The following is a 60,948-nucleotide window of genomic DNA, read 5'->3' on the forward strand; positions in this document are numbered from 1 at the left end:
GTTCAACGTCCCTCGGCTTGCCTTATCGTATGTGTGCGTGTGTGTGGTTTTATTTCTAAGTCCAAGTGGCGACAACAGAGCCGCGGCTTACCGGAGAGCGACCCGCTACCTTCTCTCTCGCTTCCCTTTGTATTTATTTTTTTTCTTTCCGAAACTTCCCCCGACTGTCCCAAGACGTTGACAAGAGAGCCGCGGCTACCGCGGGTCATTGTACGAGCAGGGCAGAAAAAATATACCCTTGGTAAGAAATTTTAACGGGGGAGATATTTTCATCGAGGATCGCGGACAAGGTTCATGCGGGCTACGGCGGGTCTTTCGAAGACCAAGGCTGAGATGATATTCCCTCTGTAAAAAGAATTTAACGAGGTAGAATTTTTCATCGAGAAGCCGCATACAAGGTCAATGTGGGCTACCGCGGGTCTTTTGACGTCCATGGCAGAAAAATGTTTTACAAGGGGGAATTTTTCATCGAGGAGCCGCAAACTAAGTTTATGCGGGCTATTGCGGGTCTCTTAATGACTAAGGCAGAGAAAAAATATACCTTGGTAAAAAAAAATGAACGGGGAGAATTTTCATCGAAGATCCGTGGACAAGGTTGATGTGGGTTGCCGCGGGTCTCTCAACGGCCAGGGCAGAGGAAACATAACCTCGGTAAGATATTTAACGGGGGGAAATTTTTCATCGAGGAGCAGCAGACAAGGTTTAGGCGGGCTACCGTAGGTCTCTCGACGTCCCCGGCAGAAAAAATATACCATCGGAAAAAAAATGACAAGGGTTTTTTTTTTATCGAGGAGCCGCATATAAGGTTTATGCGGCTACTGCAGGTCTCTCGACGACCCAGACAGAGAAAAAATACCCTCAGTAAGAATTTTAACGAGGAAAATTTTTGCGTCGAGGAGCCATGGACAAGGTTGATGCGGGTTACCGCGGTTCTCTTGACGATCAAGGCAGAGAATATACCCTCGATAAGAAATTTGAACGTGGGAAAATTAATCATCTGCATCTCCTCTTTAAAAAAATCTTCCTCTTCAAAATCTTTTCCCGATGATGTATTTCCGGTGCCTCGTACCTCGAGAGAGCCGCGGCTTCTCGATGATCATTTCAGCCTCGTATGAAAATTTTACCGAAGGTATAAATTGTCCCGCTGCCCGCCGTAACACACACAGACGCCCGCTGATTGATATTCTGCGGGTCCTCGTAGGGTAACAAAGTTCTCTGCTTAAGTAAGTTTGATATAAACTACTTGTGATACATCGTTGATTATTTTCTATTACGGTAAGGTGCATACTTTCTTTACATATCAGTTTAATGACAATTTGTTATGCCCTGCCTCTGTCTAGTAATGGACTTTTGATATTATATATGTAAAAGTATATATAGAATTTAACATGGCAAGTCCCTAAGTTGTTGCTTCAGCTCAACTGGTGGTCATCAACTCTTACATTTGAAGATATTTTCTATGACACACAAAGGTTAGTCTTTTGATAGTTGTTCCATCATGCTGCATTTTTTGTGGAACAACTGAAGATTTAAGAATAAGAATAAGAATACGAATTTTATCAGTTTTAAATCCAAACAATAGGATTGTTACTAAAACAAGATTTAAGTACATGTATATAAAAAATGCCGGTTTACACAAGAATTAGTTGTTTGACCAATGTGTGAAATCTGTGGAGCTGCAGGAAAAGAGGCCAAAGAATCATAGACTATTCTATTAAATACCAGATGGGATATTTAAGATAACAGTTTTATAATTTGGTATACCAGATGCGATATTCGTCAACATATAAACTCATCAAAGTAAACAGAGTTTTCCTGGGTTTTGAGAAATAAAATATTTAGGAAATAATTCATGGGGGCTAACCTCATTGGCCAATTAACTTAGGCGGAAGTCCATGTGATTCTGTCTCATTTGTTTAATATCCACTGAAGAGAGCGGACCGTGTCCTGACTGCTCAGGCCAAGTTGGCAACATACTTCATAGGAAAGGTATATATTTTTTATTTTAAATGGCAAGAGGCCATATGATATAAGAATGACAAGAGGTCATGTAATTTGAGAATAGCAATAGACATAATACATTTTTAAATGGGCAAGAGGCCATGAGATATGATACTGGAAAAATGGCGAGGGCCAAGGAGATGGTTTGATTTATTTGGAGATGGTAATATTTATTTTTTGATAAAGCAAGAGGTTTTGAGATATAATTGAAGAATAATGACAAGGGTTATAAGGTATAATTTGAAAAAATAACCAGGGCCAAGGAGATATAATAAATTTTAGATTGGCCGGAAAGTCCGACACCACGAGGTCGAGTGCGAAATAAATTATATCTATAGGACCAATGTTTTTTTTTTTTTTTTTTTAACATTTGTATTGTATTTATATTCTAAACTGGTTGATAAGATATGTTCATTTCATAGTTTCTCACGAAATTTAATGAGGTATAAAGATTTTCAACAATCCCGTCGTGGCGAAAGGTGCGCTCGACACGTGTTATCATAGATTTTATAAGATTTGATTTATATAATCAAATGATAGACACTTTTAAAAATGTTGTTTGTTTCTTTAAGATTATAATGATAAATAACATTTGCCTATGTTCGTTTATTATGTGTGGTACTTCAGATAGTTTTTAAAAAATGCCAAAAGGGGATTTCCCTCAACAGGTGCGCAAGGTCATTTGATGTCTAGACTAGTGTGTAGAGTTGTGTATTTATTTTCAGATGGTTTTACCCACGTGTTTGAAACGGAGGCACTCATTAAAAGGGGTACGGTTAGTGGCAGCTATTAAGAGAATAAGAGGAGGACAACCACAGGGCTTAAAGGAGTTTGCCCGTTTTCAAAAGGACAACAAATTGGATAATTTATCCATGGATGATCTGAGGCAACAGGTTTGTAGTACTATTAATCATTTCATTGTTTGACTTGATTTATCTTGCTACTATTTTAAAACCATTTATAGACAATCATATGCAAGTCAAGTGTTTTGTAATACATTATAAATAAACCAGTTTTATTTAAATTTAGCAAGGTTACTAGTACAAGAAGTAAAACAAAAGCTCTGTTGAGTTTTATTTGTCATTTTTTTTTTTGTTTTAAATTATTGATCAGGTTCTGGATTTAACTGGTGCAGAACTACAAGATTTACTTCAATTTGCCAATAGAGATAATACAGTTGAAGAAGCCAGGTGGGCCACACATTGTTTGATACTGTATGCAAATGAATATGGGCAACCTAGTGGACAAGATTTAACCCAGTCACAAGATCAAGTAAGTAATTTCTAGTCCTGCACTTTGAATGTAATGTCTTGGCTGGCAGATAAAATTAAATCTATTGAATTTTACATATACAATTCTGCACATTGACTAGGATGATAAGCTTAGAAGACAAATCAATGATCGCACTAGAGAATTTCTAAAATTGTATGCCAATGAGATAATAACCTAAGAAGTAATTGGACAATGCCATCATTTATGGTCTTTGTGTGGCCTTCACTTATGAGCAACAAATTGTACCACATAACGAGCATATAAAAATATAAAATTGTCTTGTTGGTTAATACATAATTACTTGTCTTACTGTGACGTAATCCATACTGGTTGAATCCAAGAATATGTTTATTCATATTTATAAATGAAAATATTGACAACACTGTGGTAATTTACATAGAATTTTGATATTAATAGTGATTCACTGGCATTGACTGGTGTTATGTAATGTGTGTTAATAATGATACCGGTTTTGTTTCTGTTTTTAAGACCGATTTTGTTTTCTGTTTTTAAGACTCCCACTACTAGTGCTAATCCTGTCAATGTGCAGATGAGTGGTGACATTGTGCAGAGTAGTGGTGACAACAACAACAATGGGACAAATAAAAGGAAGAGGGACGATTTGGAAGACAGGATTGCTAACTTAGAGAATACTACAAAAGAAGAAGTTGTTAAGAACTTAAAGGAGAAGGTGAGGACACTTTGTCTGCAAGATAATCCTAGTGATTCACTCATATTACTTACTCTGGAGGAACTTGCTAAAGCTGCAAGACGGGTTAATCATGATGATGCCGATACCTTTGAAGAGTTAACACGTCAGGCAAACCGACATCAATTAAAATTAGATATCTCTTCTTTGTGTTTGTCCGTACTGGGTGGTAAGGTTGCGGATGCAATCACAAAAGCTGTGTCGAAGTGTTTAAAGGAAAAGCAACCTGAAAAGGATACTACTCCAAAACCTGAAGATTCGCCATTGCATAATTTATACCCGCCATACCAGGCTCCTTGTATGTATCCATACAATGCTATGCCTTTACTTGCAACCGCCATATCCAGGTGGCTTTAATAATAATTATAGGGGTAGACCCCGAAATTCTGGAAATTTTGGAAATTCTGGAATACGTCAGAGAGGTGCTTGTCTGTTTTGCGAGAGTACAAGTCATCAGATAAGAGACTGTGACAAAATGAAGGCTGCAAAGGGAAAATAATGTTTTTCGTATATTTGTATGTTCAATTAATTGGGGAATTTTAATTTATTGTGAAATATTTTGTTTTTATTTTATTTTATTTTTTCTCTATTTGAAATGTCTTCATTTACAATTCAAGGGTCACTGATACCCTAGTGGTTCTACATGTTCCACGTGGATTGTAGGTGAAGGGGTTTCTCCTTAAAGTGCTCTTATGTTGGTTCTTGGATATAGAGAGAGTTTTATTTTCTCTTCAGAATAGTAATACATTGGGAAGTTTAAATTCATTCAACATTCATGTTCCAGAATGGGAAATGGAAAGTGGTTTTAATCCCGAAAAGGTACAAGTACGCCAAGAACCAGCATGGGTAACACTTGGAGGTGAAACTCCTTCACTTACAACACACGTTCCTTCGGCTGAAGAAGTTCTGAATGGTGCATGTGGTGTTCATTTTGATAGTGGGACTTTTCCTTTGCGTGATCCTGATCTTTTTCTAAGCGGTCAGATTCATCACCATTTGTCTAACTGGAAAGATATTCTAGTAGGGACAGATGATAAAGATATACTAAAATGGCTTATAAATGGGGTTGATGCTACAGATTTTTTCAGATACTTTAAAGGAAATTTTAAGGGTCGTTTCTATGATTCGGATATCCCTCCAAATCAATATTTTCAAAATTCAAAAATTTGTAAGCAACATGTTGATTTTATTTCAAAAGAATTATGCGAGAAAATTGCTATGGGTTCAGTTAAGCTGTTGGGAGCAGTTGGTGAATGTGAACCCCCTAGAATAGTAATGCCACTTACAGTCGAACCCAGCAAGCCACGTTTATGCCATGATGAACGTTTTTTAAATTTGTGGGTGAAAGATTTACCATTTCATCTTGAAACTTTGAAAGATATTCCTAGATTAGTACAGAAAGATGCATTAATGGTAACATATGATGAAAAGTCAGGTTATGACCATGTTAAACTTAGTCAACATTCATTTACATATTTTGGTATTCAGTTTGGGGGATTTTACATGACTTACACAACATTGCCCTTTGGTTGGAAAGCAAGCCCATTCATATACCAGTCAATAGGGATGTGTGTAACATCATATTTAAGAAAATTAAATGTACTGAATACATTATATATTGATGATAGCTTTTCAGTAACTCGAGGGGGCCCATTGCAGTCTAGTGAGGAGAAAGAGTTCGAAGGTAGGAGGTTGGTTTATGTTATGCTGGAGGTTTTGACAAGGTTAGGGTATACTCTTTCGCTTAAGAAGTGTTCATTGGTTCCAGAATTTTGTAAGAAATTTCTTGGTTTTTTCGTTGATTCGGAAAAGCAAGCATTTATTTTACCAGAAGATAAGCGGAAAAAATTTATTGAGTTGCGTGAATTTATTTTGTCTTCTAAGGAGGTAGACTTGAGAACTTTACAAAGGTTTTCTGGAAAGTGTATTAGTATGCAATTAGCTGTACCTGGCTGTAAGCTTTTTTGCAGGGAGGTGAATGCTGCTATTTCTGTTTGTACTAAATGTAGTAGGCCTGTTAGGGTATTTGGACCTCTTAAAGAGGAGATTGAATATTGGAAATTTTTGGAAAATGGGAAGGCTTCTCAAAATGGAGACCAGAATTTCATAATAAGATTGACATGGTTACAGACTCTTCAGGTTATAGATATGGGGCACTTGTGAATTTAGGTGACAACCATTTGACTATGGGTGATTATTGGTTGGCTGATGATACTAGACCTATTCATGAAAAGGAGGCTGAAGCCATTTTGAAGGCATTGCAATCTTTGGGAAAATCTTTATTAGACTCTCGGGTTGATGTATTAACTGATAGCATGGCGGTAATAGGAGCCTGGAATAGTCAAGGGAGCGAATGTCCGGCCTTGAATTGTATTATGAAGGATATATTTCAGTTGGTCGCTGGGCAAAATGTTGATTTGCATCTAAGTTTTGTTCCATCTGAACTGAATAAGGCTGATGGTCCTTCTAGAATTTTGAACACGGCTGATACTATGTTGAGTAATGCTTCATGGGTTTTAGTTGATTCTCGATTTGGTCCACATACTGTTGATCTTATGTCTTTAGACTCGAATGTAATGCAATCAGTAGACAGTAGGCCACTAGACATTTTACCCCATGGTTAACACCAGAAACCTCTGGTGTTAATGTGTTTTCCCAAGATTTAAAGGCAGAATCTAATATGTATGTATATCCACCCTATGTATTGATTTTTCCTTTGCTATGTTTTTTGAAGGAACAGTCAGTTTCTTGCACAGTTGTGGTACCTGAACTTTATCCAGTTCCTATGTGGTGGCCAATGTTGACTAGTTGTTCATCAACCTCCATTCTTCTAGGAGCTAGGGGTCAAAAAGGGGTTGTCAAAGCACCTTCAAGGAAAGGCTTTGTTGTTGATGAATTTGGTTTAAGATGGCCATTGTGGGCATTCAGAGTTTCTTTTTCTTGATCTTATTTTTGTTTATATTTCATGTGAAGTAATACATCTGTAATACGGATATTTCAAGTGAACTTAAAATGAATTGAATGTTTTTGTATAATTTTAATGTACCAGTGTTGCTAATCTTTTCATTTATGAAAAATATGTATATTGTTATTGGGTAATGCATGTGCATTGTATTTCTTTTGAGGTTATAAGTCCTATTAAGATATTTTCAATTTTTAATTGTTAAATTTTTTGTCATTGACCTAAAAATGGACCTTATATTTGTCATTGCAGATAAATAGTGACATTGATTTGGAAAAAATTGAGGGAAGAATGGACGAGTTAGATAAACGAATAACTTGTTCATCAGGTCACAAGAGGAAGAAAAGTTTTCAAGGTTCTTTTCTCCAATTTCTCCAAGATTTAGATTGCAAACATTTGTCAGTTTGTACACCTGATGATATTCGAAGATTTTTAATTTGGAAGGATTTTTCTGGAAAAACTACTATTCACGGTGTTCATTGCAAACATTTAGGCCAAAAGGGGGAGTTTGACTGTTTTTGTCCAAAACGACTGGCTTCCGGTACAGTTGAAGGGGTGATTAATCAATTGGTTAATATATTTGATGATAATGGCTTTGGGAGATATTGGGACATTTTTTCTAAGTCTGGTAACCCTGCTTGTGCCCCCATAGTAAAAGAATATCTTAAACTAATCAGGGAAGAACAAGCCAGTGCACATGTATTGCCAAAACAAGCTAAGCCTATATTTTATCAAAAATTAAGGCAATGTTTTCATACATTGATAGGGAAATTAAAAGTCCTGGTCTGTCATTACGGGAGAGGTATATTCTGTATAGAGATAGAGCTTGGATGAAACTACAATTTTTTGCAGGTGATAGGGCTAGTGACCTTTCTTTAGTTGTTGCTCAGGAGGTAAAAGTATTAAATGATAATAGTGGCTTGGTTTTTCAACATACGTTTGGAAAGACACTCCGAGGTGATAAGGGAAAGAGTAATACATTTGTTATTAAAAAGTGTGATGACTTGTCTATTTGTCCTGTACAAGGTCTGCTTGATTATGTTAATTTTTTGCCAAGTCAGTACAGTTGATATGTCAGTAGGTTATTTGTTCAGAATAGTTTCTGAAAAAGGCAGAGTGTTGGATAAGGCTGTCAATTACTCTGTCATGTATGAGAGATTGCGTTATTACTTATCACTGTTGGGAATTTATGAAGGAGAAACCCCCCATAGCTTTCGATCAGGTTGTGCAGTTACCATGGCTTTATCAGGGGCAGCTGAAAATGTAGACCAGGCAATGAAACATATTGGTTGGTTTGGCAGAACAAGTGCCGAGTACTATAGTAGAATTCATACATTAGTTGATGCAGGCAGTATTGCATTGAGATTATCTCAAGTTGCAAATGGGTCTGAAAATATTGAAACTGTATTTAAAGAACAAGCTGACTATTCTAGTTTAGTTCATGTTTTTAACAAAGAGTAAAAGTAATCTTAATTGTGATCTAGCCCTAAGATTGAGGAAGTTTAATGAAGTATTTGCACCATATTCATTGTACTTGCATTGGTAATTAAAAATGTTTTCATCGTAACTATCATTTTGATAAGTTTTATTTGAATAATTGAAATTGCACAAGTTATTATTGTTAAATTTATAAAATACCCATGCATACATTTTGTGAATCTAAGAGCAATGTATAATTATGTTATCTGTACAACACTTGTTATGTAATAAATAATATTAAGAAAGAAGATATGTTTTATTTTGAGTTTTGGGAAGAGGCATTATACTGTATTTGAGATTTTGGGTTTCATCTTCAGGAAGTCTGTAGAGTTTCTGCTACCCATAACTTAATGGAACTGTAGCAAGAAGATATTGGACACTGAGGATATGGTCATAACCTCATTGGCCAATTAACTTAGGCGGAAGTCCATGTGATTCTGTCTCATTTGTTTAATATCCACTCAATGAGGAGGCAAACGTTTGACAGAATAGGCAACGTTTGTACTGTAATGTATGTTTATAGCCTGCAAGTGAAGTTATTTTAATCCCACCTCATCCCACCCATTGTCTGTTTATAGTCGTGTGGTACCAAAATGTGATATACAGGATTGTATGTGAAATGTTGAGTTATTTTTGTTTTTAATTTATTCAATGCAGAGGCACCACAAGTCCTTCTAGTCTTTGATGTTTATTGTCCATCATAATAGGAGTTGAACAATAGACATGATAGAAATCATGACACCTAATTGCTAATTTCATGACATAGACTTGATTGGTTTTGTTATACTGAGTCATTTGGATTGTTGTTTGCTTAAAAGTTAAGCATTGTCTTGTTTAGAATCTATAGGAAAGGTATATCCCCATTTTGGTACTCCAGGAGTGTTCGATATCATCTCACACCAGTTCCCTGCAGAGTTTCTGCTACCCATAACTTAATGGAACTGTAGCAAGAAGATATTGGACACTGAGGATATGGTCATGGAATCGCTCAGGGTAAAATATTTGTCATAAAGGGCCAACCCGTGGTAAAATCACGATATATTCCAGCCCCCATGAATTATTTCGATTCTAATAGGACAAATACGGCAACTGTTTTGGATCGATGCGCTCTAGGTGAAGGCATTATTTGCCGTTCCCATTAATAAACGCACTATTAAATTGACGTAAAAGAACGGAGAAAATCGAATAAGTAACATACTATAACTATTTACAATAACATATTTAGATAGATTTATATGAATCTAAATGATAATTGTACTTATATGTCTTATTTGTATACAAAAATTGCTTATATAACACATTTTTAGCATGGTTTATTTACGATTCCTTGTTGTGATGATTTTCGGGTTCTAAAGCGAGTATTTTCCCGTAAAATGCTTACATTCTGACGTCATCATTCTATGACGTCGGGAAGCTCATTCATAAAAAAGCATATGACGTGGGAGTACTATCGGAACAGCCCAAACACGGGCGTGTACTCAAAGCGTTTGAAGGACGTCATGTTAGAATTATGATTATCATATACTTAGACTAAATAACATGTGATTTTTACTGTATGATAATAGCATAAAATTAACGTAAATTCCATATTTTTTCGAATTGGTGCTTAGCGGGCTGATATGAAAAGTTTATCACATGCTTCGATTGTTATCACATGCCTTTCCGTAACGTTATCGCATGGCATTCCGGTGATACTCGGCATATTCCGGGAAATACACCTAAATGCTACGTTTTCAGTGAAAAACATTACAAAGTAGTGTACAAAACAATTATTTGAATACTGAAAAGTATATTGTGTAAAATAATAATAATAAAAAAAATAAAAACCAAACAAATTATTAAATAAATGCGTTTTTTTTTTTAAGTTTCAAACATAATTTAGAAAGTTAATTTGAAAAAGTTGACTTTTCCAAACAGTGTTCATTATGTATATTGTTGATTTTTTTTTGTGTTGTCGATTCGTCCATATTGAAATGTTTTTCTTCTCTGTTGAGGCATATGGTAAAAAGATGTCATATCTAATGTACTAAATTTGGGGTCCGACGTCCGTGAACTTTTCACTCTTTGAACTTCTATTTGGAAACACGTAACAGGATCAATAAGCCATGCGGCTCTTGGGCTGATATTGACCGAGGGCTGATAATACATGCGATATGAAAAATGACATGTTATGATCTTTTTATCATATGCTTCAACAGTAGAGAAAAATAACAGATTCACATATTGATCCTCTACGTGGTTTCCGAAAAGAAGTTGAAAGAGTAAAAAGTTCACGGACGTCGGACCCAAAATTTGATACATTCAATATGAAATCTTTCCATCATATGCCTCAACAGAAGAAAAAAAAACACATTTTAATATAGACGAATCGACAAAAAAATAATTCAACAATATGATACATAATGAACATTGTTTGGAAAAGTCAACTTTTTTAAAGTAACTTTCTAAATTATGTTTCAGAAAAACTTAAAAAATTCATTTATTTAATATTCTTTTTTTTAATTAAATTTAATTATTTTACACAATATACTTTCCAGTATTCAAATAATTGTTTTGTACACTACTTTGTAATGGTAGCATTGAGATGTATTTTCCGGAATTTGCCGAGTATCACCGGAATGCCATGTGATAACGTTACGGAAAGGCATGTGATAACAATCGAAGCATGTGATAAACTTTTCATATCAGCCCGCTAAGCACCAATTCGAAAAATATGGAAAATACTTTAATTTAATGCTATTATCATACGGTAAAAATCATATGTTATTTAGTCTAAGTATATGATAATCTGATATTATTATACCTCAGTTATCATTTTCTATATTAATTTTTTTTAAATCAAATTGCAAGCGTTGAACTATTGGATCGGTCAATATATAGGACCTGGATGAAACTATTTGACTGCAAGCGTCATTATATTTCGCGGAATTTTTAAAGGCAGCTACGGGATTGGGGGATTTTGGAAATACCACGGGAGTAACGACGTTGCTCTTTATCTATTATTTCTATTGTTGACGTCAGTGTTATGCGGGGTTCACACATTGTCGATTATTGCTCCCGTTTGTGATCAGACAGCGATACGACACGAAAAGTGAAAAAGTCGGATTAGTATCCTCAATTATCTGGAATGTCCTATTATTGTCTGAACGCAGTCGTTTTAGTTCGTAACAGATTCCTACTGGTCGGGAAGGGTCCGAATAGTTCGGCAAAGCACCCCGACAGTTAGGTGCGTCCCGTAACATTCGGGGAAACTCAGCCGATTTTGTCTAGTCGGATTACAATCGTGCCTATGTCGTGACAGATTCTGCTGTATCGGATCGAATTCCTAACAATGTTCTGTGTATTCGGGACGGTGTCCTGTGGAACGGGAATGATCTGGAGAAGTCCCGACAATAACAGAATACAATACGACTGAGACCAGACAAAGCCGTTTGCAATGCGATAGAGCGGACCGTGATAGGATTACGTTCCGACAGTATCTGATCATCCCGATTATGCCGACAGTTTTCGAACGGATAACTTCCGTCAGCGTCGGTTCACTGTCTTGTCACTATCTGATCTCTATCGGAGTACATTCGGTAGAATCGGGACGCAGTCGTGACAGACTCGGTCGAATTTTACCTGGCGAAAGATACAAATCGAATTTCCATCCACGATTCACAGGATCTTGATCAGACTTTTGACAAATTTTAATCGGGAATGGTCCTGTCAAGGACGGCAGTAAAAATCGTGAATGTGTGACCCCAGAGCTTAAGACGTATAGCCTTAGTATTTTAGAATATTTTCGAAGTAAACTTTATGGTTGGGTTTCTGCTTTATATATTACGATCGAACTTGATTTATCACCGCCATTTATTGTCTGTTGTCTTTTTCGTATTATAAAACAGTGACTGACAGGATATTCGTGAAATAGTAAGTTTATTGTACCCTCGGATACAACTATATTGCCCTCGGCTACGCCTCAGGACAATATAGTTGAACCTCTAAGGACAATAAACTTACTATTCCACTCATACCCAGTCAATAAGTGTACATTTGAACTTAAGAACCGGAAATCGTTTAGTGAAAACTGAATAAAATAGTTTGATATGGTCTACCTTGTGAGCGAAAAGAACAATGAGGCTAATAGTAGATTGAATAACATTTAATTGTTTAAAATAAAATAGCGTTAAATAATTAAACAAGTTACCTCTCTGTCTTAGACTTCATTGATATATTGAGTGTCATTAGAAACACAACACTTATTGAACTAGTATCAAAATGTGGCGTAACTTCTAATTAGACAACTCCAAAAAAGATCAAACAATATGTTGCTCATATTAACTGAATCGGTTGCATATAATATTATGCATTATTTGTCTTTGACTAAATGGAAACTTTTGGATCTCCTTGAAAACAATTAAATACGGCACAACCAGGGCGATTACGGTCGCCCGTCGACCCGATGGTCCCCGCTATCCATCCCACACAAAAGTGTTATGTGGGCTACCGCGTCACTCGACGTACGGGGTGGCAGAAATTTTTTAAAAATTAACATGAGGGATAATTTTTCATCGGGGAGCCGCGGACAAGGTTTTATGCGTACTAACAATGGTCTCTCGATGTACGGGGCGGCAGAAATATATAGTATCGTGAAATTTGTTATACGAGGGAGAATTATTCACCGGGAAGCAACGGACAATGTTTCTGCGTGCAACTGTGGGTCTCTCGAAGTACGGGGCAGAAGAAATCTAGCATCGCATTTTTTTTTTACACGAGCGTGAATTCTTCATCGACGAGCCGCGGACAAGGTTTCATGCGGGCTACCTGTGTCATATGGTATTTTGAACCCATTATACCGCATGGTATTTTGACCCCGGGATAATTTTTCACATATGGTATTTTGAACCCCCTGCGGTATATTGACCCCCCCCCCCCACCTGCGGTATATTGAACCCCCCTGTTTTTGATAAATAGTAGTGCAGTCAATCTAATTTACAATTTATTGGATATCATTTCTTTTAATTTGAAGTTTTAAGTAGGGGGTTCAATATACCGCAGGGGGGTCAAAATACCATGGAAAAATAAAATTTACAAAATATCTGTTCCAGCATACAAACTACTTATTGGTGTATTATTACTATGTTAAGGAGTTAGATAGTTAAGATTTTTTTTACATGAGAGATCTATAGTAGGGGGGTTCAATATACCGCAAAAAGGGGGGGGGTCAAAACACCATGGCTAAGTAAAAATTTCAAAATATCTTTTCAAGCAGGTTAAATACATACAAACTACTACTTATTGGAGTATTATTATATGTTAAGGAGTTAGAATAGCTCACTTTGTAAAAGAGTTGTAACAGCTAGATTTGTTTGCTATAGTAATCATTATACTCCAATAAGTAGTTTGTATGTATTTTCCTTGCTTGAAAAGATATTTTGAAAATTCTACATAGCCCTGGTATTTAGACCCCTTTGCGGTATAATGAACCCCCTACTGTAGACCTTGAATTTCAAAATTTCTAGCTATTCTTACTCCTGAACATAGTAATAATAAGTGGTTTGTATTTATTTAACATACTGGAAAAGATGTTTTGAAAATTAACTCTAATAAGTAGTTTTTATGTATTTAACATGCTGGAAAAGATGTTTTGAAAATTTAACTTTGGCATGGTATTTTGACCCCCCTGCGGTATATTGAACCCCCTACTATAGACCTTAAATTCAAAAATTTAAGCTGTTATAACTCCTTTAAACAGTTATTATACTCTAATTAGTAGTTTGTATGTATTTTACTTGCTTGAAATGGTATTTTGAAAATTTTATTTTGCCATGGTATTTTGAACCCCCTACCATGGTATAATGAACCCCTACCATAGACCTTAGATTAAAAAAAATAGCTGTTACAACTGTTTTAAATCGTTATTATACTCCAATTAGTAGTTTGTATGTATTTTAATTGCTTGAAATGGTATTTTACAAAACAAAATATTTTGCCATGGTATTTTGACCCCCTACCATGGTATTTTGACCCCTGGCCCCTACCATGGTATATTGAACCCCCTACTACAGACCTTTAATTTTTAAAATTCTAGCTACTCTATCTCCTTTACATAGTAATTATACTCCAATAAGTATTTTGTATGTATTTTACTAGCTTGAAAAGATGTTTTGAACATTTTACTTTTTAGATTTAACTGAGCCATGGTAATTTGACCCCCTCCCCCTTTTTTACCATGGAAAATTAAAACTTAAGTCTACCATTCTATATAAATGTTTCAAATTTGAAATAATTAAAGTGTTCAAGCTACATGGTCTAGTTATAATGCTTTAAGAAGTTTTTTGAATGAAATTTGGTTGATTAAGACTTCAGAGCACTTCTACCAAGCAAATATTTTTCTTTCAACCTATCATGGAAAATTGACCTCCACTTCTTGTATGAATGATTTTTAATCTTTGGTTAGCTTTTGTATAATGTAAAATGTTTTATAAATCATCTAGAATGAAAAAAACAGGGGGGGGGGGGGTCAATTTACCATGGGGGTTCAACTTTCAATACAGGGGGGAGGGGGTTCAATTTACCATGGGGGTCAATTTACCATAGCGGTATTTTGACCCCGGGGTCAATTTACCATGGGGTTCAAAATACCACATGGCACCGGGTCTCTCGATTAATGGGGCAGAAAAAATATAGCATCGGTAAACATGTTTTCAAAGGAAGAATTTTATAGTTTAGTCCTGATAATGTTTGTTAATATATCTCTCTCTCTCTCTCTCAGAAAGAAGGAAAGAAAGAAAGAAAGAAAGATTAATTAACAATTATTAGGAAATAATGCGCTGCCAAAGAACATATGTCATACTTATTAGACCTATGTGCTTCATTTACAAATTATTTTGATAAATATTACAGTATTTTCTTATTCATTTCAGAGAAAGGGGAGGGTATCTTTTTTATTCCTATCATAGATCCAAAAATGACATTCTATTTTGTAGATCATCATCAGAGAAATAAACCTATCCTACTGATACTTCTTGTCAAATAAAAGATATATTTGTAGAAATCAATACAGCCCAGGACAATGATACCTAATGACGATTGTTATCTGTTAGGTAACTATATGTAACATGTATAAGACTTTTTACTGAGTGAAATTATACTTATATTGATTTTCTGAATACTTTAAGAATAAAAAGGAATGCATTAGTAATTGAGTTTATATTAAGAGAATAATTCCTTCCATAAACAATGTAAATTTATTATAACTATATATATGGAACAGATTTTTAAATGATATGTAACTGAATAATTACTGTAAGTATAGACTGGATTTTTAAATAATAAAATAATTGGAAATTTGATACGATCACGGTTTATGATCATGAATAAGCTTGAATCAACGGCATTTTAACATTAATACTACTTTGACAGACTGCTTGAAATAAAAGAATTTTAAATGCGTTGTTTATAATAAAGCTGGCAATATAACGGTGTGTTCACAGATTGAACTGTGTAAAGTTAGGATTCACGGCAGATTATCGTCTGTCGGATTATCTCGGGGAGTCGTAACCATAATAAGGATTTACTTATAAGCCGAATAATTCAAGTTCATTTCAAGCTATTGTGGAAATGTAAAATCAATTTAGTTAGTTATGTTATTTTAACAAATCATTATTTTTATTGGAACGAGGTGTTTTGGAATACCAGTTACAATCTATGATACAACATGAGATTATTTCAGTCCCACACCTTACTGGAGGCAGCTGTGGAGCCAGCGCCTTCGTTTTTGAGGGACCCGACACGAGAACATTTGAAAACATTAGTGCATTACAGGGATGCCAGAAACAGGTTGCCGACACCAGATAAAGTCGCCATCATGGATCTATCGCATAGCTTTGAAAAGCGGCGTTTAGGCAAACAACAACAGATTCTGTCCGAGATGAACCAACGATGTCGAGAACAAGAGGTCTCTGACATGTCATCTAAACTATCAGCAAAGTGTAGTCTAAGTCCGTCAGAAAACAAAAGTAAGGAAGTCACATTTTATTCTACAAACTTTATGACAAAACCGAAACAAAGGACATATGTGGGAGCAGTAGATGTTGTGGACCCTCGGAGTTTGTCGCCCACAAGTACAAATACCCCTGGAGTTTACGAAAAAACATACAAACATTTTCCAGCACGACGCGTCATTAAAAATCAAGGAAAGTTTGACTTTGTGAGGTCACCTATTCAGTTTGAACGACCCCCTCGGATATCACCAGTACTTTTCGGGAAAAATAATCCGGTTCACTCGAGTACGGATTCATTGCTGAAAGCCAGGTTAATGCAGAATCAGCGTATTAACGGTACTGTACAACTGGAACATTACACCCCGCGTATAGACGGGTTAGCGCCCCTTGTTCTGCCTACTATTGATCAAGGATATCAAACAGACACACGTGTAGAATCTATTTCTGCGTCCAGAGTCCAGCTTGGGTCACGAACATTAACAAACCAAGGACCAGACAGCATTGTGACGAATAGTACTAAAACGAACAAAAGTAGTACAAGACTGTCAAAACATTCTAAAAGTATGAAAAATGAAAAATCAGAACTTCAAAGTATTGTTGCAAAAGGTGGAAGTTCACCACCCCCAAATTCTACGGATCAGAATCAGGACTAATATAGTTTGTGGTTGAACTATCGACTATATGTGTATAAATATATATATAAACATGCATAAATAGCGATAAAGACCATATTGACTTGAAATTTACTGGGATTTACACGTTATATTAGAATTCAATAAGGACAGATAGGTATTATCAGTTTTTACATATAAGGCCAGATAGGTATTAACAGTTTTCACCTATATTTTGGTAATACGCAAGTGTTATAATAGTTTGAGAAGTCCTGATAACTCGAATCTAATTTAATCAGACTGTATCTGAAACATAGAGTACGTTGAAATATCCTATATTCAGAGTAATCCTAAGTGTAAATATACGGAGTACAGAAGAAAAAATAAATCATACATAATGATTTTGTTTGTTAATTATTGTGTCGACATTTCACCCTGGTAAGATAATTCAGAATTGACAAGTTGCCTAAAATATACTGATTTCATTTATGGTTTGTAGCCAGTATGGTTTATTTTTATTAAATCCATATGTCTTGTTAACATCTACCATAGAGAATTGTGTTTTGATTCAAATCTTTTTAAAATTTCTGCTCAATTCAAATATTGCCTCTTATAAAGGTTCCTTACAAAGATTGAGAGACACTTTCTTACGGAAGGTTTAACACAGATGGGTTGTAGGGCTCCTGGTATGCTCCCCTAAATACCTTCAAGTGGTTATAAGGTCTCTCTCGATTCAACAGAAATATGAATAAGAAGAATAAAATCATTAATTTTGTGCCTGTTAAGGAAGAAATAAATTGAAATACTAATAGGAATACATGTTTTATCTGTGTAACTTTGAAAAGTTTGTATTTCAAAGACTCTAACTGGGTATGTGAATATACAAACAATAAACTGAATATACAAACAATAAACTGAATATGAAACAATAAACTGAATATAGAAACAATAAACTGAATATAGAAACAATAAACTGAATATACAAACAATGAACTGAATATACAAACAATAAACTGAATATACAAACAATAAACTGAATATACAAACAATAAACTGAATATACAAACAATAAACTAAGTCTATCCATATACGCCATGGAGTATACAGATTACATTGTATAAATGTGTAAGAAGACAAATTATGTGGAATTAACCACATATTGTATAAGTTTAGAATATCAATTTTTATATCGTTGTCAATCATCTTTTATTGGATGATTAAAAAAAAATATTTTAAGACATTTTCTTTATACAAATAAACATTGTGTATTAGAGACTTTTCGTTCATTGCAGAAAAAAATTACATTAAAAAATATGATGAGATTCAGACCCCGTGAAAATGGAAGATCACCTATAAAAAAAATACGGTAATCCCGCCGATAACCCAGAAACGACCGTGTTCAATCTATAATCAATGATTGTTGCATAAGTAATTTCCATTAACTTTCTTATTGATTCTAAGATTTCAACTTTTAGGAGAATTAAATATATTTTCAGATAATAATTGTTTATACTTGTGCAACAATCTTAGCTAATGTAACAGACTATAACAACCAACATTCAGACTTACAGCAATCATTTAGAATTTATCGATCCATTGAAAAAAACTTATTCTAAATGGTTACCAATTCAACATGGCTATCATCCATTCAGATTTTTGAATATTGTTTTAATTGGTATTAATATTGATTTTGTTATCAAAATTAAACTGAATATTAATACTTTTGCACAGTCATGGCTCTATAACGTAAGTCATGTTTTCTCTGATATTTATAACATCTTTACATTAAATCCATTGGAAGTTGGATGTGTACTGATTGTTATTTTAGTTATAGATGCATGATTTGTTTTTATTAGTTGTTATTGGCTTTAACTAGATGTCAGTAACTTCGAGTAATCTCAGATCTGTACTTAATGTATTTTTGTTTTAGGGATGTATAAGTACCTTGCCACGTCCACTCTGTGTTTTTGTTAGATGTATTTCTAGTTGTATCCCTCTGATCAGTTAATTCATTTTGAACTGATTTTCATAATTCGTTCTTATGTTGTACTGTTACACCACTGTCCAGAGTTTTGAGAAGGGTTGGTGCCTTTAAAATAGTTTAACCCCGCAACTTTCTGTGTGTGTCTGTCCCAAGTCAGAAGCATGTTATTGGGTGCTTGCCCTTTTTTTGCTGTTTTTAATATTTCAGTGTTTATGTATGTGTTCTGTAAATCATAACATGCAGACATCTTATACGTTCAAGTATTTACCATGTAAATTTTTATGGTATTATTCTATACAAAGCACAAAGTGTCGGCATTAACTCAATAGCTAACCAAACCTTTAAAATATTTATTCAAAAGGGATATAGTTACGAAACTGTTGTAAGGTCGTTAAGGATTGTGTATTTTGGTATTAATATTGACTCACTCATAGGGTCTTTACATTGGAAATAAACACATGTATTCTAAAACCAGTTGTTTGAATGATATCCATTGGTGGCCTTCGGCAGTACTCTACCCTTTAGTCGGGTTGTTGTCTCTTTGACACATTCTCCATTTCCCTTCTCAATTTCATATAAGCGGATTTCTTTAAGAATCAATATGTATCTTATCATTGAACTTCATTTAGCGCCAATATACATACCAGATCAACGCTAACGCGTAATAAATAATGCTTTATGTCTGCATGTTGTGCATTGTTTATAAAATAAGGTATTTAGTATTCTATGACTCATCTTGCTCAAAATACGACTTCCATCTCACTGTGATGAGCAGGAGCAGAACTGCATGTCAAAGTGAAGGGAACATAGAAAAAAAAATCAATTCATATCTAATATTAGCAAATAATAAAAATATAGACATCTCTGTATCTCACGTAAATTTGAGGATTAGCCCAAAACTCATGTAGACTCGAAAACTGAGTCTTACCGTCGACTTGATATTTGTGAAAACGTAACATAATATACCAATAAGCCCAAACGTGCATCTTCTGATAGAGTCAGGTTCAGACTTATCTTTTGTATCATTGACAAAGGTTCTAATCTATTATTATATATACGTTTTCGAAATCACAGCAGGATATATACCAGGTGTATTTTTTTTAAAGAAAGTGTTATTGTAATTGTTACATGTATACCCTTCATCTTTCTCTGGATTCCTCTATTTCTTGAGTACTTGTTATTTGACCTTCTACCATAGAATTAACTATCTTTCAAAGCTCAATATAATAATTGTTATATGATTTGGCGAGCAGTCAAATATGCTTCAACATAGTGTGCTATATATATATTTTATTTATCCTGTACTTTTGTGTATATCTTTTACACAATTGTATCTATTATAGAATTATCTTTGAATACGTGTATAAAAGACTATTTAAACTACCACTAAACACACTTACCAAAAAAAAAAAAAAAAATACAAAAATACAAAAAAAATCTATAGGCGGTTGTTACATTTATAGTTTTCAATCAAAATAAAATGATTTTTTCAAAAGATACGATATGTTAAATTATTGTGAAATTTTTATTTTAACTACTCAATTATTCGAAAACATTGATTTGTAATTAATCTTATTTTCAATGATAAAACACTTATTTGACGTGTTATGATATTTTATAGAATTTGATTTGCATGGGACGTTAAATTGAAGTTCAAATGAATAAACGAATATTTTTTTTCATATCGATGACAAATATATGTTATTGTCTTTTTTCTAAAATTTGATCCATCTCAAATCGTTTTAAATGACCTTAATCTTCCATATTGGATTAATTCCAGGTTTTATTTCAATGACGTTTTAACAGTTCATCATCCAGTTTGATTTGGTGTTTAGATAAAGCTGAAAACTTTAATTACATTGATAAATCTCTCATTTACATAGGTTTAAATAAAAGCACACTGACTTCGACGGTACGTGGTGGGTGGGGATGTCGGAGTGGGACAGGAGGTTGCCGTCTGTGTTCTTGTGGTGGGTGGGGATGTCGAACGGGACAGGAGGTTGTCGTCTGTGTTCTTGTGGTGGGTGGGGATGTCGAACGGGACAGGAGGTTGTCGTCTGTGTTCTTGTGGTGGGTTTGGATGTCGAACGGGACATGAGGTTGTCGTCTGTTTTCTTGTGGTGGGTGGGGATGTCGAACGGGACAGGAGGTTGTCGTCTGTGTTCTTGTGGTGGGTGGGGATGTCGAACGGGACAGGAGGTTGTCGTCTGTGTGTACTTGTGGTGGGTGGGGATGTCGAACGGGACAGGAGGTTGTCGTCTGTGTTCTTGTGGTGGGTGGGGATGTCGAACGGGACAGGAGGTTGTCGTCTGTGTGTACTTGTGGTGGGTGGGGATGTCGAACGGGACAGGAGGTTGTCGTCTGTGTTCTTGTGGTGGGTGGGGATGTCGAACGGGACAGGAGGTTGTCGTCTGTGTGTACTTGTGGTGGGTGGGGATGTCGAACGGGACAGGAGGTTGTCGTCTGTGTGTACTTGTGGTGGGTGGGGATGTCGAACGGGACAGGAGGTTGTCGTCTGTGTTCTTGTGGTGGGAAGGGATGTCGAACGGGACAGGAGGTTGTCGTCTGTGTGTACTTGTGGTGGGTGGGGATGTCGAACGGGACAGGAGGTTGTCGTCTGTGTGTACTTGTGGTGGGTGGGGATGTCGAACGGGACAGGAGGTTGTCGTCTGTGTGTACTTGTGGTGGGTGGGGATGTCGAACGGGACAGGAGGTTGTCGTCTGTGTGTACTTGTGGTGGGTGGGGATGTCGGAGTAGGACAGGATGTTGTCGTCTGTTTACTTGTTAGGATTACATAAGTATATCTTTTTACCAGGTATAACCTTAGCTCTCCTTGTAAAGTCTGTAATGATTTCTCCAATGTTTAACTAGTAAACATTTTTGTTAAGGGACCAGCTGTAGGGTGCGGGATTCCAGTCTCCCTGTATTAAGAGACCAGCTGTAGGGTGCGGGATTCCAGTCTCCCTGTGTTAAGGGACCAGCTGTAGGGTGCGGGATTCCAGTCTCCCTGTATTAAGGGACCAGCTGTAGGGTGCGGGATTCCAGTCTCGCTGTGTTAAGGGACCAGCTGTAGGGTGCGGGATTCCAGTCTCGCTGTGTTAAGGGACCAGCTGTAGGGTGCGGGATTCCAGTTTCGCTGTGTTAAGGGACCAGCTGTAGGGTGCGGGATTCCAGTCTCGCTGTGTTAAGGGACCAGCTGTAGGGTGCGGGATTCCAGTCTCGCTGTGTTAAGGGACCAGCTGTAGGGTGCGGGATTCCAGTCTCGCTGTGTTAAGGGACCAGCTGTAGGATGCGGGATTCCAGTCTCGCTGTGTTAAGGGACCAGCTGTAGGGTGCGGGATTCCAGTCTCCCTGTGTTAAGGGACCAGCTGTAGGGTGCGGGATTCCAGTCTCGCTGTGTTAAGGGACCAGCTGTAGGGTGCGGGATTCCAGTCTCGCTGTGTTGAGGGACCAGCTGTAGGGTGCGGGATTTCAGTCTCCCTGTATTAAGGGACCGGCTGTAGGGTGCGGGATTTCAGTCTCGCTTTGTTAAGGGACTAGCTGTAGGGTGCGGGATTTCAGTCTCGCTGTGTTGAAGACCAATTGTTGGCTTTGTGCAGTTCTCTGCTCTTCGGTCGGGTTGTTGTTACTTTGACACATTCCCCAGTTCTATTACCAATGCTATGTTATTGTTGTTTATGGTCTGTATTACTACCCTTCCACGTCCAGTCGGTGATTTTTGCGAGATGTTTTATTGCTGTAAATCTTCAGTATATTGGAGGAAATAAAGAGAATCAACTTATATTAATCCCTTTCCACTTTGCGGGTGCGAGTGCTGCCTTGAAGTGGCATTAGCCTGCTCTTTTTCGAAATCTACAAGGGTGTCTTTAACGTGCAAGAGATATGACTCTCTCTTAACACGGTTCAGCCATTTATCGTCCCCTTCCGACGGACTATCATCGTTTCCTCAAGACCATACTCGCAAATGGTGTCAAGGGAGAGCCAAAAATTCAGTCCACTTTATTTCAACTCTGGTGGATAGTTGTAACATTGGCAAGCATACCGCATCTCATTATTTTTATATTAACATCCACTTTATTTTAACTCTGGTGTGTAGTTGTCTAATCGGCAATCATACCACTTCTCTCCTTATATTTTATCACACCAAAGCTGTGAACTGTGATAGAAAGCCCCCCCCCCCCCCCCCCCCCCCCCCCCCATTACATCAATAATGTTTTGTCTACAAATCACTGTGATATTCCAGCTTACACTAACTTACATATTCAATGTTCCCACTGAAAGGACAATAGTTTGAATCACAGCATGGGGCGTAGTAAAATATGGTCGAATCAAAAATTCAATTAATCCATTCAAATCTAGTGGTTGTTTAAATGGCATTTTAATGTTAATTTTGATCAAGTGGAAAATTTATCACATTTTAAATTCGAGGTAATCACCACTTAAAATACCTAGTTTATATATACTGGATAAATTAAAATTTTCATTCTACACGCAGTAAATAGCCAACGAGATTGTAGGCCAAGCAAACTCCGCTTCATCCACATACTAAACCGCAGTATTACTCGGAAAGGCCAAGTATATATATATATAGTTGTTCAACATGCTATACCTTTAATTTTACTATGCAAGGCCAAGTATATACATAATATGTTTCACATGCTAAACTTTTAGTATTGCTCCGAAAGGCCAAGTATACATAATGTCTGTTCTACATGCCACTGTTTTATTTCTGCGAAAGACCGTGTTTAAATATAAAAAAAGATTTGGTATGATTGCCAATGAGACAACTCTTCACAAGAGACCAAATGACACATAAATTAACAACTATAGGTCACCATACGGCCTTCAACGATGAGCAAAGCCCATACCATATAGTCAACTATAAAAGGCCCCGAAATGACAAGTGTTAAACAATTTAAATTACCGGCTCTTAACTAGGGACAGGTACATACATACAGAATGATACGGGGTTAAACATGTTAGCGGGGACCCAACCCTTCCCTTACCTGGGACAGTGGAGTTACAATACAACATGAGAACGAACTATTCAAATTAGTTGAAACAGGCCTAACTCATCAGATGGATACAAATAAAAGCACATCTAACAAAAACACAGAGAGGACGTGGCCGGGTACTTGTATATCACAACAACAAAAAACACTTAGTACAGATCTGAGAGTACTCGCAGTTACTGACATCTAGTTCAAAGCCAATAACAACTAATAAAATGAATTATGCATCTAAAACTAAATAGTCTGTTTGACATGATTGATTTCGAAGTGCCAAGTATATATATAGTGTGTTCCTAATGCTGCAACTTTATTGGTATGAAAGACCAAGTATATATAGTCTGTTTGACATGTGGTCGTATAGAAATTATCTTTCATCTAATCCGAAATGTAATATTTTACAACTTTATATAATATATATGTGATTTTTCATTATTTTCCTAAAATAATGTCCATTTTTAAACTTTCTTAAAATCCATGACCATAACAATGGTCAACAATGTAAACAAATCAAGTTTATATTACGACCAAATTGATTTTATTTCTACTCTCTTTAAACTGTCCGTAACCTTAAACTCATTTACATTTTTAACAAAGTTGTAAAATATAGTTTTGTTTTCATATATCATTCATTATATTTGAGAGCAGACAAAACAACATCCGATCATTATGACAGGTCACGTGGACAGGTACATTTCACTGATCATTATGACAGGTACATTTCACTGATCATTATTACAGGTACATTTCACTGATCATTATGACAGGTACATTTCACTGAACTGATGATCACCATTATGACAGGTACATTTTACTGAACTGATGATCACCATTATGACAGGTACATTTCACTGATCATTATTACAGGTACATTTCACTGATCATTATGACAGGTACATTTCACTGAACTGATGATCACCATTATGACAGGTACATTTACTGAACTGATGATCATCATTATGACAGGTACATTTCACTGAACTGATGATCACCATTATGACAGGTACATTTTACTGAACTGATGATCATCATTATGACAGGTACATTTTACTGAACTGATGATCACCATTATGACAGGTACATTTCACTGAACTGATGATCACCATTATGACAGGTACATTTCACTGAACTGATGATCATCATTATGACAGGTACATTTTACTGAACTGATGATCATCATTATGACAGGTACATTTTACTGAACTGATGATCACCATTATGACAGGTACATTTCACTGAACTGATGATCACCATTATGACAGGTACATTTTACTGAACTGATGATCACCATTATGACAGGTACATTTCACTGAACTGATGATCACCATTATGACAGGTACATTTTACTGAACTGATGATCACCATTATGACAGGTACATTTCACTGAACTGATGATCATCATTATGACAGGTACATTTCACTGAACTGATGATCATCATTATGACAGGTACATTTCACTGAACTGATGATCATCATTATGACAGGTACATTTTACTGAACTGATGATCATCATTATGACAGGTACATTTTACTGAACTGATGATCACCATTATGACAGGTACATTTCACTGAACTGATGATCACTCGAAAAAATATGCCACATTCCAAATGAACCAATCAGTCAAGCTGGCCAAACTAGCCCTGTGAAAGCAGCCGTAGTGAAGATAAAACATCGAAATAGTCAACAAACCAAACCCCGGCCGAGTGAGGGCTGTAAAGCCAGTCATGGTCGTTAAACACTTCCATCGTCATGATTATCAATACTAATTTTACCGACCGTTCGAGGGCTGTAAAGCCAGTCGAGGTAGTTAAAACTTCCATTTGTTGTTCATTCTCAAACTGACTGTTCGAGAGCTGTATAGCCAGTCGACGTAGTTAAAAACTTCAATGTGTCAGCGTATATAAAGTGCGAATCCAGCTAGTTCATTTTCACTGTCATATGCGGGTTTGTCTATTGTAGAATAAAGGATCATGGGAAAACTGTATTTGTTTACGTTTTGAAAATACAAAATTAATTGATTTGAAGGAAAGTTTTTACATATTTTCATTGTGATATGTCTATATTATGTACAAACATAGCATTAAAGTTCAAATAAGTGTTATAAAAGCAACATAATATAGCATATCGATTATTGAAAGCGATCCATTTTAACTATAGATGCGATGAATTATCACTGTTAGTGCAGTCATTTCTGATGTGGAATTTTCGAAGATGCGAGGAATTTTTATTGTAGAATTATGTGATAAATGCACTTGAAACAAATGAAAAAACTTAGTTGATGACTTTAGAATTTATGATAAATGTATTTTCAAATTGAAATACTAACTCCTCATTCATTCTTTATCAAATACAATGTATATAGCTTTTCAAACTTGTAACAAAACGCTTCTCAAAATGTCATATTGTATTCTTCAAATTACGTTTTTCCTTGATTTAAAAAAAAATTTAAAAGATATTTCTGTATTTTTTTGAAGTCAAAGATTGTTATGGCGGAGTTTAAATGCAGTCTATATAAAATAGAGACGAGTACAATTGAGGACGTTATCTTCCACGCAATACATACACTTGCGAACAGAGAAATATGCATCTTGAAACGCAATGGTGACAGAAAAGCTTGTAAAAGATTAACTTTCCCAGTTGTACCCTCAACTGCTTCAATTTCCATATTCTGAAAAAAGACAGTTTTTGGTAGAATAAATGTTCTTGACTCGATTGTTGCTTGCATGATTTAACTGTATAAGGTGAAACGGTATGTGACATAAATTATCCACAGTCATTAAAACATGACATGTAAGGTGTGTGGGCGAACTTTTTTGTTTGCATTGGTACGTGACGTAGAGCACCCTTGATACAAAAAAAAATGATCCGTAATGCACAGCTCGATACCAGAGGAGGATTTAGGGGGGTAGGGGGTTGCCCCCTTTTTGGGAAAACATTTGGTTACTTTTATATGGAATCACTGGAGCGGGCCCCCTCTTAGGCAGTCATTTGGCCCCTACTTATAATTATGAAAAATTCTAGATCCGCGAGTGGATACTACATAAAGGCAATAGTAGTATACCGCTGTTCAAACTACCACAGAGGTCAAACAATGCACATTTGGGTAATTGTACACGACATGCATGCTACAATTCATGTTTGATGATCTTAGAACCTTTGGACCTCTATGTGGGCTATTTCGGTACCTTGGCAAAAAAATCCCCAAACTTGATACACGGTTAGATTCAGCATGTCAAAGGTCCCCAAATATCCATAAGGACTTTTGTCTATAAATTTGGAGACCACAAACTTGAAAAAGGGACCAAAAATATAAAAATGCATGCATGGGATACATTTGTTATTGAAGGCATGACTGTAACAATAGGATGAAGATAAATAAATATCTTATTCTGGGGTCTCATTTTTTTTTTTTGGGGGGGGGGGGGGGGGGGTCTGATCCCTGATCCCGCTTACTGCTTTGTCAGATTCTCGTATCCCGCTTATACTATGCAGTTCTCATTTTTTGAAATTTTCCGTGTCCCGCTATACTTTATTTCTCGTTTTCACGACACAATCATTTGATTTTCACGTGTCACGCTTACAAAACAATCGGCAATTCCGCGTCACGCTTATATATAACCCAACGCGACCCACTATTCTACTCTTTTCTGACTCATATTAAGCCCATTATAAATATATTAAAAAAGTGTGATTTTTATCCCTTTTTATCCCGTCTCGTTTCGGGTTGAGCCATAGATAGATAAGATGTCATATGTGACAATGAGACAACTCTCCATCCGAGTCACAATTTATAAAAGTATACCTTTATACGTCTAAATACGGTCTTCAACATGGAGTCTTGGCTCACACCGAACAGCAAGTTATAAAGGGCCCCAGTGTAAAACCTTTTAAACGGGAAAACCAACGATTCAATCTATATCAAGATGTACGTAATTAGTGGTGAAGTGTCATGGAAATGGATAAAAAAAACAAGGATATGGAAATGGATAAAAAAAAAACAAGGATAAAGATTCCTAAACGGTTTATAAGAAATTAAATGGAATACATTTGAAATAAATGTCATTTCTATTGAATTTATTTAGAGTGTTTTAAAACCAAACTTTCCTCCGTAAGTTAAATTGTATCAAATCCGTCTCTTACTTTATCTATTGTTTGAGCAAGTCGGCTAAATTAAGGCTTTACAGCTAATTTCCTAATGCATGTAAAACAAAACTTTGGTTGACTTGCCTGCTTTGTTTGTATAAGTGTTTATACAAATTTTGTAAATAAGATTGACATCTTTAAACAATATGTATCGTCATAGTTTAACCTGTATTTATATAATTATTATATTTGAATTAAATTGGATGTTATCATAATGATTGTACAATAAAAAAATAACAAAGCAAGCACGCTAACTAAAGTCTTGCTTTACATGCTTAAAAAAATACGCTGTAATAGATAAAAAAAAAAAATAAAAAAATCATACAGTGAAAATGCTTCGCATATACAATACTAATGAATCGCTCTACAGTGAAAATGAAAGAATAGTATCATTATTCGACAGTAAACATGAATCGCATAAAAAAAAAGCATCATAGTGGAATTCAGTTCAATATGAACAAACTGAATGACAAAACCTATTCTACGTTATACAACTTTAATAATTGTGTTGAAATGAATATTTTTTTCTACAACAACATCTTACATGTTAGTTATAAAACACCTGCACGATCTGTTCGTGAAATGTCCTAAATATTCACCTATTTTGGTATATATTTCACAGCTATTTGGCTTTAGGCGCGAAAAAAACCCGTTCGCATCTCTTACTTTGTTTTATTAGTATTATGTGTTTCTTAACATATACATTTTAACTAATTTTCTTCATTTTCTTCAAAAATAAAAAAAAGAGTCGTCTGTTTATTTATCATTCTACATCAGAAATTTCTGGCATATACAGTGAAAATGATATTTTAGGATCCGCACTTTACATACACTGTGTGTTGTTGATTATCAATCTTATCGAAGACTTTTAAAATTCACGCCAGATTATATTAACATTTAAAACGATTCAAAGGTATGGAAAGCCAAGTTATAGTTGAACTCCATATTGGATTTTTTCCCAATATGATACAGTTATTAGCGACAAAATTAATCGGATTTTTAGGTTGTTGAAATTATTTGCATCGGCTCTTGGATCGACAGCGTGCGCATGCTCGACTATATGAGATGAAAAGGGGGGACATATATCTCATAGGTCACCAAGAGCTTCCCCGAACCGTTTCAGTTACTAACTTCTAAAAATAAACTCCGTTGTGGAAAACGAGAGCGGTAGTCTCAGATGTTCGCTAGTCTCCACAATAGTTACAAATAAAACTACCAAAACTTGTAAACGGGTACTTCGGAGAAAGTGACTTAATCGTTATTGCATATAAAAAAAGGGGGGGGGTGATAGATATATTTAGATTTGAGTTCTCAAAAGTTTGAAGTAGTCTCCTGCACTGATAGGGTGTACTGACGTAGGGTAATGTTTTTCATCGAGGAGCCGCGGACAAGGTTTGTGCGGGCTACCGTGGGTCTCTCGACGACCAGGGCAGGAAAAAGTATCCCCTCGGTCAGAAATTTTATCGAGGGAGAATTTTTCATGGAACATCCGCGGATAAGGTTGGTTCTGGCTATTGCAGGTCCCCAGGACAAAAAATATACCATCTATAAAATAAATCAACGAGGGAGAATTTTGCATCGAGGAGCCTCGGATAAGGTTTACGTGAGCTACCGCGGGTCTCTTTCAAAGACCAGCGCAGACAAAATATACCATCGGTAAAAAAGAATTACGATGTAGAATTTTTCATCGAGGAGCCGCGGGTCTCTCGACGACCAGGGCAAAAAAAACATAACATCGGTAAAAAAATTCTAACGAGGAAGAATTTTTCATCGAGTAGCCGTGTACCAGGTTTTTGTAAGCTACCCTAGGTCCCTAGACGACCAGGGAAGAAAAATATACCATCCGGAAAAAAATTTGAATGATGTAGAATTTTTCATCAAGGAGCCGCGGACAAGCTTTATTCAGGCTACCGCGGGTTTCTCAACGACCAAGGCGGACAAAATATACCTCCGGGAAACACATTTATTGAGGGAGAATTTTATTGTTGACGTTTTACCGGTCCAGGAATCTGTACGTTTTTTTCAGTAAGATGATAGTGATATAATCGTAGATTTACTTGGTGGCATTACAGATTTTATGCATTCTGAGAACTCTGACAACTGGAGAAACATGATGTGTTGCTTGGCAGATCATATATTTCATCTGTACGGAAAATTTAAAGGCGAACTATCTGAGCATAGGTTTAATTTTGGTCACTAAAATATTTGCATCAAACAAATGTAGCATGTAATTATGTGACCCCCCTTTTTTGCAATATTTTGTATCAAATAAATACAGATTGTTGCCATGGTTACACCAAACAGAGATTATATTTCACCATTTTAACTATTAGTCGAAATCAAATCTATGGAAGATTTTCTTTCCATAAAAATACACATGCATTACACAAATATTAAGCCTTTTTGTTAGAAAGGACGGGAAAGAGGGTGTCTAAAAATTATAAGTGTCAATTTTTCTTCCTAACTGTGTATTGCTACCAAAGCCCCATGCTATATCTTTTCTGCCTCGTACCTTGAGAGACCTGCGGCTTCCCGATGAAAAATTCTCTCTGGTATGTTTTTTTTTTAAATGCTCAATTTTTTATGCCCCGTATCTCGAGAGACCCGCGTTAGCCCGCACTAAAGTTGTGTGCGGCTCTCCGATGAACAATTCACCTCGTCAAAAATATTTCCTGATGCTATGTTTTTTCTGTACAGTACCTCGAGAGACCCATGGTAGCCTGCATGAAACATTATCCGCGCATCCCCGATGAAAAGTCTTCCTGGTATACATTTATTTTTACCGCTGCTATATTTTTTTCTGCCCCGGATCCCGAGAGACACGCGGTAGCCCGCTAAAGCTAGGTTCACACTGCCGATCAGATCAACTCGATGATCCCGATTGTCCAAACTTCCATGACCGAGCGTGACCAAATTCTTGATCGGACCTGTTTACGACTTCTACCCGACTGCTATAAGACTGTACACGAACTTAATTCGACCATTCGCGACTGCTTGATGACTCCATCAAGACTCCAACCCGACCACTAATTGAATACATATTCGATAATTCAGACCAATTCACGATCTCTACACAATTTTTAATCGACTAGTTAGACCAAATCAACTATACTCGATATCAGCCTGATTTCGGCCAGACCAGATCGACTTGATCGTATAGGGGTCGAAGGGATAGTCGGGCATTGGTCGGGTATGTACAATCTCATTATAAAAACGTCGGAATTTTTTATATCACCTGCTGCAGCGGAGGAGGCATAAAATGTTTCCCTTGTTCGTCCACAAGTACGCGTACTAAAACAAGTAATGTGTCGGATGGATAGAGGGAACCATCGGGTCGACGGGCGACCGTACCTGCCCTGGGTGTGCCATATTTTAGGATTTTAGAAATCTAGATACTATTAGTCGGAAGAGCATCAGCTTAGGAACACAAAAAAAAAACATAAAGCTATCAATAGGCAATGGTAGCTATTTTCCAAGATATTTGATTTTTTTCTCAAATCAAAGAAAAGAAATTTACAATCTGCTTCCATTTTTAAGTAATGATTTCTAATGATCTACTGATTACTTAATATATGAAAACACAAATGGGTGTTTCGACCGCGGGTATGTACGAGGGCTACCGCTGGTCTCTACCGCGATAGGTGCGAGGTCGATCCGTCGATACCTATTGCGGGTCTCCAGCGGGTGTCTACCGCTGTACCTACGTGGCCGGTCCATCGAAGGGCTACCGCGGATCTCTAGAGAGTGTCTACCGCGGTACCTATGTGACCGGCCCATCGAAGGGCTACAACGGGTCTCTAGCGGGTCTCTACCGCGGTAGGTACGAGGCCGATCCGTCGCTGACTATCGCAGGTGTCCAGCGGGTTTTGACCGCGGTAGGTACGTGGCCGGCCCATCGAGGGCTATCGCGGTAGTAGGTATGTAGCCGGCCCATCGAGGCCTCGGTTGAAACATTCTCTCAGGCTGGTGTGGGTCTCTCTAGAAGTACAGGGCTGAAGAAAATAGAGCATCGGGACAACATTTTAAGAAGTCAGAATTTTTCATCGAAAAACGAGTACACTAGGAATGAGGGCTCCAGGGTTAGGGTGTTAGGGTTCGGGTTAGGACTTGCAACGTCATGATGCCTCGCCAGCCTGTATGGTCGAGAGACCCACAGTAGTTCTCCCGCGTCTTACGTGGGGCTTCCCGATGAAAAATTCGGACCCGTAAATTTTTTTTAGGAATTTGTGTCAGATTTTCAGAGTTTTTGTTTTTTTTCTCTCTCCAATACAGGGTTTTTAAATTTTGCTCTAAAACACCCACAATCAATTAAGTATATGTATAGTCTGTTTCAAATGCTTCATCTTTGGTTTCATCATAAAAGATCAAGTATGCTCTATTTCTCATAATTAACTTTAAGGATTGCTCCAAAAGCATAGACAATCTCTTCTTCACGTGCCACATCCTTAGAACTGCTCCAAAGGCATCGACAATCTCTTATTCGAATTTTACATTCCTAGTATTACCCCAACAGCATAGTCAATTACCGCTTCATATGCTATACCGCTAGACGGTGTGCACAAAGTTGACGGCCACTGTAAAATGCGCTTTTAAAAGTAGCTTTATACAACCGTGTTAAACATATATTTTAAATAGAAAGTTTTTTTTATGATAAAATGATTAGAGCCAGCTATTCAAATCCACATAATTAAAAATGTTTGAGTTTTTGACCTGGAATTTGTACAAATTCATCGTATATTCCTGCATTTTCGTACAATACGTTTTTCGGATTCGGACTATGACGTCATACGAACTTCACCTATATATAAAAAAAATCAAAATCGGCCATTATGGATGAGTTTGGAATGTTGTTCGTTATGTGTAAGAAGTAGTAATTTTGAAGGATTAATATTAGTAAATGCAAGAATCGGTGAAAAAAATATGTACTTGCTATTTTCTTATTTCGAAATGACTCGATATTCCAAATGTGCATAACAAGAGGTTTAGAAAAATCTGCAAAAATAGTAATGATTCGCTGGTCCAGGCTCAACACCTGGAATTTTTAAATGTCCAGCTATTAAATGTTTATTACAGTTTAAAGAAATGACGTTTTAACGCCTTTTTAGCTCACCTGGCCCGAAGGGCCAAGTGAGCTTTTCCCATCACTTTGCGTCCAGCGTCCGTCGTCGTCGTCGTCCGTCGTCTGTCGTCCGTCGTCGTCCGTCGTCCGTCGTCGTTAACTTTTACAAAAATCTTCTCCTCTGAAACTACTGGGCCAACTTGAACCAAACTTGGCCACAATCATCATTGGGGTATCTAGTTTAAAAAATGTGTGGCGTGACCCGGTCAACCAACCAAGATGGCCGCCACGGCTAAAAATAGAACATAGGGGTAAAATGCAGTTTTTGGCTTATAACTCAAAAACCAAAGCATTTAGAGGAAATCTGACATGGGGTAAATATGTTTATCAGGTCAAGATCTATCTGCCCTGAAATTTTCAGATGAATCGGTCAACCCGTTGTTGGGTTGCTGCCCCTGAATTGGTCATTTTGAGGAAATATTGCTGTTTTTGGTTATTATCTTGAATATTATTATAGATAGAGATAAACTGTAAACAGCAATAATGTTCGGCAAAGTTAGATTTACAAATAATTCAACATGACCGAAATTATCAGTTGACCCCTTTAGGAGTTATTGCCCTTTATAGTCAATTTTTAACCATTTTTCACAAATCTAAGTAATCTTTTACAAAAATCTTCTCCTCTGAAACTACTGGGCCAAATTAATCCAAACTTGGCCACAATAATCTTTGGGGTATCTTGTTTAAAAAATGTGTGGCGTGACCCGGTCAACCAACCAAGATGGCCGCCACGGCTAAAAATAGAACATAGGGGTAAAATGCAGTTTTTGGCTTATAACTCAAAAACATAAGCATTTAGAGGAAATCTGATGTGGGGTAAAAATGTTTATCAGGTCAAGATCTATCTGCCCTGAAATTTTCAGATGAATCGGTCAACCTGTTGTTGGGTTGCTGACCCTGAATTGGTAATTTTGAGGAAATTTTGCCGTTTTTGGTTATTATCTTGAATATTATTATAGATAGAGATAAACCGTAAACAGCAATAATGTTCAGCAAAGTTAGATTTACAAATAAGTCAACATGACCGAAATGGTCAGTTGACCCCTTAAGGAGTTATTGCCCTTTATAGTCAATTTTTAACCATTTTTCATAAATCTAAGTAATCTTTTACAAAAATCTTCTCCACTGAAACTACTGGGCCAAATTAATCCAAAGTTGGCCACAATCATCTTTGGGGTATCTAGTTTAAAAAATGTGTGGCGTGACCCGGTCAACCAACCAAGATGGCCGCCACGGCTAAAAATAGAACATAGGGGTAAAATGCAGTTTTTGGCTTATAACTCAAAAACCAAAGCATTTAGAGGAAATCTGACAGGGGTAAATATGTTTATCAGGTCAAGATCTATCTGCCCTGAAATTTTCAGATGAATCGGTCAACCCGTTGTTGGGTTGCTGCCCCTGAATTGGTCATTTTGAGGAAATTTTGCTGTTTTTGGTTATTATTTTGAATATTATTATAGATAGAGATAAACTGTTAACAGCATTAATGTTCATCAAAGTAAGATTTACAAATAAGTCAACATGACCGAAATGGTCAGTTGACCCCTTTAGGAGTTATTGCCCTTTATAGTCAATTTTTAACCATTTTTTGTAAATCTTAGTTATCTTTTACAAAAATCTTCTCCTCTGAAACTACTGGGCCAAATTGAACCAAACTTAACCACAATTATCTTTGAGGTACCTTGTTTGAAAAATGTGTCCGATGACCTGGCCATCCAACCAAGATGGCCACCACGGCTAAAAATAGAACAGGGGTAAAATGTAGTTTTTTGCTTATAACTCTGAAACCAAATCATTTAGAGGAAATCTAACAAGGAGTTAAATTGTTAATCAAGTCAATATATATCTGCCCTGAAATATTCAAATGAATTGGACAACCGGTTGTTGGGTTGCTGCCCTCCAATTGGTAATTTTTAAAGAAATTTTGATGTTTTTGGTTATTATCTTGAATACTATTATAGATAGCGATAAACTGTAAACAGCGATAATGTTCATCAAAGTAAGATCTACAAATAAGTCCACATGACCTAAATTGTCAATTGACCCCTTAAGGAGTTATTGCCCTTTATAGTCAATTTTTAACAATTTTCATTAATTTGGTAAATTTATGTAAATTTTTACCAAATATTTTTCTCTGTTACTAATGGGCAAAGTTCATTATAGATATAATTGCAAGAAGCAAGAATGTTCAGTAAAGTAAGAACTTCAAACACATCACCATCACCAAAATACAATTTTGTCATGAATCCATTTGTGTCCTTTGTTTAATATGCACATAGACCAAGGTGAGCGACACAGGCTCTTTAGAGCCTCTAGTTCTGAATAGGGTCTATGCCACAGTCGCTTATTATTTCCTTCACACCAATCTTAGTATGTATTTTCATAGATTTTCAGAATGTGCATTTGCTGTACTTTGATGTTCGAAAAAAAAAATGAAACATGTTGAACGTTTTTTTTTAAGATTATGTGATAAACTACGTGTCCAGTGTGTTTGTTACGCTTACGTTTTCTGGGTCGTACATGATTTCAGCTATTTGAAGACGTTATGTTTGTAGACTCAGCTTTGTGCACGCCGTCCTAGTTTTGCCCAAAGGACTATGCAATCCCCTCTTCAAATGCTACACCCTTAGTATTGTCCAAAGGACTATGCAATCCCCTCTTCAAATGCTACACCCTTAGTATTGCCCCTAAGGATTATGCAATCCCCTCTTCAAATACTACGCCTTTAGTTTTGCCCCAAAAGCATAGGCAATCTATTCTTCGAATTATCATGCTACACCCTTAGTATTGCTCAAAAAGGTCAAGACTATACAGAGTGCTTCATTACAAAGTCATAGTATTTATCAAATGCTATACCCTAATTAGTGTTGCTCCAAAAGGTCAAGCATGAATAGTCTGCTTCAAATGAAAAACTTCTGCTCTAAACTCTCAGCATATTCTGTCATAAATGCTTCACTTTAGTCATAACACAACTTATTCAGTTTACTTGATTTTGTTTTTAATGCAGCTGTGATAGCATTACCATGCAATTGCATGTACACAAAATTTCCTATTACAGGCTTAAAGATATATAAATTTGTGACTTCCGTTTATTATTTTGGTATTGTTCCAATTCTTTCCTAATTTAAGGGCACTAGCCTCGAAAGCAGAAGTTAATAAGTTGAGTATCTTAATAAATGCACACTACAATATAGTTCCTATTCGTTCTCTTGACTTCCAATATGACCTAATGGTAGGGTGTTTGCCTAAAAGTATGGGAGGTTGTGGGTTATAACCATCAGGGTAAAATCAGACTGTAAAACTATTATTTAGCTGCTTGTCCGCCAAGAAGAATGTGTCTGATAGTGTGACATGATTTCCTTTGAATTCATTATTATTCGTTGGATACCAATTTTCCTGGGTTTCCTAGGTACAGTTGAACCACAAATTTAAATGTTCAACAAATAACATATTTTCAATAAGCATTTTTTTGTACATATGCTTATATAAGCTGTGAATAAAATGTTTTATATTTTTAGTTTTTTTGAGTACGTATGTTCCTAGTTTTGTAAATTTGCTGACTGGTTAAGTAATTTGTATTAGATCAGATTTAGTGTTGTCAAATCCAACAGTTTTGCATACCCAGTTACTTGGATAATCTGACCAATTAAACCCATTAACCGGTAGTTAAGTTGATGTTTAAAAGTCTAACCTACAATTCCTTAAAAATTTAAGTTTATGATTTGATAGATTGAAGTTTAATTCTTTGGCATCCTATGGCTTTGTTATGAGCGTTTCTGATGAAGTTTTATTACTGTATCAATACATAAACACATATTAATATTGGTAATTACTTCAGATTGAGGAGATTAAAATCTTCTTGATCCCATCAAATTGAAAATGTCTGAGACTGATGCATTATTTATTTTTTAAAATATCTCAGAAAATAATGTGAAGCTTTTAAATTTGAAATGATTAAGAGGTTTACTAATTCCTTTCAGTAAAAATAAATTCCACCTTAGGGCCATTTTCAGCTTTCTTTATTTGCTCATTATTAGTGGCCAACAGGTGACCTATCAGTTAAATCATTTAAACACTTGGCACCATATTTATGACAACGATACTTACCATTTATTATCTAAAAGAAATGTAATAATGTAAACCATCCTCTTCACAAAAATCACATTTTGTACTAATATTAACTTAATCCACTATCATAAAATTGAGAATGGAAATGGGGAATGTATCAAAGAGACAACAAACAGACCAAAGAGCAGACAACAGCTGAAGGCCACCAATGGGTCTTCAATGCAGCAAGAAACTCCTTGCACCTGGAACATAGATTATATATATACAACTAATCTAAACATCAACCCAACAATGTTAGATCTGTAAATTTGCTTTCGCAAATTTTTTGTTTTTCCCTCGCCCGGATTCGAACCCATGCTCCTGAGATATCGTGACACCAAATCGCCTGCACTGTATCCGGTGTGCTAGACCACACGACAACCTGGGCTTCACTAAAATAAAGCTTTCGGTGGCCGTGTGTTACCTTTCCTCGTCAGTTTTAATCTAGCGTCGTAATACAGTACATGATATATAAGGCATGGAGATGTTATTGTTACAGATCAGCTCAATTATCTATAGTAAAGGATCCTACAAATTAATGTGCAAGAGGCTCGTTCACAATAACCATTATAAATTATTATTCTCAAACAGTGGCTATGCTGGTTTTCTAACTTAAGGGGACTCGCGGGTTTAAATATTTTTTTTTTAATTTAATATAGGATTTCGCTATATTTTTCAAAAAAACAACTTTATCTTATACTTAATAGAAAAATTAAATTAAAAAATGGGGTCACCGTCCATTTATGCTCACAATCTGCCTTCGAAAGAAGTACTTATTTTCTGTAGAACTGATAGGAGAAAAAGAGGTAATATCGAAATAACTTGAGGCTCTAAAGAGCCTGTGTCGCTCACCTTGGTCTATGTGCATATCATAAACGAATAAAAATTTACAAAATTTATGAAATTGTTTAAAAATGACTATAAAGGGCAATAACTCCTTAAGGGGCTAATTGACCATTTTGATCATGTTGAATAATTTGTAGGTCTTACTTTGCTGTACATTATTGCTGTTTACAGGTTATCTCTATCTATGATAATATTCAAGATAATAACCAAAAGCTGCAAAATTTTCTGAAAATTACCAATTCCAGGGCAGCAACCCAACAATGGGTTGCCTAATTGGTCTGAACATTTCAGGGCAAATAGACTTTGAACTGACGACAAATTCATCTTCGTCAGATTTGCTATAAACGCTTTGGTGTCTGAGATTTTAGCCAAAACCTGCATTTTACCCTATGTGCTATTTTCAGACATGTCGGCCATCTTGGTTCGCAGGCAGGGTCATCGGACACATTTTTAAACTACATACCCAAATGATGATTGTGGACCAGTTTGGTTAAATTTTTTTTAGTAGTTTCAGGAGAAGATTTTTGTAAAAGATAACAAAAATTGACAAAAAAATGACAAAAATTGAATATAAAGGGCAATAACTCCTTAAGGGGTCAACTGACCATTTTGGTCATGTTGACTTATTTGTAGATCTTACTTTGTTGAACATTATTGCTGTTTATAGTTTACCTCTATCTATAATAATATTCAAGATAATAACCAAAAACGGCAAAATTTCCTTAAAATGACCAATTCTGGGGCAGCAACCCAACAACAGGTTGTCTGATTCATCTGAAAATTTCAGGGCAGAAATATCTTGACCTGATAAACAATTTTATCCCATGTCAGATTGCTATAAATGCTTTGGTTTCAGAGATATAAGCCAAAAACTGCATTTTACCCCTATGTTCTATTTTTAGCCATGGTGGCCATCTTGGTTGGTTGGTTGGCCGGGTCACCGGACACATTTTTTAAACTAGATACCCCAATGATGATTGTGGCCAAGTTTGGTTAAATTTGGCCAAGCAGTTTCAGAGAAGATTTTTGTAAAAGTTAACGACGACGGACGACGGACGCAGAACGACGACGGACGCCAAGCGCTGAGAGATAACCAAGATAACTAAACAAAGACCAATGAACCTTGAAAATGAGGTCAAGGTCAGATGAACCATGCCAGGCAGACATGTACAGCTTACGATGCTTCTATACAACATATATATAGTTGACCCATTACTTATAGTTTAAGAAAAATAGACCAAAACACAAAAACTTAACACTGTGCAATGAACCCTGAAAATGAGGTCACGGTCAAATAAAACCTGCGCGACTGACATAAAGATATAAAATATTTCCATACAAACTTCGGAACAAACGGAAACTTCGTAATATGAAGCATCTATATACAAAGTATGAAGCATCCAGGTCTTCCACCTTCTAAAATATAAAGCTTTTAAGAAGTGAGCTAACGCCGCCGCCGCCGCTGCCGGATCACTATCCCTATGTCGATATTGTCGATATTATGAGAAAACAAAAGTTGCAGGCTCGACAAAAATGATATGTTTGGACCAAAGGGAGATAATTTGGAGCTTTTTCAATGATATCTACATTTTAAAAGTCACCGGGGGCCAACACAAATTGATTTTTTAGAATGATTTTGGCACCATATGATAAAGTAACAACTACTAAAGGTAATTAATAAAATTTGTGATGAAAAATAAATGTTTGATTTTTTTTCTGAAAATCTTATACCCGCGAGCGTCCTTATATTATTAAATCCCACATACGATAAGACTAGAACTTGTTTATATATAGGTCATGTCTGTCTATACAAGCAGCTTGTCCTGTTACTAGAATGGCAATATCTGACAAATATAAAGAACATACATATTATTAATGATATAAACAAAGAACAGGGTTATGGTGACCTTTACTATTAACCAAATAAATAAAGAACAGGTTAATGGCGACCTTTACTATTAACCAAATAAACAAAGAACAGGCTTATGGTGACCTTTACTATTAACCAAATAAACAAAGAACAGGCTAATGGCGACCTTTACTATTAACCAAATAAACAAAGAACAGGTTAATGGCGACCTTTACTATTAACCAAATAAACAAAGAACAGGCTTATGGTGACCTTTACTATTAACCAAATAAACAAAGAACAGGCTAATGGCGACCTTTACTATTAACCAAATAAACAAAGAAAAGGCTAATGGCGACCTTTACTATTAACCAAATAAACAAAGAACAGGCTAATGGCGACCTTTACTATTAACCAAATAAACAAAGAACAGGCTAATGGCGACCTTTACTATTAACCAAATAAACAAAGAACAGGCTTATGGTGACCTTTACTATTAACCAAATAAACAAAGAACAGGCTAATGGCGACCTTTACTATTAACCAAATAAACAAAGAACAGGCTAATGGCGACCTTTACTATTAACCAAAAAAACAAAGAACAGGCTTATGGCCACCTTTACTATTAACCAAATAAACAAAGAACAGGCTAATGGCGACCTTTACTATTAACCAAATAAACATAGTACAGGCTTAAAGCGACCTTTACTATTAACCAAATAAACAAAGAACAGGCTAATTGTGACCTTTACTATTAACCAAATAAACAAAGAACAGGCTTATGGTGACCTTTACTATTAACCAAATAAACAAAGAACAGGCTAATGGCGACCTTTACTATTAACCAAATAAACAAAGAACAGGCTTATGGCGACCTTTACTATTAACCAAATAAACAAAAAGAACAGGCTTAACGCGACCTTTACTATTAACCAAATAAACAAAGAACAGGCTAATGGCGACCTTTACTATTAACCAAATAAACAAAGAACAGGCTTATGGTGACCTTTACTATTAACCAAATAAACAAAGAACAGGCTAATGGCGACCTTTACTATTAACCAAATAAACAAAGAACAGGCTTATGGTGACCTTTACTATTAACCAAATAAACAAAGAACAGGCTAATGGCGACCTTTACTATTTACCAAATAAACAAAGAACAGGCTTATGGTGACCTTTACTATTAACCAAATAAACAAAGAACAGGCTAATGGCGACCTTTACTATTAACCAAATAAACAAAGAACAGGCTTATGGTGACCTTTACTATTAACCAAATAAACAAAGAACAGGATAATGGCGACCTTTACTATTAACAAAATAAACAAAGAACAGGCTAATGGCGACCTTTACTATTAACCAAATAAACAAAGAACAGGCTTATGGTGACCTTTACTATTAACCAAATAAACAAAGAACAGGCTAATGGCGACCTTTACTATTAACCAAATAAACAAAGAACAGGCTAATGACGACCTTTACTATTAACCAAATAAACAAAGAACAGGCTAATGGCGACCTTTAGTATTAACCAAATAAACAAAGAACAGGCTTATGGTGACCTTTACTATTAACCAAATAAACAAAGAACAGGCTAATGACGACCTTTACTATTAACCAAATAAACAAAGAACAGGCTAATGGCGACCTTTACTATTAACCAAATAAACAAAGAACAGGCTTATGGTGACCTTTACTATTAACCAAATAAACAAAGAACAGGCTAATTGTGACCTTTACTATTAACCAAATAAACAAAGAACAGGCTTATGGTGACCTTTACTATTAACCAAATAAACAAAGAACAGGCTAATTGTGACCTTTACTATTAACCAAATAAACAAAGAACAGGCTTATGGTGACCTTTACTATTAACCAAATAAACAAAGAACAGGCTAATGGCGACCTTTACTATTAACCAAATAAACATAGTACAGGCTTAAAGCGACCTTTACTATTAACCAAATAAACAAAGAACAGGCTTATGGCGACCTCTACTATTAACCAAATAAACAAAGAACAGGCTTAACGCGACCTTTACTATTAACCAAATAAACAAAGAACAGGCTTATGGTGACCTTTACTATTAACCAAATATAAATAAAGAACAGGCTAATGGCGACCTTTACTATTAACCAAATAAACAAAGAACAGGCTTATGGTGACCTTTACTATCAACCAAATAAACAAAGAACAGGCTAATGGCGACCATTACTATTAACAAAATAAACAAAGAACAGGCTGATGGCCACCTTTACTATTAACCAAATAAACAAAGAACAGGCTAATGGCGACCTTTACTATTAACCAAATAAACAAAGAACAGGCTAATGGCGACCTTTACTACTAACCAAATAAACAAAGAACAGGCTTATGGTGACCTTTACTATTAACCAAATAAACAAAGAACAGGCTAATTGTGACCTTTACTATTAACCAAATAAACAAAGAACAGGCTTATGGTGACCTTTACTATTAACCAAATAAACAAAGAACAGGCTAATGGCGACCTTTACTATTAACCAAATAAACATAGTACAGGCTTAAAGCGACCTTTACTATTAACCAAATAAACAAAGAACAGGCTAATGGCGACCTTTACTATTAACCAAATAAACAAAGAACAGGCTTATGGTGACCTTTACTATTAACCAAATAAACAAAGAACAGGATAATGGCGACCTTTACTATTAACCAAATAAACAAAGAACAGGCTAATGGCGACCTTTACTATTAACCAAATAAACAAAGAACAGGCTTATGGTGACCTATACTATTAACCAAATAAACAAAGAACAGGCTAATGGCGACCTTTACTATTAACCAAATAAACAAAGAACAGGCTAATGACAACCTTTACTATTAACCAAATAAACAAAGAACAGGTTAATGGCGACCTTTACTATTAACCAAATAAACAAAGAACAGGCTAATGGCGACCTTTACTATTAACCAAATAAACAAAGAACAGGCTTATGGTGACCTTTACTATTAACCAAATAAACAAAGAACAGGCTAATGGTGACCTTTACTATTAACCAAATAAACAAAGAACAGGCTTATGGTGACCTTTACTATTAACCAAATAAACAAAGAACAGGCTAATGGCGACCTTTACTATTAACCAAATAAACATAGTACAGGCTTAAAGCGACCTTTACTATTAACCAAATAAACAAAGAACAGGCTTATGGCGACCTTTACTATTAACCAAATAAACAAAGAACAGGCTTAACGCGACCTTTACTATTAACCAAATAAACAAAGAACAGGCTTATGGTGACCTTTACTATTAACCAAATATAAATAAAGAACAGGCTAATGGCGACCTTTACTATTAACCAAATAAACAAAGAACAGGCTTATGGTGACCTTTACTATTAACCAAATAAACAAAGAACAGGCTAATGGCGACCATTACTATTAACAAAATAAACAAAGAACAGGCTTATGGCCACCTTTACTATTAACCAAATAAACAAAGAACAGGCTAATGGCGACCTTTACTATTAACCAAATAAACAAAGAACAGGCTTATGGTGACCTTTACTATTAACCAAATAAACAAAGAACAGGCTAATGGCGAACTTAACTATTAACCAAATAATAAAGAACAGGCTTATGGTGACCTTTACTATTAACCAAATAAACAAAGAACAGGCTAATGGCGACCTTTACTATTAACCAAATAAACATAGAACAGGCTTATGGCGACCTTTACTATTAACCAAATAAACAAAGAACAGGCTTATGGTGACCTTTACTATTAACCAAATAAACAAAGAACAGGCTAATGGCGACCTTTACTATTAACCAAATAAACAAAGAACAGGCTAATGGCGACCTTTACTATTAACCAAATAAACAAAGAACAGGCTTATGGTGACCTTTACTATTAACCAAATAAACAAAGAACAGGCTAATGGCGACCTTTACTATTAACCAAATAAACAAAGAACAGGCTAATGGCGACCTTTACTATTAACCAAATAAACAAAGAACAGGCTTATGGTGACCTTTACTATTAACCAAATAAACATAGTACAGGCTTAAAGCGACCTTTACTATTAACCAAATAAACAAAGAACAGGCTAATGGCGACCTTTACTATTAACCAAATAAACAAAGAACAGGCTTATGGTGACCTTTACTATTAACCAAATAAACAAAGAACAGGATAATGGCGACCTTTACTATTAACCAAATAAACAAAGAACAGGCTAATGGCGACCTTTACTATTAACCAAATAAACAAAGAACAGGCTTATGGTGACCTATACTATTAACCAAATAAACAAAGAACAGGCTAATGGCGACCTTTACTATTAACCAAATAAACAAAGAACAGGCTAATGACGACCTTTACTATTAACCAAATAAACAAAGAACAGGCTAATGGCGACCTTTACTATTAACCAAATAAACAAAGAACAGGCTAATGGCGACCTTTACTATTAACCAAATAAACAAAGAACAGGCTTATGGTGACCTTTACTATTAACCAAATAAACAAAGAACAGGCTAATTGTGACCTTTACTATTAACCAAATAAACAAAGAACAGGCTTATGGTGACCTTTACTATTAACCAAATAAACAAAGAACAGGCTAATGGCGACCTTTACTATTAACCAAATAAACATAGTACAGGCTTAAAGCGACCTTTACTATTAATCAAATAAACAAAGAACAGGCTTATGGCGACCTTTACTATTAACCAAATAAACAAAGAACAGGCTTAACGCGACCTTTACTATTAACCAAATAAACAAAGAACAGGCTTATGGTGACCTTTACTATTAACCAAATATAAATAAAGAACAGGCTAATGGCGACCTTTACTATTAACCAAATAAACAAAGAACAGGCTTATGGTGACCTTTACTATTAACCAAATAAACAAAGAACAGGCTAATGGCGACCATTACTATTAACAAAATAAACAAAGAACAGGCTTATGGCCACCTTTACTATTAACCAAATAAACAAAGAACAGGCTAATGGCGACCTTTACTATTAACCAAATAAACAAAGAACAGGCTTATGGTGACCTTTACTATTAACCAAATAAACAAAGAACAGGCTAATGGCGAACTTAACTATTAACCAAATAATAAAGAACAGGCTTATGGTGACCTTTACTATTAACCAAATAAACAAAGAACAGGCTAATGGCGACCTTTACTATTAACCAAATTAACATAGAACAGGCTTATGGCGACCTTTACTATTAACCAAATAAACAAAGAACAGGCTTATGGTGACCTTTACTATTAACCAAATAAACAAAGAACAGGCTAATGGCGACCTTTACTATTAACCAAATAAACATAGTACAGGCTTAAAGCGACCTTTACTATTAACCAAATAAACAAAGAACAGGCTTATGGCGACCTTTACTATTAACCAAATAAACAAAGAACAGGCTTAACGCGACCTTTACTATTAACCAAATAAACAAAGAACAGGCTTATGGTGACCTTTACTATTAACCAAATAAACAAAGAACAGGCTTAACGCGACCTTTACTATTAACCAAATAAACAAAGAACAGGCTTATGGTGACCTTTACTTTTAACCAAATATAAATAAAGAACAGGCTAATGGCGACCTTTACTATTAACCAAATAAACAAAGAACAGGCTTATGGTGACCTTTACTATTAACCAAATAAACAAAGAACAGGCTAATGGCGACCATTACTATTAACAAAATAAACAAAGAACAGGCTTATGGCCACCTTTACTATTAACCAAATAAACAAAGAACAGGCTAATGGCGACCTTTACTATTAACCAAATAAACAAAGAACAGGCTTATGGTGACCTTTACTATTAACCAAATAAACAAAGAACAGGCTAATGGCGACCTTTACTATTAACCAAATAAACAAAGAACAGGCTAATGGCGACCTTTACTATTAACCAAATAAACAAAGAACAGGCTTATGGCGACCTTTACTATTAACCAAATAAACAAAGAACAGGCTAATGGCGACCTTTACTATTAACCAAATAAACAAAGAACAGGCTTATGGCGACCTTTACTATTAACCAAATAACAGAAAAGAAGATAACTCCATTTATTAGTTCTCTAAATTTCATGTGGTTCTCCAAATTTATGTGAAAAAATATATGATAACAGTAACTATGTAATGATAAAGACTTTAGAACACAAAACCCTTGCAACTCAGATATACGCAGAGTCATTCTTTTTTTTTATATAAATCTTAATATATTAAGATATTTCTTTCAGAACTTCAGTAAATATATTTTTTTTTTGTATTGGAATATTTAACTCAATTAATACATGTACTACAATTGTGGAATCAATTAATTTTTATTTGTTCATAATTGTATTTAAGTTAAACTTGTGGCTTGTATGTGATGTTTTAAACACAATTAATTGACAAGTTTTATTATAAACAAAAAGTCATGTCATGTAAGTTTTCCCATCGGCTTCATTACTCTGATTTTTGTGTAGTCTACTTGACATTTTATACAGACAATAATAAATACTCAACAACATCTCTTCTAGCAAAACACCAAGACACTGGTTCTACATGTATATATATATATTTTGTTCTATATTTATAAATTATCCATGGTTTTTCAAAGCAGAGCTGAGTATGTTTCTCAGCATAAAAAATTTTAAGTGGGTTACAGGCCTGAGTTGAAATGTAGAAGAGAAACATCCTGAAGTTCAACAGAACATTGATAAACCTTTTTTTTCCCTAGACAACATCAATGACATAGGCTCATGGTGTAATAAATCCTCTTTCTACTAAAGAAGATCTAGACCAAAATTTGAGAAAAACAGCAATAATGTTATTTTTTTTATACGTTTTATATGCCCAAATGACATAAATTATCACAATTAATTTGAATACACTTGACAAACAAATAATTAAAGGTTTAACCTCTCTATTAAGAGATAACAGTCATTATGACTAATATTTGTCACAATCAATAATCTGATTATAAGTTTGATGGTTGAACTCTCAGCAAAGTCACTCAATTGTAAAACCATCAAAGAGAAAATATATTAAAATACATTATATTTTTCACTATTCTAATGCTAAAAAATACTAATTACATAGTTTTAACCATTTGAATGCATAATATTATAAATGGTACCAAACTATAGACAAAACAATTGTTCAATTGCATTTATCTATAAAATTTTGACTTATATTAGGAATAAGTATTAACACTTATGAAAATATTTTTACAGTGATAACTATTCCAAGAGTCAGAACAACTCAGTCTAATTGTATCAGTCACATAGTCTGAATACTGATATTTGACTCACATTTAATTCTCATTCAAAATTTAAAACACTAAAAACACTCTCTCAAATGCAAATGAAAGGATTAAAATAAAAACATGTAACAAATTTTCTTGAAGTTCAGGTTCCAAATTTTTAAAAAGTTTATAAAGAAATTTCCCTTTTCTAATTGGAATTCAATGAATCTTCATTCAAATGTCTCAAACTAACCCTATGCAATACTGGCCCTTATATTGGTTTTTTAATTGAATGCTGTTAATTTGAGTTTGGTCAATCAATTAATAACTTTGAAATCACAATAAATTATACATTAGTACATAGATGTATAGCAGTATATCTACTGATGTAGTAACACAGCCGTCTGAACGTCCCCTTCATAGATATACAGCAGTAAATCTACTGCCACAGTCTACTGAACTTCCCCTTGATTGTCTCCCACATTGAAGTCTACCCAGTCTAAAGCAATGGGTGCTGACAACATGGTATCTGTGATGTCGAATGCCTGACAGAGAGCTAAGGACTGAGGAGATATCTCCCGACATAAGTCGGCAGCTCTTTCACTCACTTTACCACCTGCTTCTATTGACATTGTCTTAGATATAACAAACCATGACAGGTCTTTCTCAACTGCATCTACTAGATATAAATCATACAATGTGCTCAGAACTGGTTTCAAAGAAGAGTCTGCCTGCTCAATTACTGCTGCAAATCTCTCGCTGATTAACCTCTCACCAAAACTTTTAGCAGCTGCTTGAACAAGGTCGCTCTCTTGATACATCCAAGTGTCAAACAGTTTCTCTTTTCCTGCAGCTTGCATTTTCTTGCCCAGACTGATAAACAACGAGTTTTCACGTTTTAGAAGAAGTTGATGTAAGTAGCTGGTGCTAGATAGATCTTCTGATTGACTTTTATCCACTTTGTGTGGCCTGAACATACCAAGTCTCTCTTTAGCCACCTTCTGCATCAGTACACTATTGTCCCCCTCAGCTGTCATGGCAGCATGAGCCAGACCAATGAATGGACCAAACCTATTACAGGACAGGTACCCCTGACCACCACATCTCTCTCGGGCTGTAGATGCACACTCCTCTACATGCCATGAAGCTAGAGGTTTAATCACACAACAAATTGTAACTGCTTCTGCATGTTCAGAACCATCTTCTTTCTGGAAAGCCCAGCGATCTTTGACATAGTCAAGACCAAAGTTCATAGCATAAGTACGAGCCAACAGTGGAAGCAAGGCACGTTGCTGAAGTTGATACAGGAGAATGGGTGTATCAGATTTACCAGTCTTACCCACAGTTAACCTGGAGGCAGCATATCTTAAGGCGATAGCCATGGAAGCTTTGGCCACTCCCATGGACATACTTGCAATACAAATACGTCCCGACAACAGCTGATCAGCCACTGTCAGGAATCGAGCACGCTCACCCTTAATACTACTACTGAAGTTCCCTTCTTCATCAATATCAGAGTACTTATTTAGAAGGTTCTCTTTTGGGACACGTACATTGTCAAAGAATAGTTTGGCATTGTCTACACCGTTCAATCCCATTTTATATCCCATGTCCTCCACTCTGACTCCAGGCATCACTTTAAGATCATCATCTCTGATTCTCACCAATACACCATGAATACCTGAAATAATATGGTTATTGTTTGAGTTTTGAGTTTAAGTGCCAGAATACAATATAATAAACTTTTCATGAAGTTATTCCAGAATATAACTAGAAAACTGACATGTCAACAAGGGCCTCACTAGAACATTTGTTGTGTGGCATAGAAAACTAAAAAGTCCTATGTTGATTACCTGGATCTACTATGCATAAGTGTTTTTAAGTTTCTTTCATAGTTTTTTAAAACAAAAGTTAAACAAGAGGCTGTCACATTGACAGCAAAGCAGTATATGCATAAAAATGATATTTCCAAATACATTGTACCCCCAAACAGGAACAAGTAAAGAAAAAACAATTTGTAGGGTTCAAAAATGGAAGGCCAAAACATCAATATAATTATAACTTTTCCCTAGTACTTTAAAGTCTACATTTCAACAACAAAAGCTATTTTGAAAATCAAATGACCTTCATTTGATATGTAAATGACCTTCATTTGATATGTAAATGACCTTCAGTTGATATGTAAATGACCTTCAGTTGATATGTTTCGTCACAGGATACAAAGACAATAAAGGATCTGCATTTGAAACTAAATTTTTTATAAATTCTCAAAAAAGTTTAGATACTTTGGTCTTGACATATATATGACAATTATTAGACCAGTTAATATTAGGATTTCAGTTGTACCATATCAGACAAAGTCTGTTACATATATAATCTTCATGCTTAGAGTAAATTATAAACAAACCTTGGTTAACTCCCTCCATCATCAATTGAGCAAAGACAACAATATGTTTAGCATGTACAGCCCCATTGGTGATCCAGTACTTCTGTGCTACAGTTGTTGGAGTGTTGACAATCAATTCCTTTGTAGCTTTATCATAAGTAGCTGTAGTCTCCATTTCAACTGCATTGTTTCCATAGCCAAGTTCAGTCAGACCAAAACAACCAATATCATCTAGGGTGTCAATACCTAAAAAATATATTAAACCATAAAACAAGTGTCATCTAGTGTGTTAATAACTAAAAATAACAATCAAACTGTTATACAAGATAGTCCTACAATGTAAAAACAAGAGTGCACACGCTGAAATTTCTAGCTTTCTTTACTAATCATTGATATTATGTTGATAGTCCTACAATGTAAAAACAAGAGAGCACACGCTGAAATTTCTAGCTTTCTTTACTAATCATTGATATTATGTTGATAGTCCTACAATGTAAATACAAGAGTGCACACGCTGAAATGTCTAGCCTTCTTTACTAACCATTGATATTATGTTGATAGTCTTAAATATAAAGAATTACTACAACTATCACCTAAACTTAACATGATCCAAGAAAATGAGGTCAAGGTCATATAAACCAAACAAGAAATAAATGTAAACCTTACTATCTTTCATTTCTGTAAATATAGTTGACCTATAAATGGCTTTTAGTTTCTAAGAAACAGATTTAACAAAGAAAACTAAGCATTGACTAATGAACCATGGATGAGACGAGTGCCAACTTCTATGACAAGTATTTGCACATGTTTTTAGTAATCGTTTTTGTTTTGGGAAAATAATGAGACATGTCTAATCATCAAACTACGACCAAATCATTTCTTAAAACAACAATTATCTTTAAATTGGGCTCCACATTGATCATTGTTTATATATTCAGGATCTATTTTATGGAATAACTTACCAATATCCCTGAAAAAATCAACCTCAAGTACAAGCTCATTCAAAAAAGATTTAAAAAATTACTTGTTGGAACGTTAAGAAGCTGTGCGATTTTATATGCATAATAATTTTCTCACACTTACTCAAACTTATGATATTGTTGATGGCAATACTATATGTCATATATGAATTTGTAACTAATTGAATATTTCATAACAATTTTTTATTGCATTATTCATGTATGTGTGTTTGTTTGATATTTTGTAATTGTTTGTTATATGTCATTGTATTTCATGAGGGCCTCAGGGAAGATTAGCTTTATAGCTAACTGTGTAACCCTCTTTAAATAAAGAATTATTATTATTATTAATAAACCTCATTGAACCTGCAAGACTGACATGTACATCATAAAATATTTTCATACACCAAATATAGTTGACCTTTTGCATATAGTATTAGAAAACAAGACCAGAACTCAAAATCTTAACTTTGAATACTGAACCATGAATAATGAATAAAACCTCAAAACTCTGAAACAGTAAATCCAAAATAAAAAAGAAAAGAAGGGAGCTCACGTCAATAGATATAAACAATTCACCAAAATTTTATGCATCTAGGTTAAAACATTTTTGAATTAATGTCTGACATGTTGACTATGGAAGGACTGACAGACAGACGGTCAACGATATACCTTACATCCTGTAAATGGGCGTAAAAAAATGGAAAATTTTAAAAGAAAAAATACAACAAATTATGAAAAGAAACCCCACCCCCCAATTTTTTTTACCCCCCTTGAAGTAGTTACCCCAAACTCAATCCCAGCCTTCCTTTAGAGTTATGGTACATTGCAGTACAATTTCAGAGATATCCATACCCTTACACACAATTTAATGTCCTGAAACTAGAAAAATGCATGTTTTAAGCCCCTTTTTTGGCCCCCAAAACATTTTCAATTTTTGCGGTCTAATAAAAATTGATTTATACCCCAGAGCCCCCTTAATGTACAAAAAATGTATACCATAATCATTCTTTTATTTGTCCTACCTTTAAGCAATTTTTTGTGATGTCTTTCTGTACCAAGTTTAAGAACTGTACCACCAAACAAATTAAACTGAACTGTCATCTTAGTTGCCATAGCTGCGTCAATGATGGCTGCTAACTCATGGGCAGCAAATATTCGTAATGGATTGTCATTGAAATCAAGGACTGATAAAAAACCTGCATCACATATACGTTTAAGTCTCTGTAAGGCTACTTCTCTTTCCTCAGCTAAGGAAATGTTGTACTTAGGTATCATTATGGGATCACTAACAAACTGGCGGAATTGTTTGCGCATTTCATGGTTATCGTGATCAAGTAGTTCCGTCATTTTGTCCAGATTGAAAGCAGGTGCTGGCCATGACTTACGAAGCTCATTTGGCTGTACAGCAATCATTCTTTTCTGTACATTACATGATTGAGGAATGCTTATTTTGTTCTGGAAAACAGAAGGCTGGCCTCTGGTTGATAACTGTCGCATGGCTGAGGCAAGACTTCGTAATTGCCTAGATCTCAACATGGTGATGATTTCGCTCTGAAATACAAATAATTCACTCTCTAGAATCTTGATGTACATGTAGATGTTACATGTCTTGTGTATAAAATTCCTATTTCATTTCTTTAAACTGAACAAAGGGAAATAACCCAATGTTTCCACTGAACTTTCATACAATGTATCTATTATACTTTATTAAAAAATGATCTACATTGTAGGTTTGTCTGAATACATTCTTGTTTCTTACTTTCAGGTGTTAACATTAGCAGCTGGGCACTGTCACAGGAGCAAAAATACTTATATGTCATGGTGTGTTATTTGGCTTTTATATTTAATAGTATGATTGGATTAGGCTTTGTTAATCAAAGTCTATTCTTACTAATTAATGAGAGTAATAAATTTACATGTCGAGACACATTGATTTATTTTTAGATTTAGTATAAATAGCTTGTGAAATATCGGAAGCATAATCTCTCTCTACTCATGTCATTATACATTGTGTTATATACTGGACCTATAAGACTGTCTATCAGTTGACTGTGTAGTGTTCACTGTTGAGACAAAATTTATCTCCAACTCATAACTTAACTTTGGAAAATAATTTTGAGAATCTTTTAATCTACTATTTAGTAATTTTGGCAGTTATTTTATATTTTACATTGTAAGGATAAATAGATTTACTTTGGATTTGATATTTAGATTTGATACCTTGTACTTTAATTAGATTACCATTATTTTGCATTGATTACTTATTAATTCATTCATCTAAATTGTTATCCTTAATTAAATTATGAAAACCTTTCTTTTGCTTTAGCTATTCCTATGAGAACATTAAGTCTATAGCTAGTGATAGACTGACCAATGTCCATGCTGTCCCTTGGTTCCAGTACATAAGAGTTATCTTATCTTAGTGTTCTGGATCTTGGTCTCTGTGTATCATCATACAGCGGATGTAGGTACTAACCAAGCAGGCATGATCCATTTTGAATTGACACAGTAACGAAAATCTTTGTTTTGTTTTATCAACATTCGGTGTACATTTTTCAACATCTGAAATTCCTGTTCCAAATCATTTTCGCATCGATTTTTTTCCTATTTCATGTATTTATAAGGCAACTTTTATATTCTACATGTAATTAGAACAATTAACTTGTAAATGCGCAAATAGTTGTGAATGTCAAAACTAACTTTCGATTTCGATACAATTGTCGAGACATTTACATGCAAAAGTAATAGTTACCAATCATAAACCTACCTGTGTCGTGTGATTACTCATTCCTTAAACTTTTTGGGTAATAAACGAGTATGAAAATTTTGTTTTTGTTTATTGTGTACAGCAACTTAACTTGCACCGTACAGAAGGATTTATGTGGTCAGCTAAACACCATACACAACGCTTTTTTTTTCGGAATAAAATATCGAAAAAAACATATGCATGAAAGATTTCAATGCTAGTTATTGATACAACTATATTTATTACAAACTCACAGTGGCCTTCTATCAGAAAAAGAGTTGCAATGAATATAGAATTATATCGGATGAGACGAGTGCCAACTTCTTTGACAAGTATTTGCACATGTTTTTAGTAATCGTTTTTATTTTGGGAAAATAATGAGACATGTCTAATCATCAACCTACGACCAAATCATTTCTTAAAACAACAATTATCTTTAAATTGGGGTACAAATTGATATTATGTGAACAAAACTTTCGTTATCGGGTGAGGTCAAAATCGATCATGCCCACTTGGTTAGTACCCTGCTGTACTGATGATACACTGTGTTGGTGACTGATACAACTCAATAATCTAATTCTGTCTCTTGTTTTATTAGTCTACATCACTTGTTATCTCCCAAGTTTTTAAGAATGGCAGAGATATCGATATAATAATGGATATCATTGCACATGTATGTCTATTCTAAGTATTAAATGAGTAATTCTTTTTTCATTTTGTTGCACTTTCAGCAGTCTTACGAGTTTTACAAATAATAAGGACTATATCTGTCCAATACCCCAGTTCCAGGATACTGTTTGTTAAATCTGTCATGTGACTTCATCACCACTTGACCAAAATGTAGGCATTGTCACAGGCGCGGATCCAGCCATTTAAAAAAAAGGGGGGGGGGGGGGTTCCATCTATATGTCCCCATTCAAACGCATTGATCGAAAGAAAAAAAAAAGAAGGGGGGTTCCAACCCCCAGACCCCCCCTTGGATCCGCCAATGTGTCACTTCCAACACAGGTGTCCCAGAAAAAAAATTAAAATAGCCTTGCCAGAGGTCATAATTATTTGGACTAATGTTTGGTGACCAATAGTTTGCATAACAGTTAATTTCAAATCTAATCTATCTCAAACAGTGAAAGTAACATGGCAATCTAACAACTTACCTATTGTCCAGAGACGCTACACCTGTCTCTGCCTAAAGTTGTAAATTATTAGCCCCACAAAAATTTGCAAGCATTGATAATGCACATTTCTATAAAAACAAATTGTTTTCCACTGTTCCAACTTTGTCGTGTTACATAAAAATAAATTTATATTAGTTTTTATCATGTTTAAAACTAGACAAACTTATTCAGTAAATGTCTAAAGATAAGAAAAATCTTAATAAAACTTTGTCTGATATATATATTCTTACCCTTTATACTATTATAACTAGATAGTAAATTAGTAGAGACAGCTCAATTCAGTGAGATGAACTTTGATCCCAAAACAGCGGTGGTGTCGCTAAAAACAGTTTACCGATACGTCTTATTACCACCACCGAATATTGGGTCCGTATGTAAACCAACATATTATCATGTAAAAAGTGACCCACAGTGGACAATATTTCATGATTATTTTTTTGTCGACGCCTATAAAATAATGTCCAAGGAAGATAAAGTTTCACATTTTGTCTATATAGAGTATATGAAAAAAATGATAGTTTATAGATTAGGCAGCAACCATTTGATTTTCTGGTGGGAGGGGCTATGTTTTTTTTTGGAAAACAAGTTTGTTTCCAGTTTTTGGAGAAAAAAATAATTTGTTTTTGATTCTGAGAAAAAAAATTGTTTGTTTCACCCTCAGCTGCCACTATATGTAATGCTAAAATTGAAAGAAACAAATTGTTTTCGACTGGCCGTAGGCGAAAAAAAAATTATCCAGAAAAAAAAAAACATAGCCCCCCCCCCCCCCCCCCCCCCGAAAATCAAATGGTTGCTGCCTAAACAGCAGAGACAACTAATATTATATTATAGGATTAAACACATTTTTTCTACAGGTTATTGATGTGTAAACCGGGGCGATTAACTCACAAACTGAATAAAAGTCCGAAGGACTTTTATGTTGAGTTTGTGAGTAAGAGCCCCGGTTTACACATCAATAACCTCTAGAAAAAATGTGTTTAATCCTTATAATTCTTCAGCCAAACATTTTTTTGTTGATGGCTACTATATATATTAACCACAGACTGATCAAAAGCACAATGGCAAGTCGTAACTAAGGAGTACGCCGCCATCGTTGTTGTGTGTATCTTTCCTCCACTGTTTGGAGAACTGTAGTGTTGAGTACTCAGCACTACATATATATATGCACTGTCCCACAATTACTCAAAACTAAAAAGAAGAAGTCTATATACACTAAGAGCGGGATGGTTTCTACTGTGTTTCAATCACTCAATAATTTTAAAGTTATGATAAATGTCAATGGTATGCAGGCAAGTAATTCAAGCACATTACTTGTAGTGAATGTCCAAAGCAGTACTACGTGCAATATGGAGTGCATAACATAATCCTCTACTAATACATTCCAGTCTATTGTAAAATTGAGGTAGCACTAGGTGACTAGACGAACAATCCAGTATGATCTGTGTAAGCTGATTTGGTTCTGATGTTATTTGTTGGTATAATCCCGGTGACATTTCCTCGATAGCTTTGCTTAGGGCATCTATAAAGGGTTGTCTAATCGAAGTAAGATGCTGGTATTGAACTAAAAAGTGAGTTCTGTCTTCAGGACCTTGCTTACAGAGCGGACATGTCGGTTCTACTTCATATTGGTTGAACTTATGTCTATTTGCTTGTAGAGTATACACTCCAAGTAGCATCCTACATTTTATAGAGGCTTTTGTTATAGCATGAGTGTTTTGTCCAGCACTACTCCATATCAGGTGTGTCTTACCAATTGAGAGGCGGTCAATATCTACATATTTCAGAGAGGATTTAGATGCAGCTTCTAACTTCAGTTTGTTATCCCAATAACTATTTACAGTTCGTTTAACAAGTTCTTTCCAGGTTAATTTTCCCGGTGGGTTTTGAAGAAGGTCGTAGCATGAGGGTAGATCATATTGTTCCAGTATGGATTTCACCATGATAAACCAACTATTTGACGATTTTGATTTTGTTGCTAGTTGACGCCATGCTAATTGATGTTCTATAGAATCAAAATTTCTTATGATGTTGCCAAAAGTTGTTAATATCCTCCTATGTATCTCTGCTTTAATTGGTGGTTCACCTAGTAGCAAATAGCAAGCGGAATCGGCAGCCTTGTCTGGTAAGTGCTGTATCTGTTTAAGTAGCCGCTTATAATATTGATTGATGGTAGTAAGATCCTTTGCTGCTAGTCGTATGGCTTCCAGTCCATATGTCAAACGTGGTATTATGTAAATACGAATTAAGTGTATTGAGACACATGGGTTTAGACCATTAATACCGTGCAATCCTGCTCCCATCATTGCATAGGTTGCTCTACGAGCAGTGCTTATACGTTCCTGGACCACTGTACTTGAGTCAAATCGTGATTTGCTATCTCTGGTTATTCCAAGATGTGTGGCAGTTTCAGACTGCTGAATCAGTGAGCCGTTGAGTAAAAATTCATGCGTGTCCTGATTTCCAGTTACTAATACTGTAGATTTTGTTTCACTTAGAGTGTAGTTTTCTTGCAGTGCATAGTTTTCCTGGAGGTCTAACATGGCTTGTAGCTCATATGGGCAGTTTGATGCTAGGCATATGTCATCTGCGACAGTAGGAGTCCCACAGTAAATTGACCCAATGTAACATCCTAGTCCATTTTTTTGTAAAAGGTCCAAGAGGGGGTTAATGAAGATTTTGTAGGCTGTGGGTGACTTTCTAAAAACCATACTGAATGTCCGATAAATACAACGGAATCTTAAATGAAAAAGCACCTACCTCAAAAACTTCATTTTAATTAAATTTTATCCGAATTTGAAGCGTACACGTAACGAAATAATCTTTCCCTTGAAAAATTCCATTCGTATGACGTCGTGTTTTGCCATGACGTAAATTCGCCAAATGCTTCATGAAATTTCGCGGAATTTTATTAAATTTAATTTTGGTACATTTTCGAAGCTTTAGTGCAATAAATTTATTTCTTTCTTTGTTATATATGCACTAGAATAGTCACAACTGTTATGCAATTGTTTTTTAATCTCAATTTGCTGAAAATCCCGGGATCACTGCAAGCTTGTGTATCGCGCATGAATAGATTACAAAAGTAGTTTCGGAAACATGGTTTATCGAAGTGTAAACTTAGAGAAAATTTCTAATTGACCAATCCAATTCAAGTGTTTATTGATATGCAAATCATATAAGAATTATTCAAATATAAATAGTTGTAGATTCAAGATTCAATATTTTATTAAAGTCTCACCACACACAATTACATATATTTACACAATAAAATATTCATACAAGTACATAAAACATATATTTACACAATAAAATATTCATACAAGTACATAAAACATACTTGTATAACAACAAACTTTAAATTCACATTGTATGTGCCATTCTTAAAAGATTTATGAGTGATTGTACAATCAATACTATTAAAACAATTAGATCATTGTACATATATATATATATATATTTATATATAATATAAACGCCTAAAGAGTGTACATAACAATTATTCAGACGTTTTATATATATATATATGTACAATGATCTAATTGTTTTAATATAATATATATATATAATATATATTTATATTTGCTTGTGAATATCATTAAAATACAGCATACTAGTAATCAATTATATAAAAAAAAACATTTCTTCTGATTAAAATGCTATTGCAGGTTCTAGCGACACTTTCTAAAACTTTATCATTATTGAATAAAAAAATAACTTTTCATTATCTGATAAAAAGTTAAAATCCACATTAAAATTTGCAACTTCATAAAACAACATATGTCTAAGATCTTCATATAGTGGACATTTCAATAAAACATGTTGTTCATCTTCAAAACTATTATTACAATAAAAACATGTTATTTCGTGTATTTCTTTTCTTTCATATCTACCCGTTTCTATTCTAAGGGGAGCGACTCCACATCTAAATTTAGCAAAAGAACTTAAGTGGCATTTTACATTTTAAGTAAGGTTCAGTACAATAATCATATTTAAATAACTTATAAGTTCTTAATTTATTACCTTGAGCATACGCAGATACTCTTTTACTCCACATTCTATTTTATATTTATCAAACATTATCTTTTCTAATTGTACAATAATACTCTTATTTAACACATTAGTTTCATAGTTACAATACTTATCAAAATTATGACTTTTAAACATTTCTACAACTCTATAGCTCCAATTCTTAATTCAACTCTAGCTTTTTTAATTGACCATTTGAAAACATTAAAATTTATTCTATCATGAATCATATTTGAACATGATCTTTTCCACTTGTCTAAATACACTTGTCCATTGTTTCACAGATGGCGGTTTCCAACCCATATCTCCAAGTATGGCATCATTTGGAGTATATTTACCGACACCCATAAAAAAAATCTTATGGCTCTTTTTTGAACAGCATTGATACACGAGTAATCGCGTGTACCCCAAATACACGACACAACATCAATAACTGGCAGAGGCGGATTTAGGGGGGCAGGTTATATAGGGAATCACTGAAGCGTGACGAGATCGGGCCCCCTCTTAGGCAGCCAGTGAGCCCCCACTTATGAAAATTTCTGGATCCGCCACTGAACTGACAAGACCATTGTTGTATAATTTAGAAAATATATCGTGTTGGAAACCACAATATGTTTTACTTTTTACAATTAATAAACCCAAAGCTCCACTTGCTGATTTGGCTACTGCCTTAGCCATTAATTGATAATCTAAAATTCTGCTAATAACAATCCCAGATATTGATAGTTACTAACACATTCCATTGTATTGGTACCTATTATAAAATTACATTCAGTTCTAGGATTTCTACAATGCATAATTTTGGCCTTATTAATATTGACATTAAGTCCATTAGTAATACACCAATTGTTAAGAATATCTAACATTTTCTGTAAATCTTTTTCATTTTCCGCCATTAATACCATATCATCAGCATACTATAAAATTGCTATTTTTTTCATCATCAATATTTATACCAATATCTAGAGCATTTAAATCATCAATAAGAGTGTTTATATAAATATTAAACATAACAGACGATAATATACAACTTTGCTTTAAACCAGTATCTACATTAAAACATTCAGTCATAAAACCGTTAAGGCGTACACTGCATGTTACATTTGAATAAAGCCCTTTAAGGGTATACATAAATTTTGAACTAATTCCAAATTTTCTAATTTGTTAATCAACAATACTCTATTTATTGAGTCATATGCTTTTTTAAAATCTATAAATATACCTTAATATAACATTCAGGTATATAGGAAACTTTTTCTGAGACAAGTGCCTGTGAGTTATTGTACTAACATGATCATTTGTACTTTTCCCTTTTACAAAACCATTTTGCTCATCTTTGATTACATACCTTTCATCTAACCAATAAATTAATCTATCATTTAAAATATTACAATACTGGAGCCAAAGTCATACCGATCCCTGTAAGATAATGGGTCTGAGTCTCTTGAATCTGAGGTTGAGCATTTTGGTATTGGTGTTATAATTTCTTTATTCCACATACTTCTTAAAACATAAATTAAAAAGCTTGTGTAATACACATAACAATGTTATTTTGACATAATTCTGCCTGAATAAGGTAAATACAAGGGCTTTTACCAGTCTTTGCCTTCATTACGACTTTAAACACCTCACTGATTGAAATTTCTTCATCAAGTTGATTACATACAATATTTTCTCTTATTTCAAAATTTTCAATCTTATTACAATTATTATCTACATTCAAAAGCACATTTTGGTTAAGTAAATTATGAAAACAGTTCTTCGATTTATCTAACACTATATCTAAATAGACACTTTCGAGTTCATTCGTCACCGGCAAAAACTCGTCAATTATGCGCGCCTTTATGACGTCATTAACCAGATAGAGGGGATCGCCTGTATCCCTGCACTATTTACGTTCATCAAGCGTCTTAGTGATCGTCATTGTGCAGGATAAACTAGAAATAATGGTTGTTCTGTAGGTACTTAATTACAATTCCCTAATGACAGCAGTGCTGATTGTCAATTTTGAGAATTAAATTTGCTGAATAATTCGTACAATATAGAATTATAGTTTTCCAACCACTCGCTCAACATTGAAATGGAAGTGACGACGCCCCTAAACGCACAAATGACGTTCACTAAAACCAGAGTTTTTGACGGAAATGCATCGAACTCGAAAGTTGTCTATTGTCTGTTATTGAACCATCATCTTGTACTATTTCATTAGGTATGTTCGATTGCCTCTCATTGCAAATGCCAATTTTGCCAATTTTTTGCCAAAGTTGCTTAGAGTCAGTGTCACTCAATTTATTAAGTTCTTCCTGGCCTCTGTGCCAGTATTGCC

The 60,948-nt window shown here is 35.1% G+C and overlaps 2 protein-coding genes and 1 pseudogene across 2 annotated transcripts; 2 read left to right on the plus strand and 1 right to left on the minus strand.

Annotated features, from left to right (window-relative positions):
* The first annotated feature begins 1,866 nt into the window (after window positions 1-1,866).
* LOC139493074 (uncharacterized) lies at window positions 1,867-9,363 on the plus strand (annotated as a pseudogene).
* Window positions 9,364-15,778: 6,415 nt separating this feature from the next.
* On the plus strand, window positions 15,779-17,424 carry LOC139493075 (uncharacterized). The gene has a single exon (XM_071281218.1). It carries the CDS (start codon window positions 16,126-16,128, stop codon window positions 17,062-17,064), a length of 939 nt encoding a protein of 312 aa, XP_071137319.1. The 5' UTR covers window positions 15,779-16,125; the 3' UTR covers window positions 17,065-17,424.
* A 28,729-nt stretch (window positions 17,425-46,153) lies between these two features.
* On the minus strand, window positions 46,154-54,953 carry LOC139493082 (uncharacterized). Its single transcript, XM_071281226.1, has 4 exons — window positions 54,827-54,953; window positions 51,698-52,226; window positions 49,735-49,959; window positions 46,154-49,008 (listed from the first exon to the last, which is right to left on the minus strand). Exons 2-4 carry the CDS (start codon window positions 52,209-52,211, stop codon window positions 47,780-47,782), a joined length of 1,968 nt encoding a protein of 655 aa, XP_071137327.1. The 5' UTR covers window positions 52,212-52,226; window positions 54,827-54,953; the 3' UTR covers window positions 46,154-47,779.
* Between the last annotated feature and the right edge of the window lie 5,995 nt (window positions 54,954-60,948).

This window comes from Mytilus edulis, chromosome 10 (genome assembly GCF_963676685.1).
Source record: "Mytilus edulis chromosome 10, xbMytEdul2.2, whole genome shotgun sequence".
Taxonomy (NCBI): domain Eukaryota; kingdom Metazoa; phylum Mollusca; class Bivalvia; order Mytilida; family Mytilidae; genus Mytilus; species Mytilus edulis.

Bases quoted from the DNA above. Each gene is read 5' to 3' on its own strand.
- LOC139493075 (XM_071281218.1), top strand. From the start codon at position 16,126: ATGAGATTATTTCAGTCCCACACCTTACTGGAGGCAGCTGTGGAGCCA.
- LOC139493082 (XM_071281226.1), bottom strand. From the start codon at position 52,211: ATGTTGAGATCTAGGCAATTACGAAGTCTTGCCTCAGCCATGCGACAG. The intron at 49,960-51,697 runs GTAGGACAAATA...TATATTTTTTAG, and splicing joins TCACAAAAAATTGCTTAAAG to GTATTGACACCCTAGATGAT. The intron at 49,009-49,734 runs GTTTGTTTATAA...ATATTATTTCAG, and splicing joins GATGGAGGGAGTTAACCAAG to GTATTCATGGTGTATTGGTG.